Genomic DNA, 72,089 nt, shown 5'->3' on the forward strand with positions numbered 1-72,089 from the left:
TTTGTTGTTAGCCAATCCCCATTTCCCTCCTTTTGCCCATGTCCTCCTACTCCAGCTGTGTCTTGTTCTTGTGATTAGTTTTCTGTGTCTATCCACCTTATTTTCAAACACGGAAGTAAATAGTGATCAACTTCCGTTTTTTTGTGCGTGACTTCCGGTCAGCCGCTTTCCCTCATGTTTTCCCTTACCGGAGCTAACGGTGCAAGCTAATTTTTTTTCAATTTTCAGTTGTTTATGTTATTCAATCAGTTAGTTAGTTAGTTAGTTAGTTAGTCTGTGTATTTTGTATAACGTTAGATAACTGTGCCCACGTTTCCATTATAACGGAAATTTATTCCCTCTAAACGCGAATAAATCGCACGTCAATCATAAACTATGAACCAAAAAAGCACAACCTATCCTGAATGAGACAAACTGCTTGATCCCCGTCTCCAGTGTACCAGCAGAGAACCTGCAGAACCGAATCAGCGAAAAAACACACCGGGCTACACAGCTTCTCTACCTGAGCAGCTGAAGCTGCGGCTCGCACCCTCGACACACAGACACACAGACGGTGCTTCTGCATGCCAGCCAAACGTGTGCGCAACTGTGAGAAATAAATATGTGAGGTGTACGCTGCTTTTCTATCTTTTTTTCCCTTTTCTTTCTTTCTTTCTGTCAGCGACATACACTCCTAACACAGGACGGGTTGTTTTAATTGACTGAGTTGATCATTAAGCCATAGTGATGCGCAGATCGGCTCTGATAGCATCCGAATCAGCATGTACGCATTAACCATCCAGCTGTTACAACATGATTGAGCTAGCAAAGCAGTTTTGTGTTGCTATGTGTGGTATTTATTCAGTTTTGGGAAATCACGATGTCTAGAAAGCATCAGTGGCTGCAGCTGACAGGGACAGCTAACGTTAACACTAGCAGCAAAGCTAACATCAGGATCGTCATCCGTTAAAAGCCTCCCGTTGTCGGATACGACATGAAACTACTCCAATTAGCTCAATCATGTTGTAACTAAGACATCCGCTGGAGAAAATATTTTTTTCACAGGCCACTTTGTGAGTTTAGTGAGTTATTACAGACACGGCTAACAGCTAACGGTTAGCCCAGCTAATCTACGATAATCATGTTATTAATTACACACAGAGAAAATACTAATGTTTGTTCAGTCATTGTGTTTATAGACTTTACAAACATCAGATTAGTCTAAACGGTGATATAGTGAAGTGAAAAATGTGATATATACATATATATATACATATATATATATATATATATATATACATACATATATATAGCTAAACTCAGCAAGGTAAACAACAAGGGGATTCCCATTTACACAGTGGTAAGAGTGCTGGACTGGAAGTGTCGCACAAAAAACGGAAGCTGGCTGCGTTCTGTTTTGCCTCCATGTTTCTGTGAAAAATAAGGTGGATATACCTGCATGTTTCCCTTTGTTTCTTATCGTTTTGTCCTGATTTCATCACTGTCTTCATGGTGTTGTTTCTTCCTGGTCACTCGTGTTCCATTTTGGATTTCTTCCCCAAGTTCTTCCTTGTGTCCATTGTGCTTCCCTGGTTGGTTTTCAGTTTACTTTTGGTTCTTCTTTCATTTGGACTTTTAGTTACCTGTCTGTTCTGGATTTTTTTTTTTTATCAGCTGCATTGTAGCTAGCTTTTTGTAAAAACTTCAACCTGCCTGTTACGCTGCATTTGGGTCCTCCCCTGAAATGATTTGACACAGTCTCTTTCAAAATATACTTAGAATAAGGATAAAAAAACTTCAATTTTAGGTTTACTACCTTAAGTTTATGCAACAAGAGCATGTGGTTAGGTTTAGAAAAAAAACATCATGGTTTCGTTTTAAAAAAAAACAAACAGAAATACACCGTCATATGGCATACATAACATATGTCACTAGCATAGCATACTACACATATTAGCGCACATTATTAAAATAACTCGACTGACTTTTGGTGTTACATGGGATAAGAACAGCAGGGTCCACTTCCCCTCCCACCCTCCAGCCATTCTTGCTCTTCATGGCTGTTGCCCAGAGTCAAAAAAAATGCTTCTGCCCGGTGTGCCCTTGTCTGATGCTGAGGGTCACGGACCAAGCGTCAGTAGTTGATGAGTTGGGAGTGAAAACTTGTTTGTTATTCAGATAATAATACACGCTCATGTTGTTTATCCTACTATGCTGTAAAGATGGTCAGTATAACTGAATAAATGTTCCTATGCTGGCCTAATATTCAATCAGAGTACCACAACGTCACGTTTACTTGAAACTGTTGGGGATCCTTGCAGTTAGAGCAGCCCTTATGGTATGGATTAAAATGTAGCAGATTTGTGATCTTAACATTTATTCTATGATCTCTACTACTCTACAACAGAGTATAACAGAAATATGTTTCAAGATCAGTGATGCTGTTTATGCTAAATTCCTAGCCTACCTCTGTTATGTAACTTAAAATGGAGACAATTTTTGCCTAATTTTGTGTCGGAGTGAAAATTAGTCATCCTCAACATTTGTTGTGTTGTGGTGTCAGAATGACGAAGATGGTTGGAGAACAATTAGATACAGAAATAAGATGCAGGCTCTTCGGGATGATTTTTCACCCTTGTCAAATACCATGTTTTTCCCTATGAGGTACAGATTTAGGCGTTCTTTGATCTTAAATGGCTTGAAAAATAGAGCCTATAGCTGCCATAAATGGTAAAATCTCTCCCCGGGGGAGCATCCCCCCAGGCCCCACTAGGTTTGGACTGAGGCCCGAATGCAATGAAACTGGGAGGTAATGGAATTGACAGTGTGTAAAGTGTATTGTGTCTGCAAATAGCAGCTGCATTTATTGCACTTGCATCAACAGAATCAAAATGTGAGTCTCAGACAGTTTATTAGTGTCAATAACTTATAGTCCAGTCTTCATCTTAGTCTAATTAATCCATTATTAGAGAAATAAATATCTAGCAGTGTAAAGTGAGGAAAGTCTTCTGGTGTTTGTCCTGTTTTTACCTATTTCTGACAACAAAGTGAATAAAAGCTGAAGCTCAAATGTGGGAAAATCTATCATGATAACCACCGAGCACAAGAATGTTCTCAGAGCCGGCTCAATAAAACTCGGTGTACAATATGGCCCACCGTGAAATGATCGACGGTGTAATGAAGGAGCTAATGAGGGGGATCAAGATCGCTGCAGAGCCAATAAATCAACACAACTGTGCCTACAATGATACAGGAGCAATAAGTAACCGTGGTCAGGGAGCAGAGGGGGGAGGGCTGGTGTGGGGAAGGACCGAAGGGGGGAGGGGGGCGGACATAGGGGGTCGACGCCAAGTCAATGTCAGGAGCACACTGATGATGTTTTATAGCTTCAGAGAGAGCAGAGCTTCAGTTTTACATGCAGAATGTGACTTAAACATGATCATAAAATAATCCTATAAAAAACTTTAGAATTAACCCATATAAATATGGTAATTATTACAATTAATAAGAATTTCTGTTGACACCTCTGTAGAAGAAATCAATCCTCAGATCCTTGCAGAACTGTCTGACAATCAATAAGACTTTGCACTGATCAGCAGTTAGTGAAGAAGATTCCCTCGTGTAAGCATGTTGAAGCGAAAGGTCAGTCAGCGCTCCAGTTAAGAGACATCTTAGGAGGCACCTCGACAGCACATTTTGAAATCATTTAAAAATAAATTGTCCTCACGCTGAGATCAGAAGACAATTCCACCGCTGTTGTCATCAGTAAATCAATTTTGTATGAATTATGAAATAGACAGTTTAGTCTCCAAATACAACCATGAACAAAGGAACTGAAATGTCAGTGGAGAGGACAGCAGCTTTGTCTTCAGTAAAGGAACAGAAGCTAAAGTAGAAAACGTGTGAAGAGTTAAGGTAAAAAGACGAGGCTGGTGATATTTTTCTCATCATCAACGATTTCCGTGATAACACCAAGCAACAACATTTGGGGCTGAAAGATGAAGTCAACACACAAGTCCCAAAAACTGCAGTTCTTTAAACGACCACTTGAGGCTGGCTCCAGAAGCCAGTTAATCCCCATAGAACCCCATGTTAAAATGCCCCACTTTACAGCGGTAATAAACACATTTACAGACTGGTACACAAAAGGATTTTGGTCTCTATAGCTAATTTCAACATTAATGACAACTGTACACAGGTGAATTTTTATATAACTCAACCAATAACGTTTTATTAAGGCTTCAACTTACACATAATCAAGGGCAGGCTACTTTGAGTGACAGGATAGTGTCCTCGGCTTCTCAGTCAGATCCATCTGTCACTCTTTCACACCAACAGCCTCTCACCCAAATATGGTCACTTCTGGCTCTAAGAAAACAAGATGGCGACAGCGGAAATACCGAACCCAAGGCTTCAAAGCAGCAGTCTACACTCCAGTTCACTTCTCTAAGGGTACAACATGGAAGACACATACCAGCAGTAACAAAAGCACAGACATGACTGTACTTTCTGCGACCTTGAAAAAGATAAACATAACAAAGGAGTTATTGGTGTATTTTTACAGATGTGCAATAGAGAGTGTGCTCACCTGTGCCATCACTGTCTTATATGGCAGCTGTGCAGCTCATGACAAACAGTCTCTACAAAACATAATCACAACAGCAGAATTTTTTTTTTTTTTTCCGTCAACACACAGCTTCTCACCCTGGACATCATCTGTTTGCACCTCTCCCCTCTGGGAGGCCCCGCAGAACAATAAAACCCCCCACGACTAGACTAAGAAACACCTTTTGCCGATGTGCTGTTGTGCAGTTGAATCAATCGCTACACAATCATGTGTGATTGATTCAGAGCCACATCACCTTACCACACCGTCCTCCTTCATGTTGCATGATTCTATTATTGTAGAGCCCTGTTTTTAATCAGTGACTCATTTTTAAATTATTCATTTATGTATTGATGTATATTGTGCATCACAGGGAGTTCACAATTTCATTCTCTGCTTGCTCATATAATGGCAAACAAAGTTCTTCTTCAATGGGTGACATCACAGTAGCTACGTCCTTATTCTATGGAAAACACCAGAATCAACAATGCATTAGTCTGTCTTTGGCTCTCAGCCCCAAGGACATTTGCGCCTCCTAAAGATGGAAATCTTTAAAACAGGTCACAAACATAAAACAGAATTTCTAAAAAAGGTTTAGCAATATCCACAAACAGCTGGGTGCTGTAGTTTTTTAGCAAATGTTACACAAATGGGATTAAACAGTGTATTTGTTGGGGACTATTTTCAGCTGCGTATCAATACATATTTGTTGTACTAGTGAAGTGGTCGCCAGCCTTGGGATAAAGACCTCAACAAGAGATCACAAGATGAATTAAAATGGCAGAATACTGTGTAATTTTACCTCTTCGAGTACCTAAAAATGATTCAGATGAAACATTTTTAAAATGGGGAATCAATCCTCAGTTCAACAACTCACCTACTCACCAAAATAACATCCTTTAACCATTCTTTATAAATATTGTGAGAAGTTCCCACCAAACAGCTCATTAGGGGATAGAACAGACATGGATCAGATATGAGACATACAGCACATACAGGAAGAAGATAACACCTCTGAAATGGCCGCTGGGGTCAGGACATGTGCAGCTCTGGAAGTTATCAATCAGTTTTAGAGTCATTTACCCAGAGGCCACTGTGAGGATGGTGGTTTTAATGGAAAAAAAACAAAAAACAGACAGCATCTTTCTCAAAATGGTGCAGACAGCCTGCAGTATGCTCAGGGTGGCCAACTGAGGCAAAGAGAATGAACTGAATGACTGAATATTATCTTATATAATATTTTTTTTATATTATTTTCTTTGGGGCAAAAGTAAAAAACAGGATCTAGAGGTGGTTTTAGTATTATGGTATTTTGAATTACTGGGGATTTGTGTTAGAAACAATGAAAATAACAACTTCAGATTTACTGAGGTTCACTTGCAAACCTTCATTGAGACTTTTACCAATTAGTGTTGGAAAGTAATGAGGTACATGTACTCAAGCACTTGCATAAAACTGTTGAATGATCTATTGTAAAAGATGAGATGTAGCTGAAGGCACCAAACTAAAGGAGGTGTAAAGGAATGTTTCTGTACTGTAGCACTGCAACTTCTATACAAGTATTCAGATTCTTTACTTCTGTCAAGGATCTAAAAACATCTTACACCACCACAACAAACTGGCCAGACACAACTGGTCCAAGCTCTTCTCCTTGGTTTTCCCCAAAAGTACAGCATTGCATCATCAGCATACATAGATAGATTACAGAACAGTTCCCTCTGGAACAACACGTTGTCACTACCAACCTCAAATGTGTGCTGGTGTTATGTGCAACACATGAGTGGCAGATGTGCAATACTGTTATGTGTATTTTATGTTTTTATGTTTTATTTATGGCGTATGCTTTTCATTTTTTTCTTGACTATTATCGTAAGGCAGCAATACTTGTGCAGCTCCTGAGTCCAAGACAAATTTCCCTATGGCATCAATAAAGTACATTGTATCATATCATATTACATCATACCGTATCATATTGTATCGTAACCATGGCAGTTTGGTCAGTGGCTCAACGCCTCAAACTATGATGCTCTAGGTACCTCTCTGGCATCAGTTTTGGATGTGTCAGTCTAAGTGTGTTAAGGCATACAGTTTCTTTTCAAAATGAACTTCCGTTTTTCACAGGAAACGTCAATTTAGGCAACAAAACTACTTGGTAAGGTTTAGAAAAGATCACGGTTTGGGTTAAAATGATTGGATTCCCTTGAACAGCGATCACCTGGGTGAAAGTCCTGTGTTTGTTTGTCTTAAGGGTTCCAAGGGCCCTGGTGCTGTACCTGCAAAATGTCACTGAAAGAGACACAAAACCAAAGAGCGATGCAAACAAAAATGGCCAAAAAGATACAAAAGTCCACACAGAGATGCAAAATAACCACAAAACAACCACAAAGAAGCTCAAAACCACCACAGTGAGGTGTAAAATGAAGACAAAGAGATGGAAAACAAGATGAATGAAACAAAATGATTTAAAAATGAAGGAAGCAATACTATGTGTCTGTTTTAGACTGGGTGTCTTGCTTCATAAGAGTGGAGCAGACCACTATAAAATATTGATAGCAATATAAGCAGATTCACATGGGAAACAGAGCTGAGTAACAGAGAGGACCTGCACATACAGTATGCATGCACATACAGTCACAGACCCACTGCCATGAATAGACCTCATGCATGCTAATGTCAGCAGTCTGATGGAGGAGACGTCCTGGTTCCTCCAGACGCACCAGGGATTGGCAGAGTCAAGCTCACTCGATGCACGTGCACATGCCCACTAGGGATTTGCCTCCACCCGTGCGGTGCACTCAGTGATAGCTGAGCTGATACACCCCTATAATACTATTAAATCGATGCACATCCCTGTTGGCAGAGCCAGATGTCGTGCCCAGTCGCCTTCCAATCAAGACCAGGAGCAAACAGACTCAGTATGATAGTATGTGGAGGTTGCCAAATGAAAATAATGAGTGGTTATCAGTATTAGAAGAGGGGACATATTATATCTCCTCAAGAGTTCAATTAAACGCCCAGGCCATGTATGAAAGAAATACTTTATTCCTACATTTGAATAACAATGGAGGCCATCTTTGCTGGGTGCTGCAGGCAGCTTGCATTGTGTCCCATGTTTGGTTTGGGACACGACCAGTGTATTTACATAATCTGAATTAAATGTAAATCAAGCTGTTTCATCTCTGTCTCCCCGGATTCGGGGGGTTAAAATGTGTGCTCAGAAACAGCACCTCTCAGCAGGGGGAAAGAGTCTTCATTGTTGAGAAATCTGGAGTTTAAGGCCCGGAGCATCGTCTTTTCAGCAAACCTCTGCGTTTTTAAAATTTACCCCCGATGCCCCCTGAAGGAGAGAGGGTAGCCAGTTTGTATTTATGATACAATTCACGTAAATGAGGCTGTTTGGCCTTAATCCTTGCCTAATTAAGTGCCAGTCTGCTGAGGCAGACTGCTAAGGGCCAAAGCGTAATACCTGTCGAATTATGGTAACAGCTGGAGCAGCCTGCCTGTCAGCAGATCAGCTCCACATTATTATCCTGCTCATTTATCGAGAGGGTAAAACACAGAGACTCCCAGCTAGTATGTTAGCCATCTTTATTCCTGTTGCCATTCTTTCCCAATTAGGCTCCGCCGTATGTGATGGCTCCACATCCATGTGTGGCTCATAATCTTGTGAAATATGGAGACTGTTCCTTGCTGCTCCTCGATGATGCTTCTTATTCTTCACCATGTAGACTCGTGTTCACCTCACAGGACACCGCTGTCCGTCTGAGAGCATCTCTTCCTGCTGCAGTATTGGTGATACCTCTAAACGTGCATTCATTACTGAAACCCTCATCAAATTAACATTAAAATCATTACAAGATGAATAATGAATAAGGCAGGGCTGTTTGCCAGGGGGAATTTAATTAATCAAACAATCAAAATTAATAGTCTGCATGTGGAGGTGAGAAAGAATAGGAAAATATCACTGTGATGCTCTGCTCTTTCTCTCCCCTTTGATTTGACTTCAAAGATGCAGAGCCGTACTGTAGCCTCATTCACTTCCAGATCTGTAAATACGCAGCATCGAGCCAAAAGTGTTGTTATTCGTGAATGCTGTGACCTACATAGTAACATTTACAATTCCCCCCTCTGTGATCAGCAGCTAATCAAGGCTGCTCCACTTAAACACTGCTAGTGAGCGTCAGTGTTGGTAGGCAAAATTCAGCCTCTGTAAAACATTAATAACACAAAACTGAATTAAAGAAAAGACTTAATGTTCTTATTGTCATTGTGATATTTTATAGAAAACATACAATCTGAAATTAAATTTAAAAAAAAATCACAAAAAAAGCTGGATTCAGTTTGTCATTATTTGTCAAATAAAATTTCCAAGAGCTGGTTTATTTTCCTCAGTTAAAGAGTGCTACGTCTCTGTGGATTCTCCTGACAATAATCTGAATACTGTTTCCATAAAAAGCATATACATACATTAAGTCAGTCACCGCCATTTGAGGCATTGGTTTGGATGTATCGCCACCTGCTGGACACTCCGAGCTGGTGCTGGTGGATTCATCAGAGATGGGTTACATTTTGCAAATTATTATTTGCTCAGGTTTCATGTTTGTCCAATATGTGAGCAAATATGGCACACAATGATGCCATGTGTACAAAAATCTGTTCAAATCATGTTTGAGCTGCAGGTGTTTTATCATATAAAAAACCTGGAGCAGTTTACCCTTCTGACGGAAAGATTCATTTTTTATTCTTGTAGCTTTTTTTATCCAGGTAAACACAATCCCTTCACTTATATGACAAGGAAGTTAAACAGTTAGTAGCCTAATTTACTTACTTACAGTTCTCTGAAGAAACAACAAATACTTATTGTGGTCATATTTAAAGATACTGAACATTGTTTAAAATATTGTCAATCAGCAGCTTCAGTACAAAAGCATCTTTGTCTGTCGTCTATCTTGCAACAAAACTGGTGGAGCCCTGCTGCTAAGGCGCTGCAAAAACTTTAGATTTGTAAATGGTTTGTAAGATAGGGGATAACTTCAACTAGTTCCTCAATAGCTTTCACTTTAGTCTGATGTGGTGATGCCTGCATTATTACACAGGAGTGGAAATGTATGGAAAATGTACATGTAATGACAGTCAGTAGTAGAATAGAAAAACTGAAACATATTGTTGAAACTGCACTTATTTTTCTGAAGACATCTCAGGCTGTTCATTATCTGTTTTAAGTGGATGAACATTTTCATAATGTTCATGGAAAACTGAAAGACTAAGACAAAGGGAACAATATTATGTGTTATGTTGTTATTATTATTATTATTATGCAACTGGTCTGGTCCACTTGAAATCAAATTGGTCTGTGCGTTGCCCATGAACGAAAATGAGTTCGACACCTCTGCAACATACAATAAAACCACATTTAATCTATTGATAGATCTATGAAAAGTACTGTAACATTAAAATGGAGGAACTGAAGATCATACATCTTGACTTTGTTACGGCAATTTCCTCACTGTCAAAGGGAGATGTAAAAGCAGCTCCATATGGAAATCACTTTGACTGAATACACATGGGACTGTAACCTGAGAGTGACGCATGCAGGTGAAGTCAACAAGTCAGTGCACATTTCAGTGACTCTAACAGGTAACTATTGGCAACACATTAGCTGACAATGTTCATTTAGCTCTCATCCCATGTTGCACTCAGCTAATAGTCCACACTAGTTATAGTAGACAGGCGAGAGATTTTTGTCAGTGTAGCAGTACATGTGTTGTCTACCTTTTACAGCTGCAGTTACAAGGAACATGTTTATATTCTGGCTACGTCAGCATCTCAAGGGCTTCTCCCTCCCTCCCTCTGTGTTTCGTGTCCAGTGTACTGGAAGACAAAAGGCAGCCCAGTGTCGGCTCGGTAGGGCAAGTTTGTTTGTGTAGCGCCTTTCACCAACAAGATATTTCAAAGTGCTTTACATAGAAAGGCTTGAAGACACAAGACACAAGGCAATATTAAAAAGAGACACACACTGTATATATGAATTAAATAGAATACAATAAAGAAGAAGACAGAAAAATGTGCTAAAATTTAGTAAAACTGAAGAACCAAAAGAAGACAAAAATACATTGCCATTATAGAGCACTGCAAATAATGACTAGATAATCCTAGTTTTGTAAAAATAAAAATAAACATTAATGTCTTATGCCTTGATTTAAAAGAACTTGTTGTTGGCACAGACTTCAGTTGATCATATTTTGAATGTAAAATCTTAATCTGCTAATGTAGTGGGGAAGAGATGTAAAGTATTGTTAAATGAAAATACTCAAGTGAAGTAAAAGTTAATTGGCTAGTGCAAATACTTGCATCAGTGGCAATCAGCAATCTTCTTAATATCAGCAGAGGAAAGTAGCTAAGTACATTTGCTCAAGTACTGTACCTTTGTGACAAACTTGCACTTTATTTGTATTTTGTTTCTACTAGAACATGTTTACATGCTTTAATGTTCAAAAAACACTTTATCTTTTTCATACTGTCTGCCTGAATATACCTGTATTCTCCCTCTGTCTGAGATGCTCCTTCTTCATCTGTTTCTTTAAGCCGCTGTCACGAAAAAGCCCCAGTCTGCTGGTCTGCTTTGGATCCCCATTGGTTCCAGCATAAGCATTGACTTTTCTTCCTGGGGCCCACACACATACATTCATACACGCTTACAACAATACCACAGATAAACACAACAAACAAAACAGCTCATTATGTTGGTTTAACACTGAGTAAAGAAAAGAGACAAAATTATTGACAATTTAACAAAAATTAAGCCAAACACAGAATAGAAATTCAGCTACAGTTCCCAAAAATTCACAGCAGACTTGACTTTGATCTTCATCCAAATACATAGTAATTTATACTGAACATAGATCACTATCTGACTGACCTTAAATTATATATTATTCACCCTGTGCTTTCACACATTTCATTCCAAGAAAATATGGTATTAAAAAACACATCTCCTTATCTTTCAAAGGTGATTCTACTTTCACCCCAGGTATACATTTAATTCTTACACCACTTGCATAATTTACAAACACTATTCACTTATAGCTCCTGAAATGTTTAGAGATGCAGTTTTAACACATTTTAGTCAGTGTCTCTCGGTCTACCACATCAGCACTCTTGGCATCTCTGCACATTCACTGCAGCAGAGGGAATGACTGTAGCAGCACTTTCTATCATTATATAGTATAGCTGTGACATCACAACTTCACAGAAGTCTTGATGGCTCATTTAAAGGGACATTTTCTGAATAAGGGCTGTGTGCATCTCTGTGTGAGGTGAGCATTTTGATACCTGTACAGTATTCATATCACAACTACACTGGCTTTATAATTTAAAAACAGCATCGGAATCTGACTTTTGACAATATGGGACCTTTAAACTATCAGGCAGTATGTAAAGAATAAAAATAGCTTCACCATGAACAAATTTGTAATATGAATTTATGTAGATTGTGCTGATAATATTTCTGTAGTAATATTTTGAACGCAGGACTGCTATTTTTACACTGTGGTAGTTTTACTTGTGTAAAAGATCTAATCCTTCTCCCACTGCCAATACCAACATCCCCAAGCAAACTCCATGAAGGGGAAAGTTCACCATGGTTGTGGTATTTGTAAATCGGCTATTGTAACTAGAGAATTATTATGAAATACACAAACAGTCAGTACCCCGACTTGACTCATAGCACAGTTTGATATTTAATCAACAATATGGTGAACTCTCATCTTCCACAAGGTGGCAGAATACACCATGAGAAATGTTTCTGAGCACCAGAGGCACCTCAGCGACACCTCAGTTCAAATCAATGTGCAGAGGTTTTGTGTGAAAGCACTGGGGGAATGAGACACTGTGATATTGTAACAGCTGCTATAATATGTGGAGAGGACTTGGCTTGCTTACTACTGACATTGTCAACTTAACGATAGAAACATAATGTACAGGCGTTTATTTGTTATGAGATGATTCACATATTTCTTAGTTTATTTCCATCTGGAGAATTAAATGGAAGCAAAGCTAGATCTTTAAAGAGATATTAAAAGGTTTATTACAACAACTTATCAATTCAAATTTTTATACAGAACTTTCACAAGTTACAAGTACACTTTCAACACAGTATCACACTCCTTTTTTTAGCAGATAAGCCAAGGTAAAACAAAGAAACCAAAGCTTTCATAGACTTAGAGCCACGACTCAAGTTGAAACAACTTGTTTAATGATATTTATCTGACTGAGACATTATTGAATAAACAGTTAAAATTCTCGCAGAGAATTATTATCTCATGCAGATAGCACATAACAGTAAAATTTTTATAAAAGAATTTAAGAAAACAACGTGTTAGCTTCTCGTAAAACTACACAGTAGTAAGCCAGTACAGACTAAGAGAAAAGGCAAATTGACTTCATGGTGTGATTTGCTTCCTACTATTATTTCAATGATGAAATGCTCACAATTCTTACAGGCGGTAGTAGTGTTACTCTAATATACATGATGCGATTCCAGGTCACATCTGGATGCTTTAAATTTTACATGACAGGAGTCAGAGAGAGGCCTATCCTAATGATTGAAACATCGTTAAGATCCACTGCTAACATGTGATGAACAGGGCTCAGCTACTGAAACCAGACTACGCTATAAAAAAAAACTAAGTACATAACACCAAGAAAGATCACATACAATGCATCATTGATGTTATTTACAATGTTTTCTAAAAATGTCTTCCAGAAATGCAGCCATGAAAACAACTAAATGTCCTTAAGTGTTCTGCGTTAAAGCCATAAACAGTAAAGCAAAGACAGTATGCGGAGCAAGATATTTCCTATGTTCATGAGACCCTTAATCTGAGAGAACAGCTATTAACTCAAGCTATTAAAAATGTACCGAAGTCATTTATACAAAAACATTAATGGCACTGAATGAAGTCACCAAGATTGAGTAATGGAAAAGGTACTGCAATCCTACAATCACTGCTTCAGGAACAATCAGACTACAGGTGGAATGTTAATGAAATAACACACATTTCTAACCAGCTCACCTCCTTAAGACTATTTTTACACATTAGAGGCGAGCTTGAACATTCAAACTGCACGATGCGACTACAGCTGATCTCGCTCACAGAAAAGATGTCATACTTTAAATCTGATTCAGCCATTTACACGTGTGTTGTGTGACAGTATTCAAATCTACTTCTAAAAAGCTGCCGGTACTTAACATGTGGACTGTCGAAACTCTAAAAAACCCGTCATCTCTCAAAAATGTGCAAAATGGAAAATCATGACAACAAAAGTGACCGCTCTTTATGTAACTTTGTCATAAAGATAGTGCTTATAAAAGAAATTAAAAGAGACTAGTTACAAATGAAGCACAACACACTTTGGTAAGGTCTCTAACAACTCACTGATCAAACCTTCAGGCCGATCACTTTTTAAATAAAAAAATATATAAAGATTAATAAATAATTAACACAGATACAAAAACATTTCCCAACCACGTTTTACATTTTACACCTAAAGTGCCTGTTCTTTTGTCTTCATCAATTCCAGAGAAAACATTTGCATTCTCAAAAAAAAAAAAAAAAAAAAAAAAAGCATCACCAACGGAGGACAAAACAAACATAAACAAAGCAATCAAGAAATAAATAAACGACACGGTCCAAACTGAAGCTGAGAGAGAATCCCTTTGCTCTGTTTGTCAGAGATCGAAGAGGCAACAGCGCTCCAGTGTTGACGCTCGGGGCACAGTTTGGGACGATCAACTCCCTGAAGGCTGAGACTGGCTCTCCTCTGTGCTCTGGTTTGACGTGATGGTGGTGGCGGCGTTGGATGGGGCGGAGACGGCCGGGGTCATGGAGGAGGAGCTGACCCCGTTGGAGGTGCTGACGGAGCTGTGCTGGATGGCCTCGTTCTGGGGGCTGCCGGGGACGGACATTTCCTCGCAGCTCTCATCTTTGTCAGAGACTGTGTTGGGAAAAGATGAGAGAATAACCGCTGAAGAAGGTTGTACTCTTTTAGAAGGATCCTACAGCTGAAGGCGAGTTAGATTTAAGACTTTTAAGATTTTTTTTATGCCACTCAATGAAACTAGCAAACTTTTCAAAAATCTAAACTGGGAAAAATTAAAATAAAATGAAATAAACTAAACCAACTAAACTAAACTAAAATTCAATTTAAAAAAAAAAAAAAATCATGAAGTAACATCAATGTTGGGGGGTCAGAGACAGTTTAGCCCAAATGTTTATTGTAACGTAAAACATGATTTTTTTTTTTTGTTACAGTGAAAAGGTTAGATGACCTACTTAAAAGATTAACACTTTTTAGGCATGGTGGAGACGAGTGTAGATCAGAACTGGGAAATATCTGACATTTGTTAGCCATTTTTTTCTCGCCGATTTTGTGTTTTTCCCTCTGCATGTGGGATTTCTACTGCCTTGATTTCCATCTAGGGTTGCAACAGTATGAGATGTTCATGATGTGGTAACAGTCTCAGGAAATTATTATACGATTTTACAGTATAAAACATTACACAAATATTATTACAATGGCATTAAAGGAATGACAACATTTTTTTGAACAATTGAAACTTGAAACCAACGACAGGCAGTCGAGAAGGACTGTGTGCCCAGGTGAGATTCTCTGTCCTGTTGCATTTGCTTTCAGTCCACAATAAGCAAATGTCCACAATGCGATAACCGTCAATTTACATATCACGGTATACAGCTTCACGGTATATTGCTGCGACCCTATTTCCAATGAAAAGCTTTTTGCCTCGTGCACTGCTTTGTACCGGTTTCAGCCACGCCGCAAACTCTTGGTTGAACAGCCAGTTTTCATTGAATTTGCACTTCCTTATGTCGTCCAGGATACAGCGACAGCTAGCTAGCAGACAGTGGATCCTCTGCTCTCAGCATCCCAGCCAGGAGCAGCATATGAGTGATGTTGGTTCCACTGTCCTGATCTGTGTGATATTAATGCAAGAAGCACTCTGACAATTATTTTTAAAAATTAGATGTTACCACTTATTTTGAGATTTCATACTGCTACGAGGCTGCTATGAAATCCGACTGATTGAAGACAATTTCACACCAATTAAGGCCTTGTTTTTAGATCAATGCCTTTTAAGACTTTAAGAATCCGCAGAAGCCTTGTTTATATTGTTTAGATTTACTCACATTGCTGTTTACTGGCAGCATTTACCCGCTACAATCCACAAGAGCTTGGGAAAGCTTTGTCATGTAGACCTAATCAGATGTAAAACAGCTATTTGCATGTGGTGTATGCAAACCGTTTCATTAATCCCCATAATGCTACTTCTGCAGCCCTTCCTTTAATTAAAGCTCCAATGTCAATTTAAACCCACATCATAAGGGTACATTACATTCTGGGGCATGTGGCAGTGTTTCCCATCCCTAACTGCATCCTCATTTGTTTTTTGTTACCTTGCCAACTACTGCAGCGACAGATGATTACAGCACCTGATTTTAATGATGCTCACACTGGAGAGTAGGGAAGACTTGGAGTCGAAATGCCACCAGCTGTTAGGCAGTTGCATTGAATTAATTGGATCCTGATGGAAAAAAAGAGACTCTACTCTCATGCTCTGTTTCGTAAAGGAATAAGGAGCACAGTGATAATTAATATTGTTAATGATATGAAGTCACTTGTTATGGCACTTTGTAATTAATGGCTGGGTTTTGCATTTGAGAACGTAAAATACAGATTCCATAGCAAGAAGGAGCAATTAAAGTCCAATACAAATGTCTCCACATTAGAGGCTTCATCTGCCTTCCTGGACTGGACTTTGACCGCGTGATTTAGTGCAAGTGAATGTCAAAGCGCTATAAACTCCCTCGCTGTTTTACTATGCAGAAGGTCAACCTCAGAATAAATCAGCTTGGTGGTTTTGTTCCATGTTCAAGTGAGCATTATCACTCCTAACGACATTAAGGGGTGGCTGTCGGATATATCATAATACTCAGAAATTCGGGTTCCCTGGGCAGCCGGAGCTTCTTTCTGCTCTCTTGGTTTCTGAAGTGGGGTTTGCTGTAAGCAGATGGACAGCTCTGTGTGCCAAGCGAAAGCATGTCCTGGCTTGTTTGTGGGGCAGTCTGGGTAATTTCCTCCCACCTGCCATGGCTACGCCTGGGCAGGACGATGAAGGGTATAACCAGGTCTGGAGGGGCAGTGTAGCCTTACGGGATGTGTAACACAGAGAAAATGGAGGGCTTGATGAGGCCTTTACATGAGCAAGGGCCACGGATCAGTCAGAATCAAATAATGTGCTTCACTAATTAGCAAGATCGATTACTTCAGTGATTCCCAACCAGGGGTACTCGTGCCTCGGGGGGTACTTAGGCAATTGCCAGGGGGTACACGTGGAAAGATTGTGGAGCAGCTCATTTAATTTGAAAAAACAGAAATTACAATTTCATTTGAAAATATTTAATCAGCCGTAACACCTGTAAATTACATTTGGCTATTGACAGTGCATGAACACTAGTAATGGAAAAGTAATGGGTGAATGGCTGAGATAAATTGCTACATAGAGAGTACTGAACAGTTCAAATAGGTGAATGTAATTAATAAGTGGTTAAAATCACTAAAACTTTTGGATAGTTTTGGTGAATTATTACTAGCAGCAGTGGATACAACTTAAAGGGACAGCTCACAAAATCAAAAACACATATTTTTCCTCTTACCTGTGGTGCTGTGTGTCAGTGTAGATTGTTTTCTGTGAGCCTATAGGAACTATTTTCCTTCTCTCAGACCACACTTACCAACCGGATCACTGCACAGGAGGAAGTGTGCATCTACTGCTAGCTCACCTAGCACCACTGAGCTAGCTAATGTTACAGCTCAGTTGATCAGGACACCATTAATGTTTACGTCTCACACTGTCATGAGCACACACACCTCTCGTCCATGAGTAGATGCACACTTCCTTCTTTGCAGTGATACAGTTGGCGGGTGTAGTTTTGTAGAAAGAAATACTTCCTACATGAAACTGCTCACAACAAGGTCTGTGGATTATCTTGAGTAACCAAGTCATGATTTCTGGAAAGACATATTGCTGTTGAGTTTTTCAAATGTATTTTTCTGAACTGCACCCGTCAACCGAATCACTACACAGAAGGAAGCGTGCATCTACTCGCTGAAGTTACAGCTCTGCCAAAGAGGACGCCATCTGTGTTTACATCTCATGCTGTCACGAGCCTCTTGTCCATAAGTAGATGAATGCTTCCTACTACTGCTCACAACAAGGTCTGTGGATTATCTTGAGTAAACGGGTCATAATTTCTGGAAAGAGACATTGCTGCTGATCTGCTTCCATCATATTGGAGAGAAGGCAGACATCACTGCAAATCATCTCAGCACTACAAGTAAAAGGAAAAAAAATATGCATTTTTGTTTTTTGGTGAACTGTTCCTTTAAATATGTAGCTAAAAGCAATGGATAAAAACTAATGGTACATAGGTCTGTAAATCAGACAAAGAAGGTTGGGAACTACTGGATTATTTCATCCTGCCATCCTGCCACACATTTATTTTCACTCTCACATTAGTTGGCTTTCCTTGTTGGCTTGTCTTAAATCTATCTCACCTGTCATCATGTGCCAAACTGATGAACTGGGGTATTTGGATGAGGTTATATCTTCCCAAACAGGGTAAAAAGTGCTCCAAATGTCATCCTTCACAAAGGTCTAGAAACACAGGAGTGACGTCCTCAGCAAACACATGAGAAAGATGACCCAATTCATCTGCAGATCTTTCTAAAAGAACAATCCAGGTGATACCAAATGAGACCTGGCTCTGACAGCCCACTCTAGCCTGGAAACCATCAGTCTCATAATGCACATGACGTGTGTCAGTGGGATGGTTAGCAATAAGGGATGCATAATGAACAGCCTAGCTTGGTGGACACCCTGCAATGAGAATGCTCTGCAGTCTTGTCAAGCTTGCTGCTTTAATGGACTCATTTCAGAGGCAATCATTGTCAATACAAGTCAGCGGAGGCGTTTAGAGCACAGTGGAGAAGTGGCATGGAGCGCCACTTGTTCTCGTTGCATACTGGCTCATCTGTGAGGGAAGGTGAGTTATGGCCGAAAAATCAGAATGACAGAGCCGTGGTCTCGGGAAACGAAGAAATATTGGTGATATGATTCTAAATGAGACCATGTGATGAACAGGAACTGGCATGGCAGCGACACCGTGAAGGATGACACCAGGACATTTAAATGAAGAGGCTGCAAACACAGAATCTTCTTGTATATTCATAAAGATGATTGTTGAATGTAAAGGCACATTTTAATTAACATGCATGTGTTACAAAAACAGAGATTTACCTATCCATTTCTTGACAACTCAAGCATTTGGTTCCTGAACATCCCTCCTGCAGACATTAAGCTTCATCTGACAAATGTTTATTAGGTGTCAAATGAGGAGGAAACAATTGGCTCCTCGTGGATACCACCTGTGGCCTCTTGAAAAGACTCGGACAAAGCCGGCAGCAAAAATGTGTCTGAAACCACACTGCCCATAAATATCTTAACTTCAGGAAAGTTTTTTTTAAAAGAGGATCTAATATGTCAATAGCTCTTTGTGTTTGGCCATAAGTACGACATGTCCTTCCAGTGGTTAGCCGGAGCTCATTTTTAGAGGCGTTTCACTGGAAGCCTCGGGCTGAGAATAATGGAGCATTACTCACTGTGATAGCCAGATTTCTTCTGCATGGCGGTTACAGGGCAATCTTTATGAGCCAGAAGAAGCTGCTTCAGCTGAGCCACTTCGTTTCTCAGCAGGGTGACTTCACTCTTTGAGAGAGAGAGGAGACACACAACAGCACTCAATAAAACGGTCACTCTGGAGCATACAGTATGTCAGATTACATGAAGACAAACAGACCACGTGTGTGTAGTTCAAACGTGTAAAAATGACTTCCCAAAAAACAGATAAAGATCAGACTTCAGTTCATTAAAGTATGACTGAGATCCTTTCTTCATTTATTTACAAAGTTGTAACTGTATGTTCTTCATTTTTTAGGCTGTCACTAAATTTTGAACGTTACAGAAGTTTAATAACAATGTATCACCCATTAGTATTTCTTAGCTGTGACCAGCAGCTCTGTAGAGCCACCCTATGGCAGCCCTATAGGAGGATGAGATTTGGCATGGAGGTCAAGCCTGTGCATGTGCTTGTCTTTATGCCAATTGGCTAGAAGGAGGTGTGGCAGGGGTGCTATCTCGTAGGTAACTTGACTTGCTTGAGTTTCTTGAAGACGTTTTGCTTCTCATCCAAGAAGCTTCTCCAGTTCTAAATGACTGGTGTGGAGTCACAGGCTTTAAACTCGGTATGGTTGTGAACCCTTACAGAGTCGTTGGGTTGTGAGCTAAAAGGCAGCTGACTAACTTTTTACTCCACATGGCAAATAGGGGTCAGCGCATGGATACATGTGTACATGGAGGCAGCTATTTTGACTTTACATAAACACATAGCATATATAACAAACATATTTTATCAGGGTCACTTCAATTTTTAGTTAGTTAGTTTTTTTTGAGAATTGTGACCAAGATATATACTGAGCGATGCATTTTTAAATTAAAAATAAATGTGTTGGTCCTCTCTGGTGGAGAAACTACACAATGATGTCACTCTTTCAGCATTATCTAAAACATATCTTTAGTTTACCTCTAGTTTGAACCCAAAAACTGCAGCTAAACTCGGGTCTTAAAAGGGTCCCAAACCAAAACCTGCATATGTACAGTAAATGCTCAATAGGTGTGAATGTGAGTGTGAATGGTTGTTTGTCTCTATGTGTCAGCCCTGTGATAGTCTGGTGATGTGTCCAGGGAGTACCCTGCCTTTTTGCCCAATGTCACCTGGGATAGGCTCCAGTCCCCCCGCAACCCCTAACAGGATAAATGGTTACAGAAAATGAATGAATGAGTATATACACCAAAGTGCAACTCGACTTTGTGTCCTCTGTACATGAATACCCATACCTCTTATCCACCATGATAACCATAATTTTAATCCCAGTTATTAATGGGATCACAGGGTTAAATTCTCAAGACCTCCTCTGTACAGTAAGGCTACATGACCACTTCATCACTGCAGACAAACTCATACTTTCCTCGACTAGACACAGTGAACGCAGGGAAAGGTAACACCGTAATGAATGAATTCAGAATAAAGTATGATGCACTTCTTCATTTATGTTTTTCCTGCACAATAATTATGGGCCTTCACTGGCTACCAACCAGCACATTTGTCAGAGGTGAGCTGTTCGGATTGTCAGCGCAACTTTGTAGATGCTGCCGAGATTTACACTCTTGTGTCGTTACGGCTCCCAGGGGAGCTGAGGATTTCTGCATGTCGTAAAAGAGGGCCACATTACGCTGAAGGTGACTTTAACTGGATTTAGAGCGGCCAGGGGCCTGTGGAACACCCAATGGCAGATTTAAGCTCCTTCTCTTCTCCTTTAAAGGACTACGGGCGGCTTAATCTATTTAGTCTAAAAGCAGCCAATTTATTTGATTCCATCTGTTTAGTCTTGCTGGTGTTGGCAGAGCTGAGCTATTGTAAGACAGATTTAAACACAGCTGGAAGGAGCGTATGTATCACATGTAGCCAAAGCCATATTCACTGTGCTTCCACCATGGCTGCTGCCATTTACAGCCTATATAAACATGATCCTTTAAATCTCTCCCTCCACACGGCTACGGGGAAGCATATGAGATAGACTTGAAAGCAAAAGTCAGAAATGTTACCATCCATTATAAAATGCTGTTTGTTTAGCTGGGAATTAAAATAAATTAAATAATAAACAGTGTTTGGTTAATTTGCCTGTACAACATTTACCTAGAAGATGAGGGAGTAATGCTGCTATTCACGCTCCACCTACAATAACGTCAAACTGCATCATACCTCGAATTTGAAATCAAACTAAACTGGAATTTTGAGAGTTAAACTTGTTTCTAACTTTGTGATTTAATCGAAATTGAGCAAATGGGCCTTGGGTGATGCTGGGAGCCCTGTGAGCTGCCTGGTCTGACACCTCATTAAAAAGCCAGTTAAGGATGATGTTAAAATAATTGTGCATCATTAGAGGCAGTTTCACTGATCAGCTGGGCCATGTCAGCATGGGGGTTTTTACAAAAACTGCACTGCTGATTAATGCCTTCATATAAAGCGCCCTTTTATTCTCTGCCACATGTTGTTCCCGTCTTTGTACTTAACAGAAACGCTACGTTTATAACCCCATCCACTCACCTATCCTTCTCTTTTCATCTGCCTATATTCAAATACAAACTCAAAAAGCACACTCATGACAAGTGGTGATAACTTGTTTTTGAACCGCATATTAACAACATGAACCTATTTCTTTATATCGCCATCTATCCCCTCCTCCACCTTCACCACATCTTACTCTGCTTTCATAGAAAAATAAGACAGTGAGCAAATAAACACCACATCTCATTTAATTGTCTGGAACACCGATGTGCCGCACCCCCGGCTCACACTTATCAACAGAGACAGCAGATACATGAACTGTTTCGAACTTGTCAGCATCAGATCCTAATTGCTTCCAGCAAAATGAAGGTTCAAAAAGACACCTTTCCCTAGGAGATTTTTGAGGCCATTCAGTAAACTGCTGAGACAGAAGCGAAGACACGCTTGTGCGCGGCTGACATCTGGAGGATACATCTTTATTGACAGGGACATATCGATGTAAAGGGCTCACACACCGCTGCTGTCACACGGCAGCTCTTCTTAATCGGCTTTAATGACTTCATCACCACAGAAGGGAAAAGTCTGTGTACACACGCTTACACCAACAGCACACGGCGATGAACAGACATACGCATGCATGCAAACATACACAAACTGACACGGTGATGCGCAAGAGCACGAAAACAAAGACAGATGAAGGAGCTGCTGCTACATGCAGGAGCTGATTGGAGAAGGTAAAGAGCACCTGTAGTTGTCCGTTCACAGAGTTCAGGTCCTCAGCCTTCTTCTCCAGAGACTGGACCCACACTTTCCTCTTCTGCCTACAGCGAGAGGCTGCGGCCCTGTTACGCTCCAGGAACTTGCGCCGCTTCTCGTCGGGGTCTTCACTTGTGGTTCTGCGCCGCCGACCCCCTGTGCTTGGAGGGTTTGGTGCGGGGGCCGCTGGGGAAGCCTGAACAATAATAATAACACAAAACAATAAGTGGCAGAACAAAACCACCACCATGTCTGTAATGTGCCGCTGACGTCATTGTGCAGCAGTGAATATTACACATTGAGTCACTGAACTGGGACTGAACTGATAAAACACTGAAGTTACTGTGACTAATCCCATTATGTGCTCAGGTTAGATGCCTTTACACCATGATCAGGACAGTAATTTCACCTAAAAACACACCTGACATGTCAGTCTGCACACGTAAACATACAGCATAATCCAGTTTCAGGTCATCTTTACATCATGTTTAAACAACTGCCATGATATGCTGTTGTTTATTAAAGGCTTCATTTGTCGGCAGGAATGATTTTCAGAGTTTGCTGTAAGCTAACAGCAAAAAAAAACAAAAGCAAAAAAAACCTGGTATTCAAATATCAATTTATTGATACATAGTGACTCTGAATATTTGAAACTGTTTCAATATTCATTTTCTGCTGTATCAATACACCTGTAGCAGCTGTTATAGTTAAGGTTACTACAGTCTTCCTGTTGTTCTCTGCTCTGTAACAAAGGAAGCCAAAGGTCTCAAAATGCTGCCTAAACACAAGCTGCCTTACAAAAACTTTGCCTTAATAAATAGACTAAAACTGAAAAAAAATTATTTAATGTCTGATTAGACATTTGATGCCATTGGAACTTTATAGTTTTTGATTTTACAGGTACATTTTATTTGGAACCAAAAAAAAGATTGACCTTGATGACATGGGCTAATAAGTCTGGCCAAATTAAAAGGATTACTGTTCTGCATGGATGCAAACAAAGAGGTCTCTTCTATAGAGCTCTGTTGAAACACAAAGTTTGTCTGCTGTGGACACTTACAGGTGTCTCTGTGGTAGACGTAGCCGGCTGCTGAAGGGAATGGGGAGAAGGTTCCTCAGTTGTGGGCAGGTGAGGAGCCGGAGCGGGAGTTAGGACCGCGATCGGGGCCGGAGCTGGGGCTGGGGCTGGGGTGGGAGCAGGAGAAGTGGGAGCAGCAGTGTGGGTTACGGCGCTGCTCTGGACTTCACCACCATCTCCGTTGGTTACCTGAGGAAGCTGCTGGCTTAACGTGGCTTTCAGTTTCTGGGAAGAGAATTCAGCGTAAAGAAAACGATGATGAAATGTCCATGCAAAGAAATGGTTGGTACGTAAACACGGTAACAAGGACATCATGATGTCACAGGGCTGGGCAATATATTGGTATTATAATCGATACTATGATTAAATATCGTCATCGATTTTGGATATCGTATGTAAGTAAAGACTGCTTTCTACCACTTGCCTTTATCCGCTTAGTCATTATATCCACATCACTGATGATAATTAATCAAAAATCTCACTGTGTGAAAATTTTGTAAAAGCACCAAGAGTCAACTTGACAATGACGTTGCAATATTTATGTCAAGGTATTTGGTTTTAAAGTATTGTGATATTGATTTTCTCCATATCGCTCAGCCCTATGCTAACAGTAGATCATTTTTGCTACATTAATCTGTATTATTAAATAAACGTTAAAGAATGGAAGACCATATAAAGGTAATAAGCTGCAAATGAGTAAGAAGTATGAGGGATCATTCTGAACACAAACCATGAAGTAACACAAGTCTTTTGTGTGGAAAAAAAATGAGTGAAGTTTAGAAAAGCGGTACTTAAAGATGGCTAACAACGCCAGACCTATTATAGCACTAACAGTTAGTGAACAGACTGTAACATCTTGCTTCAATGACGCTACTGAGTTTACAGCAGTCAGCAGAGAACAAGAGAAGTATCACTGCTGACATTGAAGATGGTTACTAGATTGTGTGAAATATCCTCCTTCTATGACTACTTTTATATTCCCCCCGAAATTAAGGTTATAAAGTAGGAAACTGAAACTAAAAACAAATCCTGGAATAATAAAGAAACAAAATAATTTTAAGAGGCAGGTATTAAATAACCTTGCAAGACTGATCTGTCTGGCGAGGCATCCTCATTTTATTTTCCATATGTTTAGGTCGTCTTAACTGGACATCTACAGCACATGACGCGACCCAAACTATCAAAAAAATGTGCTTTTTGAACATTTACTGGGACCGCACATAACATTCACAAACACGGCCCACTAACAGAAACTATTTCTCCACCGATTGGTGTCCATGACTCACAGGCCAATTCCTCTCGTATCAAACACTGAGCAAACAAGGTGAAAGTGAATGAGCCTTTCGAAGCAATAACAAAGTGAGAGGGAATACATTTACATGAGAAAACAGAGGACCACATTATTCTAACAACTACCTTTGCCAGACCAATCTATCTACCAAATTAGTTTATCGTGTAATACCCTTCCAGAAGCTCTTCTGGCAGAAACAAGATATTATTCTCTTGGAATGGCCCATAGAAAGAGGGAAAAGCCAGTCAGATTCATATTTCATCTCTGCCATGGAAACCTCATCAGTGTAATAACCCTCCATCTCATGGGTGTTATTCAACCATCTGCTACTATATTACTTATCTTTATTTTGCAACTAATTAACAGCATAATCTTCTAAATTCAGCAAGTTAATTATCATTATTGTGGTCTTTGCAGCATCATCAGTCCTTGTAAAGTGCCGTCTCTGCGCCCCCTGAGAGCCGGGTGGGGGCGGGGAGCAGGCAGGTTGAGCGGGGGTCTGTTTTCTTGACGCGGGCTCATTAGGTGTTTGCTGATGAGCCGAGTGCGGTGGGAGGCGCCGGGAGTGAGCGGGAGGGGGGGTGCAGGTCAGGCAGGATTCTGCTGAACAAAAGGTTCCATGCAGGGTGAGGCTGACTTAATGTGCCTCGCTGAGCGTGTGCCAGGATGCCCCCAGCTGGCTTTCGCTGGTAGCCCCCCTCCGGTTGGCCCCGGTGATGGCGTGCTGAGCGCAACGCTGTCTCCGCGTTTGTCATCTCCATACCCCATGATCCTCAACAACCCCCCCCTCCCCCTCCCTTCACTCTTCCTCGCCAGTCAGGATCAATCCTTCCCTCCCAACATACACACACACACCTCCTCTCCGCAGTTTATCTGTTAATTTCCACAGGCGGAGCATGCTGCGAACACTTACAGGTTCTGTGATCCGTGCTTCATCACATTGCCACTGATCTCGCTCACAACACTTCATATCCCTGCCCTTCAACTATCACTTTCCATACGAGAGGACCTGGCTGCAAGACTGCTATGACCATCTCCTCCCTGCAGATATATCTGTTATATTTCTGTTTTAATTTCTGATTTAATTTTTTTTTCATTATGAAATATTCCGCTGATTATTTTATTACTTAGGTCATAAAATGGAAAATAGTAAAAACTGACCATGATAATTTTTGAGAGTGTGAGGTGACTTCTTTTGATGTCTATTTTGTCTGAAACTCCAACAGTGTAAAACCAAAAACATATTCAGTTATCATGTATGACAAAAAAATGGCAGCAAATCCTTACGTTTGTTTTTATTGGTATTGTCATCAACTGTTTTATTTATTGTAAAGGTTTATTTTAATTTTAATTTTTTGGAACAACACTGATTTTAATCCAACATCTTTGCTTTTATCATTTTTTATTACAAAATCTAGAATGAGCAAAAAAAAATAAATATATATAGCATTTTGCATAAAAGACAACTAAAACAATTATTTAAATTTTTTGTTGTTGTTGATCAATTAATTAACTAATCATTGCAGCTGAATAAATCACTAAAAAGTAATTAATTTTTAAAGACATACTTAATGGTAAAATCTACATGATATTCCATTCATGAAAAAACTACACTAATAAAAATCTAACAATACAGTTTTTGGAATACCTCGAACCCAATCTGTCACTAGCGCCCTCATCTGGTCAAAGAAAGGTCACTTATTGTCCACCTCCCTCATTACTTTGGTTGTTATTACCTCTCTCAGACGGGAAATAACAGACTCAACGTGGAAACAAAATCTGATGTAAAAGAAGAGATAATTAATACCAGCTTTGCTTCTGATTGGGCGGGCTGTGGCTGTGGCGAGGGAGGTCCTGGGATCCCGGGGACGTTAGGCACTACGGTGACAGGTCTGACAAGCTGACGGCAGAGACACAGAGACAGATCAGCACAGGGAAAATTAGTCTTCGGCAGTAAAAAGGCAGGCGGCGCTCCCACACAACACAAAAAAAACCACACACACACACAGCCGCGGCAGACTCTCAGAGTTTCCTCATATCTCAGCCTCATTAGGTTGGATGGCCTGTTATTTTGTGGAGGCAGCGCCACATGGAGATGCAGTGTGCACGCTAATGAACCTCTGCCTGCCTGCGTGAGAGCATATGGGCAGGGAAGCTGAGGAGAGGATGGAGAGACACGAGTCGGAAGGCCAGTGCCAGGCCTCCTCTCGCAGCCACTGACAATGAGATGGAGATGGAGGGAGATGGGGAGAGATGGAGAGGGAGGGAAGAAGGGGGTGATCGAGTGAAAGGGAGGCCCACTGGTGGCTCATGTTTTCCATCTACTTTTGCCCTCCTTTACTTGTCAATGGCTTTCCCAATCCCCACAGACTGGGAAGATAGAGGTTTTTTCCCTGCTGTGCTGCTATCAGGAGATAATCATCTGCTGCTCAGTGTTCCACACAGACAATCAGGGCTACAGTGAGCAACAAGACAAGCTTCCACATGGGGGAGTTAAAAAAAAAAAAAAAAGCACCAACAAGACCTTCATTTACAACATATTTCATATATGAGACACTGTCATGGGTTGCAGTTATAATTGGTTTGCAAAACACATTAGTAGAATCATCTATCCGCTCTGCCAGAAATCAAGAGCGTTGATTCTAATTGTACAAGGACAAATAGCAGCGAAGTATCCTGGACCGGAGCCTGCTGCGCCTCAGCCAAATCCCGTGTCTTTGCCACAGTGACACACGGTTGTACTCTAAAGTCCATTATTTCACTCAACTGCTACAGCTCTCAGTTCACTGCCAGATCTGCGATGCCAAAGTTGTAAACAGTCCCTCTGTCCAAGTAGAGCAAAGAAACTATGCAGTATTAATGTATCGCCACAGCATAGTCGTCTGGATGTCACTTTTGGAAGGACTTTGATTTCACTGATGTGAACAATCGTCTCAACATTGCTTCAACTTCAGAATGTGAGTAATAAATGATGAACTTGTGGCCGACAGCATCAAGTAATCTGACACAGTCCAGTAAGTTTGTTATTCTACACACTGGGCTTAAATATAATCATCTAAAATTATCCTGTTTGAGAAAACAAATGCTTTGGTTCATTAGTTAGTTTATTCTTGTCCATGGAAACAGCAGTCGACGACACCTCAAGGTTTACTTAGTGGTTGTTATGGAGCTGTGAGATGGGATAGAAAGTTCCACAACAGCTACTAAATGGACCATGAGGGGAGATGGTTTTATGGGTTGGCTGTTTTCAGGGTCAAGAATGAACTCTGAAGCTTTACTTTTTAGCCAATATAAATGAGAAGTCCTGTAAGTGCTCAAGGGAAAATCTTTTCAAACATTTACAGTACCATGAGAACTGGGCAAACTGCATCTGGATGAAGATCATGTGTCATGAATGAAAGCTCTGGAACAGCCACAAAAGCCTTGTTTGGCGTTGTGACGCGCCTTGTGTTTCTGCACTCTAGGCATCTGGTGTTTTTACCAGAGCGCTCTGAAGTCCTCAAGTTGAAAAACTTCGACTTGTAGCAGAAAAGCGCCCCCACATCATCTCTTTTTTCGTCACAGTCACAACAAGTTAACAGTTGGTAAACGATGGAGGAGAAACTGCTGGATACCCAGAGCTACACAGCCCAACAATGGACAGTACAGTAGGTTGTCAAACTGCCCCTGAGTCCTCCTAAAATATGCCTGGAAACAGCCATCATCAAGGCAAAGCTCCTGGACCAACTGGTGGTACTCCCTGTGATCCACCCTCTTTTTTAGGGTCTCATGTACCCACACAGATCTCCATTTCCCTATGCAAAAAAACTTCACTCATAGCCTCTCACCCTCAACCAGAGCTACTGCAAGTACCCTCTGCCTGAACATTTTAGGAACTAGATACTAATCACTGGGGAAAAAAACGGTAACAAGGGAAGTTTAGTGTAAGGACGTGTTGGTGTGGTTGCCTGGCCACAATACAAAGGTGCAGCAAGCGTTTATGTGCATTTAAAAAAAGGCAGTGCGGTGCACCTCGCATTTTGCAATCTACAATGCTTACTGTGTGATCAGGGCCTTAGAACGGCTATATTATTTTAATTTCCACTTTTAATTTCCACTGTCAAAAGTTGTAGATCCGTTCCATACCATCCTGCCTGTTTTTTCATTACCTCTCTGCTGAGGTACGTAGCACACTGATCTGACACTAAAAGGAGGATCTAGAAACACTGCAGCTTGTTGACTGGTCACAAGAGAACTGTCACTGTTGCATCACAAGGATTCAGTGCTCAAATCACAAAACTGCTATTTTTAAATATCCCATCAATTGCGAGAGACTGTAAACACTCCAGCCTTTTCTTTTTTTGTTATGAAAACGCTGCGTAACCCTGTACCATGGTCAATGAGGTGCACATGTTCCTCTGAATTGTTGGTGAAGAGGAAATATAGCAAAATATAGCGAGAGCTGGATGGAGCATTAAAACAGTTATTAACATCCAATAACAACCTGGCCTACATTTAAGAGTACTGTCTGCGGTGGGAATGCAAAACAGATCTAGAGTTTAGGTACACATCCATACAGGTTATGTACGGGTTCTAAGCAGTGCTTAATTTGTAAAATTAGAAGTAGGGGAACACTTTGGGCCTCTGAGAGAGCAGTGTTCCCCCACTCCCACTCACTGCGCGACTCCGAATGGAATGGTTGTAACATCTAGTGTTGTCACGGTACCAAAATTGGGACCGACAGTACGATACCAGTGAAAGTATCACGGTTCTGAGCAGTATCAGGATACCACGGCAAAAATGAGGCAGATGTGCCTTTTGTCATTTATAAAAAGATAAATCACTTTTTTATAATACATCAATGATATTTCAATGGAATAAATTACTTATTGACTTATTAATACTTCAAAAACAGCATCAATAAGTGATTAACATAGGGGGATCAAAATAAAATGACTAAATAAAATAAAAATCAACCAGCCACCCTCCTCCCCTGACAAGTAAAGAACAGTCCCTTCATAAGTAAAGAACAGTCCCTAAAGTGCGGTGAGGTTTGTGGACCGTTACCTGCCACAGAGAGAAATGTGAACGGCTCGTTTCTCCTCTGATACGCCACGGCTCAGTTGTCCAGGTACTACTGGACAGTCATGACACCAAGAAGAGGAAATTACTGGACCTGGAGTCTGACTCGCCGGTAAGCCGTTATGTTGCGGCGCGGAGCACTATGAGCCTCTGCCATATTTGACCGCCGTATCCTGTCTGTGACCCCCGTTCAACCCACAACCGGCAGGATTTGATTTTCCTTTCTGCTGCTGGTTGAAATCTGTACTCACACAGCGAGCTGAATGATTTAATTTGTGCGCACAAAACTATTTTTAGTCGCAAATGCGAGTAAATTGCTCACACGTAGAGCTCTGTGGAAAACAAATCACTGCCGACAAGTAAAAATAAATAAATAATAACTTTCACTGCTCAAAGATACTCACAAGTCTGGAAAACAAACCACTACAGCAGCATATTGAGTGCCAGGTGGCCGGCGCGCGCCGTTATTGACCAGCGCATGCCGGGACGGCGCGTGGACACTCACCGTCTTGCGAGTGGACTTTGAACTATCATATGTAGGCTACTGTGGAGTTTTAGTACCGCGGTCTACCATTACCAGTATACCCTGCAACACTAGTGACATCAGCCAATACTGTATGGAGTTTTTAGATACGAAAAGTTCTAGACCCATGCAAATTAGTTATGGAACGCACCAGGGCCTTTTCTGAAAAGATCCTGGTACGCGTTCCAGTACGTTCCGGCTCAAATTAAGCACTGGTTCTAAGGTACTATATGCAAAGTGTTTGGTGGAAACACACCTTAAATGACCCTTGAGATGAGACTATTTTGTCAACAAACACTTACTTGTGACATCCTTATTTGTTCAGTGAGTTAAAGTAACTCTTTGAATTCCTTATTCTCTAATAGTTTTAATCAAGTAGTCACCAAATTATCAAAAATTCTCATTAAAAAACCTTATGTAACTCAAACACACAGAAAGACCACATTAACAAAATACAACCAGCACACTCACAGGGATTGTAGTTGGGATATGTACACTTGAGCTTGTAATAGACGCGGGTATAGCAACTGGCATGGTCTGACCGTTAGGCAGCTGTAAGAGCACCGGGAAGGTGCCAGACACTGGGCTGCAGAGAGGGAGAAAGAAGAAATCCCAGTGAGGACAATAATTAACAACTTTGTGATTGACACACAAAACAGAATCTGTCACACATTAAAGACAAGGATGGCTACTAATACACCAACATTATGTCACAAATCAAGCAACAACTTATGGAAATAAAGTCGAACCAAAACAAAATACAACTCAAAAATACACCTGTTGCATAACAGGCTTAAGCAATGTTATTAGACACATATTTTTTTATCACACCAGACCCTACAAGTGACATCAGCATTGCTCGGATATGGACTTCTGGTTTGGTAACACACAGGGTTTCCACCAAATCATTGGTCTGGCTTTTTGAGGGAAGAGGATTGAAGGTCTCATAAAACTGGGCTGTCTATGCCGTAAAAAGATGCAAATACTTTTGAAATTGATGCAACATGATCGTGATGAAGCAGGGAAAAAGGCTGTGGAATTTGCTTTTGCTCAAGAGGCAGAAAACCTACAACTACCAAAGTGCTTCTCACGAGATCTGGCTGCTGGTAAAATGAGGGGAAGTTTACCCAAGTATCCCTTTCATTGCTGAGGTGTGGGCCCAAGAAGACTCCACTAATCACAGATTTAGAATGAAAACATCATCATCTGTGTCAGTGTATCACTGTAGTTACATTGTTCAGACAGACTTTTAATATCCAATATATCCCAACTTTATTTCACGTGTACACACATTCATCTGGTTAACTCTGGTTAGCTTGAGCTTTACTGAACACTATTTGTGTTCTACAACAATAATCCTATGTTACTGTATCCTTGTCAAAATAAAAAAGCTTCAATACAGTAGGCAATCCTGTATAAGGGCCTATCAAAGTGACTTTGTGAGATTATTAAGGGTCCGCACACATTTTTTACCAATAAATTTCCATGACTTTTCAATGACTTTGAGGCAAATTTTCATGACCATTCTCTGAAATGTCTGAGTGTAACATTACATGAAAAATAAGAATAAAAATCCATGTTACAGAGTACATACAATGTGAATGAGCACTTGTCTCCACCGCATGCAAATCTGGGAGCTATCTGGTTGTTGGGGAAACCATGACCTAGAAAAGCTGGTTTGTGTTTTCACATGACTTGTGGGAATACGGTGTGTGAGAATTAGCTACCTTTATCTCCCACAGTACCTCTGCCGTTAAAAATTTCTGGACAAAGCACCTGAAATGGTCCCTGATTTGATGGTGAACGAGAGAGAATCACTGCAGCTGGCTGCAGGTATAAAGCTGGCTTACTGTATTTATGCAGCAGCAGCAGCCTGGTGCTTAATGTTAGCTCCTTTAGCATGGCTAGCTAGCACTGCCTCTCTCATTTTCAAATGTCGAATGTTTAAATACACAGTCCAAATTTTGCCTGGGTCCTGGTCATTCCTCAAGCCATGCCTTATACTTGTCCAAGTGAAGCCAGGCGTTAATAAATCTGCATTTTCCTGACATTATGCAAATTTACATCTTTTTTTGGAGGGGAATTTACATCTGATCTAAGCAGCAACTGCAACTCAGAAGTCTGACAACACCAACTGGAGAATAACAGAACATTAAGTGACAAGACTGATCAGCCCGAACATAAACACCATATATACTATACTCTATCATACAGGTATTTGTGAAGCTTTTTTTTAAATTTCCAGGCCTAGAAACTGCTATTTTCAAATTCCATGACTTCTCCAGGTTTTTCATGACCATACAAACCCTGATTATTAAGTGGAAACCCCTTTCATTGTTTCAACACTCAGAAATTGAACTGAAGCTATGAGTCCATATTTGAGCAATACTGATGTTATTCTTGAAGATGAAACTTATGAAATCTACATCCCCAAAAAAAAAAAACCTGCAGAGTGCAAACATATCAAAAACAAACAAGCACATGCCTCATGAAATATGAGCTCACCAAGACAAAACTGCACAAATATAAATACACTTGAAAAAAAAAAAGATGACGACTTAATAAAACTATGATTTTAAAAAATGGACGTTTGGAGTTACTTACACTATAGGCCTATTAGTGGATGGGACTTGCGTAATAACAGAGCTAGATGTTGGTGATGGGAGCGCTTGCTGTATTACAACATTAGCCTCTGAGGTTGCTAGAAGTACATTGGGAACTTGGAGGGATGCAGGATGGACTATAGTGGATGTTGGCAGTGAGGCTGGCTGCAAAGATAAATCCTGAAAAGATCATACAAGACCTTAGCTGCAGGAAGTGTTTAATGAGCACCAGCTACGCACATAAAAAAAAAAAGATTAAAAAAAGTTTTAGTTTAAGTCATCTAATATCTCTAATGAATTTCTCTAGATATAATATTTTTGTGCAGTACTGTTAGCATTTTTAATGGAAGTATTATCTTTGGCAGTTGAGACACAGTCAAATTGAAACAAGCAAATACATTGATCCGTAATTAAATTAATATTTATCTTTTACTAAATTAATATTCATACCAGTGGATCTGTCATTCCAGGGTAAAATACCAAGAACACATAAGCAGGAGAACACCTGTTACTCACTCTTCATGACAGCCATGTAAACTCTATACTTGGCCTATGAATAGTGAATTCAAAGGCTTTACCTTGTCATCATTTGTAGTGGATTCAGGGTGAGGCAGAGGGCTATCTCGATGTGCCTCCAGAGATGTGGGCTCCTCAGTTTTGTTGCGTATGATAGGCGTTGCAAGCGGTGACAAATCCAATGGTAACTACAGGAAAGTAAGAATAAATAATCTCAATAAAACAGATCAGTGACATAAATGCTAAACATGGGACAAACAGACAGATGATCTTCTGACAAGGACAACACAAACAACCTTTTTAATGTCATCTTCAGTCGCTTTTTTGAAGTCATGGTCGAATGGACTTGCAAGCTCATTGAAGAGTCCAACCTCCTCACAGTTCTTCAAAAAGCGTGTGGGTGTAGGTGTTTGGTCTGGAATGGAGGAAAACCTTCAGTACCAAGACTGTAATGTAAAGGATACATTACATCAAAATATCTTAACTTCAAGAGCACCTACCAGCAATGATGACACTGTCATTCCTTGCTGGGCCAAACTTCAGGGTCATCTCATGTTTGTGTTTGTGGACAGCCAAGTGATCCTCATTTGTAAATCTCTGTGCAAGGAAAAAGAAAATTGACAGGCCAGTGTAACAGGATCTGCATAAGGTCTGAAACACCTATTTACTGTTTACGCCCAGCAATCAACAAACATCATGTCTCCTATTAGTTGCATGTGGCCAATTTAAACATCTTTGCTGTCATGACTCAGATTAAAAGGTGCAGTGTGTAGGATTCTATATTGGCAGAAATGGTATTAAATATTTATAACTTTTCATTTATAAGTTTTCATTAGCATATAGTCACCTGAAAAAAGAATTGTTGTGTTTCTGTTACCTTCGAATGAGCTGTCTATCTACATACAGAGCAGGTCCTCAACCACAGAGTATGCCATGTTGTTTCTACAGTAGCCCAGAACGGACAAACCAAACAGTGGCTCTAGATAGGGCTTTTTTTGCGTCAGCCACTGTATTACTCCCACACGCTAAGCACATGAGAGAAGTTTCAGTTGTGCAACCTCAGCGCTGGATGCCACTAAATCCCACATACTCGACCTTTAAGACAAATCATAAGTGTGTGTTCCAGGTTGTTTCTAGTATTTTGTCCATATTTACATATCAATGAGGGTACACCTGATGCAATAAACACCACTATAAACCATTTCAACAAAAACAAGCATTGTAATCTTCATGAATGTAGTTGCAGGTCTGTTGTTAACATTGATGATCCTGAGTGTAGTGACTACGATCAATGAAAAAAGCTGCTTAGAGGCTTTGTGACTCGTTAAAAGGAATCCATGCTGAAGTCCAGCGATGTGTTTTATTACGATTCATTAAACCAACAACTGGATAAGTAAAGCAAAATGAGATGAAACAAGAAAATTGATTATGTAAGTGTGTGCATATAAGCAATAGACTGTCTAAAAAACCTACCACGCCAGCAAATGAACAGGTAAAATAATGTGAAAGCACACACACCCCCCTGAGCCAATTACAACTACTGGAGGTGATTGTGACCAAAAGAACATGTGCAGCCAAAACAAATAAACACAGATTAAATACACCTTTTGGTTGTGTACTTTCTTCTTGGATTTTGGGGGTCTGAAGTTCACCTTATACTTTAGAATTCAAATTTATATATAGGGATTGAATATGGTGAGTTTTTCAAAGAATCAGACCAGCACTTTTACTGCTCACTATCCCTGAATGTGTTGCCTTTCAGGCCAAGAAAATCACACAAGTTACATCCAGAATGGAATTTCTGACAGTGTGGAGAAAACTCCTTTCTTTATACCATCAGGGATATGCAACTGTCTTAAAATGTATAAAACACAAACCTATAGGAGCAGTTGAATTAGTTTAACATAGTAAAATTTGCTAAATAACAGAAATTATTTTCCAGAATTTATTCATGCCTCTTCAAAATTATCTTTGGGGGTTAAGGGATTGGCTGACTGGACTTAAGTCCCCAGTATACTGAAAATCCTAGCTATGGACATGACTTAGTTGGATGACCAACCAAGCATAGTGTGCAACTTCCCTGGGGCTCTACATCACCCCAAGAAGTCGTCAATTTCAGTGCATATCAGTTGCATTTTGGTCATTTGATTACTTGCAAATTCTTTTGGGAATCTGCACCATGAAAGTACAAAATTAGCCGGGTCTGGCATTATTACATAATCTTCTGGTCCTATTTTTTTTGGAGGGGCCTGGTGTTAAAATCCAGCCCTAGCAGATTTATTTAAGTATTATATTTTCCCAAAGAGGCTGATCCAGCCAAAGTCTTGTGTAAATACAGGTTAATTTACAACAGTGGCAAAAAGTGACATTTGTGAAAACAGAGATGCCTTACCTGTCCACACCCTGGAGCAGTACATTGGAAAGGTTTATCATCACTCATATTAAGGGATTCCTGTTAAGCCTCCCTGAAATGACACAGGAAAAAGCACAAGCAGGGGTTAAATATCAGACCTGAAGATTTGCATTAATATAACAGTTATCTGATTGTAAATAAGACTATTGGTACTTCAGTGAAGGCATAAAAATTGTGGCTATAGCAAAAAACATTTTCAGCAATTATATAGATTTGATATAGGATATATTTGACGGTTAGAGTGGCAGTGTACAGGTGAAAGTAGTGAGAGAGGAAAGCTAGAAATTTGGACAAAGCATATCGATGATGGGCGGCTGCTTTGCTTGTTTACACCTCAGAGTCATCATAAAACACGGTCCGTTTATTTTGCCCCAAATATGCGGCTGAGACTAACATCCCGAGCTGTCCTCCACTGACACTTTACCGTATGATGCTGGAAATATAACTGCTTATTATGAAAAGGCGCAACACAAAAACAATAACGATATTACAGAGTGCGATTAGCTGCTCCAGTCGCTTCCATGGAATAGCCCGAGCCCTGCGTTAACATCAACCGTCGCCATATTTGGACCTAAATATCTCTGTAAACAGAGGATGTGTCAGCGTTTGTTTCGAGGTCGTTTCATTGTACCGGAGCACATGTCCCTAACGGTGCCAGAAATTATGCTTTTTATTACAGCTTTGTACCCATACGCTACCAGTTTAAAGTGAGCACTTACCCCTCAGCCACAACCCTTGGTTTACAAAATCCCACGGCTGTACCAAAATATCGCGAGAGCATGTTGGGGACTTCCGTAAACGTCACACACACAAACAGAACAGAGCCAGGCCTGCTTTTCCACACAGTATCAGGGTAATAATCAAGCAATTACAGCTTAATTAGACAAAGACATCGTCACAATTCTTTACATAGTTTTAAATAAACATGATACTGAGTCTGACTGCTCAGTTTTTTTGTTTAGGAATTGTCCTCATACAGAGATATTCTCGTCAGATATTCTAATGTTCATCCAAACATATTTCACTGCAGATTTTTCTGTTTGTTTTAAGGATATTTCCTTTGGCATGTTTGATTTTAAGATTTAAAATGTAGGAAAATGTTTTATAATATATCTTTTATTGTTACTTGTTACATACCACATCCACAAATGCAAATTCTGTGGTTCTCAACCATTCTGTCCTATCTTAACAATGAACCCGATGAATATATGGATGCCATTAAAAATTCAAAGGACTCTAGAGCTGTGAGGACTGTGCCGTTACATGCAACCTGTGTGACTTTGCAGGACTGATGTTGGAGCATCTTTGACTGAAGTTGGTGCTATGATTAAGGCTACTTTACCTTGGTTGTTTTTCTCCTCCTCTGCCTGTACCCCTCAGCTTTGCATTGCTATAGTTGTATTTTGTGTGTTCTGTGTAAATAGTATTTGATTTTACCTGTGCTGTTATGCACTTGTTGGATCCTCATCAAGTAGTTTTTAAACATATATAAAGGAATTAAGATTAAAAAAAGCCGCCAGACATGTTTTATATATGAACAAATACTGTTTTGAATATTAATTTTCTGATCCATTTTTTTCTTCAAAAAATTAAATGTCATTATAAAGCATATCCACTCCTATTCCCTTACTGAAATATCCAGAACAAATCTTTTTTTTTTTTCTTTTAAAAGTTTAATAACTGAACACAGTGTCTCATATTTCATCTTACATAAGTATTTTCTACGCTCACATGTTCTGGGGGCTTCAAGTTGCCACACCACATAACATTTATGCAAGTTGCATAATTCGACATATCTGGTTTCAGCACACCTGGAGGCTTCTGCATACCTGTGGATCTATTTCATTTCAAATAATTGCATTGCAGTCACCCATGTTATCTTTAATGTTAACATACCTGGTCCAGGGTTATCGGTTTATCAAGTGTTAGTTGTAGTCTTACAGGTTTTATCATATGTATTTTCCAAAGGCTACAATTTGGGGCTATTAAAAATGTACCAGTACATACATGGTTGCTTAAGTTGACATTCTAAACTGTCAGCTACACAGGTTTCTTCTATTTGGTATATACCAATTATTTAATTTGCCCATCACCAATTCCAAAAGGCCAAGATGATAAGTTCAAATGGATTTTTTTCCAACAGTAGACTGAAACCTGAAGATCTTTAATTAGTGACAGTAAATCAGCACATCCTCACTTTGGAGAAGCTGGAACCAGCAAAATGTGGCCATTTTTGCTTCATAAGCTAATCAAGAACAATTTACTAAATGTGTTGTTTTTAAATCAACTGACTTCACTGTTTCAGTTGTAACCAAATTCAGTCCAATCCAAGCAGCTTATATTACAGAAAGGTCCAGTGACTACAACCAGTCTGTTTTTTTTTTTTTAAGACAACTCAGCGACTTTCATTCATGAGTCAAAAAAGTCAAAGCCATTATATAGCTCAATTAAATCATCTAGATTTATTTAATGCCATTTACAAAAGCAAGCATTCACTTGCTGCCTAATTACAGTACTATTTAACTGCATCTGAACCAAAAATTCATTAAGGTGGACCCCAAAAAGCTTGCATGTGATGTGCTGAGAAAACAAGGCTGACTCATGGCAAGTCTAAGCAGCTGCTTCACAGAAAAGATGACATTCAAGAAAGCCGTTTGGCTTTCGGTTGTGCTAGCATGATATTCCAGACATAAAAGTTACCGCCATTGTTAAATAGTCAAATACATGTATTTTAATCACGTAATTTCTTACATTTGTACAATACATGTTTTGCGTATTTCGACAGTGTCTGAAAGACTTGAAAATGTACATTTCCATGACACCAACACGGAACAATTTTGGTAGCCACAATAAAATATGTAGTCACATCTGAAAGTGTTGTATGACAGCAGAGTTTTACATAGCAAACAGGATAAGGAAAGCAACCATCAAACAGAACAGTCCCATGGCTTCAGACAGGGCAAATCCCAGGATGGCATATGAGAACAGTTGCTGCTTCAGAGATGGGTTCCTGCAAACAACAACAAACTGTCAATGCATCTATGAAAAGAACAGCATGCAGTAGAAATCAATTAATCCATGTCATTTAAACTAGATTTTCAAAGATATGTCAGTGAGAACAAACCTAGCATAGCCAATAATGAGACTGCCGAACACAGTCCCGATTCCAGCTCCAGATCCAGCTACTCCGACTGTGGCAGCTCCAGCTCCAATGAACTTGGCAGCGGTGTCAACGTCCCTGCTGATAGCACTGGTCTGGAAGCCCCTCAGTGTGACCTGGGTGAGGGGGCTCTGTGGCATCACAGCAACAGTGCTCTGGAGCAAGAAAACACAAAAACCATAAACTTTCACCTTAAAAACCAGCGCCATCAGATATGACAGTGCAGTCAGTTAGCACTCAAAACACCTGTGATAAGTGTAGCTGATTCGAACACTGAAATGATAAAAGCTAAATTAGCTTTTATCATTTAATAATTCTGCCAAGCACCAAAACCCAATCATTTTCCATATTAACCTTGACAATGCAAAGAAAAAGAGTTTCATACTTTTCTTCATGTCACATTAAAAACTAATTCAATACACTGAGCTTGAAACTAAAGAACGAGCTGGGTCTTCAATTTTTTGGGCTATTTGTCAGACCAATTTTAAACTGTTACACAGGTCTAAACCTTTGTGGTTGACATTTGACATTAATCTGACATGTTATAGAGTAAATGACTTGACGTAATCAGTCCACACTGGTTTTAAGTGCCTAGGTAGAATGAAGGCTGCAGCCCAAGTGGGAAGCCTGTGTTTCTTCTTACCTCTGTTTTGAGCTCAGGCCTGGACAGCACAGAGGCAGAGAGGGGTCTGTAAAGAGCCCGGGAACCAGCACGGACCTGCAGCAGCAGCAGCACAGATACAAACACAGTAAAAATTTAGCAACAACACACACAAGCTCAGTAACACAAGAAACATATTGATGGTAGCTATCCCCAGTCTAAGCAGGTGGAAGGCACCTTGAACGTCCCTTTGTCAATCCCACTATCATTCACAGCAGTGCACACACTTTATGACCTGTGGCCTTTAATGATTTGTGAGTACAGTGTGTGCTGTCAGTCACTTGTGGTGGGTAGTTTGAAATTTTTTTTGCTCATGTGTGCCACTGGCAAGCTACAATAAACATTGTTAGCAACCTTATTAACCAATTGTCCTATTATGATTTAAACTGATTAGCCAGGTTAAGTAACTAGAAACTGAAACATGACCTTGGATATTGAGCAATAAAACAGTACATTTATTTGGAAGCAAACAATGCCCAAATGCACAAGGAGATAGTTATTATATCTACTGCACAGCTCTGTGCACCAGTTTGCAGGTGAACTCTGCACTAATTTAGGCTAACAGAGGCTTGTAATGACCTTAGCTAACAGCTATCACTGGAAACGTCCGCTTCAAGGAAAAGCAAAGGCAAGGGCAGTTTCTGACTTACATGCACCATACACATAAAATAAGGACTACATTACCACCGTTTACAAACTATTTCAGTGCTTTAGCATTAGCTAGCTAGCCTGTTGGCCTACACTGCATATACCCTTGCTAGCTAGCTACAGTCAAGTTCAACCAGAGGCCCACCGGATTTATTCGTGATACTAAGAAAGCAGGACTCACATCCACAGCATGAAAACACACCGAATAAAGCAAACTCACCAGAGCCGGCGTGGAGACGAACTTTGCACAGGCGTACATTTTCTATTTTAGGTAGTTTTAACCGGTTCGGTCGAATCTGGTTGAAGCCCGGGTCTCTCTGAGGAGGGAAAGACCGGAGAGAAGTAAGGTCAAACGGGTGTAAAAATGCTCCACAGAGAAAATAAAGCCACTCATATGTACAATCACATCCATTCTGCATGCTATCCTCACTTGTGCGCTGCAATATGAAGTTACGAGAGAGGATGAAAAGGGATTTATAACGCTAAGCTTCCCATTCAAACTGCCATTGCACACTTACCGACTGCAGAGGTCGAACCACAGTGGAAGAGTGCGCATGCGCGGTGTGATGTATGTAGAGGCCCGGATGATGACAGAGGAAGGTCATTTCACAGAAACTTTATTGAACACGGTGACAGGAGCAGTGCTCATTCACAAAACTAATCGTTGTTTACACACGGTCAGTGTTAATTGACGGATGCACCTTCATAGTGTGAACACAGTTAAGAAGGATAATTAATGTTTTACACTTAATTATATTATTTATTTATCGTTATATTGACGGAAATTGACAAATCCTGATGGTCTGGCTCTACTACAATGTTGAAAGTGAGCCAAACATATTATACTTTAAAGAGAAAATGGATGAATGAGTTAAGGATAAAACAGATTAACATACCAAGGGGCCTGAGGGGAAAATAAGACACAAGAGATAAGGTAAGTGAGACTATCATCCATCTGTAAACATTTCAATACAGGCAACAGAGGAATGATAACGTGTTTCCCTGCTCCTCATGCAAAACAATAGAATGACCATAAGCTGTTTTTACCTCATTTAAATGTGTAATGAAATTTGGTGGAGGAGAATAAGGGAGGGGGTCATTGTGACAGACTTAAGCAATAATGTTTAACAAAAATGTACATGGAGTCTTAATTCATAATGATGAACAGGACAAGAAAAATGTGCATGTGAGATTATATCAATGTATGGCATAAACTGTGCAATTAATATACTTACATTAACTTAAATCAGTGATAACATGTGCTGTCCCAATTGCCCACATACTACAAAAAAGGGTTGGTTTATATAAAAGGGAATGTCACACCTCCTTAGAATATGATATAACCTTTACTGTAACTGTAACAGAAAAATTATATAATTTGTTGGGCTTCTTTGAATTTATAGCAAGAGAGCTTACAGAAGGAGGAAATCCAAAAACTATCCCAGTCAGCCTTAATTCACTGTGCTGTAAAAATAAATACAGGTAGCCTACTGTAAATGAATCTAAACAAATGTAAAGTGATTGTGCAGAAAACAAGATTCGATTATGTTAAATAATAATCTATTATGATGCAACATACAGTACAGGCCAAAAGTTTGGACACACCTTCTCATTCAATGCGTTTTCTTTATTTTCATGACTATTTACATTGTAGATTCTCACTGAAGGCATCAAAACTATGAATGAACACATGTGGAGTTATGTACTTAACAAAAAAGGGTGAAATAACTGAAAACATATTTTATATTCTAGTTTCTTCAAAATAGCCACCCTTTGCTCTGATTACTGCTTTGCACACTCTTGGCATTCTCTCGATGAGCTTCAAGAGGTAGTCACCTGAAATGGTTTTCCAACAGTCTTGAAGGAGTTCCCAGAGGTGTTTAGCACTTGTTGGCCCCTTTGCCTTCACTCTGCGGTCCAGCTCACCCCAAACCATCTCGATTGGGTTCAGGTCCGGTGACTGTGGAGGCCAGGTCATCTGCCGCAGCACTCCATCACTCTCCTTCTTGGTCAAATAGCCCTTACACAGCCTGGAGGTGTGTTTGGGGTCATTGTCCTGTTGAAAAATAAATGATCGTCCAACTAAACGCAAACCGGATGGGATGGCATGTCGCTGCAGGATGCTGTGGTAGCCATGCTGGTTCAGTGTGCCTTCAATTTTGAATAAATCCCCAACAGTGTCACCAGCAAAACACCCCCACACCATCACACCTCCTCCTCCATGCTTCACAGTGGGAACCAGGCATGTGGAATCCATCCGTTCACCTTTTCTGCGTCTCACAAAGACACGGCGGTTGGAACCAAAGATCTCAAATTTGGACTCATCAGACCAAAGCACAGATTTCCACTGGTCTAATGTCCATTCCTTGTGTTTCTTGGCCCAAACAAATCTCTTCTGCTTGTTGCCTCTCCTTAGCAGTGGTTTCCTAGCAGCTATTTGACCATGAAGGCCTGATTCACGCAGTCTCCTCTTAACAGTTGTTCTAGAGATGGGTCTGCTGCTAGAACTCTGTGTGGCATTCATCTGGTCTCTGATCTGAGCTGCTGTTAACTTGCGATTTCTGAGGCTGGTGACTCGGATGAACTTATCCTCAGAAGCAGAGGTGACTCTTGGTCTTCCTTTCCTGGGTCGGTCCTCATGTGTGCCAGTTTCGTTGTGGCGCTTGATGGTTTTTGCGACTCCACTTGGGGACACATTTAAAGTTTTTGCAATTTTCCGGACGGACTGACCTTCATTTCTTAAAGTAATGATGGCCACTCGTTTTTCTTTAGTTAGCTGATTGGTTCTTGCCATAATATGAATTTTAACAGTTGTCCAATAGGGCTGTCGGCTGTGTATTAACCTGACTTCTGCACAACACAACTGATGGTCCCAACCCCATTGATAAAGCAAGAAATTCCACTAATTAACCCTGATAAGGCACACCTGTGAAGTGGAAACCATTTCAGGTGACTACTTCTTGATGCTCATCAAGAGAATGCCAAGAGTGTGCAAAGCAGTAATCAGAGCAAAGGGTGGCTATTTTGAAGAAACTAGAATATAAAACATGTTTTCAGTTATTTCACCCTTTTTTGTTAAGTACATAACTCCACATGTGTTCATTCATAGTTTTGATGCCTTCAGTGAGAATCTACAATGTAAATAGTCATGAAAATAAAGAAAACGCATTGAATGAGAAGGTGTGTCCAAACTTTTGGCCTGTACTGTATAAAGTTTAACACAGGTGGACAAGACAGTTAATATTACAGATACTGCTTCGAGGGATAAGTCTGCTGATATTTCTTATCGCCAACAAGTCCCATGTAAAGACCAAAGCTAATAATGAATTGATCCAAGTAGCGAGTATTGCCTTGTGGCCAAAATGTGATATAGATTATTCCTCTGTGCTGTAGACCTTTGTTGTCCAAAAAACAATTTAGTACTTATCAATGACCATCAGCACTGCAGGTTGTACTAAGTCAATTCCATATACACTGTCCTGCTGCTGTCCTGCTGAATACACAGGAGTGTGCCACATAAGCATATTGTTTGAGTGACATTATCTAAAAGTTACTGTGTCTGACAGTTTCAGTCAATAACTCAGGCATTTTAAAAAATGACAGCATACATTTGTGACACATTTTAAAGATTGACAGTGTTAGTGGGAACTAATGGCAGTGCTGCTGAGTGTCACAGACAGGGAGGGAAAGTTGCAAAGTACTGACAGACAGAAGACACATTATTGGTTTTGGACTTTTTGTGGGATATGTTGACAATAACGAAAATATAAAGGAATATCACTAGCCTTATACTTTATGACAATGAGCGTTTCATTTCATAATGTGTTTTACAGGTGCATATTTTCAGGAAAATCTGCGATTAAACAAACCACCACAAATCATCTGGCACATAATACATCTCCTGCCTCAGGGGCTTGTGGGTGTTTGAGTTCCTGGGGCAGGTTGGCAGTCTAGCCTTAGGTATGTTTATCTTTAAGCCTTTGTGCACTAGCAACAAAAATAGCTCCACAGAGATGTCTTGTCTTGATGTATATTTTCTCAAATGAATAAATAAATAAATAAAATAAAATGATTAATTAAACAAACAAATAAATAGCTAAATAAATAAATACATAAAATTGAATAAATAAATGAAAATAAAATAACATTTTAAAAATAATTAAATTAATTACATAAATAGAAATAAAATAATTAATTAAACAAACAAATAAATAGATGAATAAATAAATAAATACATAAAATAAAATAGAAAATAAATTAAATCAAACAATTAAATAAATAAATAAAAATAAAATAAAATCCAAAATTAAATTAAATCAATTAAATAAATAAATAAACAAATAAAAATAAGACAAAAATAAAAACAAATAATTTTAAGTTCTAGTGGAGATCCCAGTGTCCACAGATACCATATATGACAGGCTCAATTTGGGGAAAAGTGTATAAAATAATGCACAAGACCAGAGGAAATGGTCCAGGTGGTTTGAATATCTCAGGCAGTGTAAACACAACATAGCTTCAATGTACAGCCTGGAACAAGCTTCTACAGAATATATTAATGTGAAAACATAAACTAAAATTATTTTTCCACCTTAAAAGCTACATAAAGAGGAAATTAAAAAGTGAAAATTTGGATTTTAATGGGTTATTTTATTATTATTTTTTTTTAAATTTGTGTAACATTACTTACCTTACTGAACTCAGCTTAAGGAAAGTTCAAGAGACTTCCAGGGCAGCTTGTAACAGATGTTTCATTATTAATGAGACTGTAAGAATTTCTGAGAGATATGGGTTAAATCTATCTGTCAGTGTTCACATTCAGACGCCCATTTTTAGTAGACCTTAGCTCGACTGTAGGAACAAGGGTTTGCTCCAGGGATGGGAATTCTTGGCTGTAGCATTTCTGCAGGTCAAACCAGGAAATTCTGTCAATTTAAATGAGGTTAGTGTGATCCTAGTTCATGAAAACCACGTGCTTCCCTTTCCTGTATATTTGTGCACAGAGACAGCAAAGCACACACCTTTTTCAGTGAATTAAGAAAGAGAAATTCCTGTTTTACAGGTGTTCTAAATAATACTGTTATCAGCATGACACCAGCGCAACATCTAAAAGACCCTATATTTGTCACATGGTCTACATACTGTGGTTGCAGTGGAGGCAGAATTTCAACCAGTATTTCAAAATGAGTTTTTCCCCTCATAACAAAAGCTGCCCGCCGCTGTCCGCCACTATCACCTGTTGTGGTGTGAATTTAACACCGTGCCCAGAGGGACTGATGGCTCAGGGCCCTGTCTGTGCATCTCGCAGGCTGATGGTGGAGCTGTAGGCTACCAACACCAGGGCAGATTTGTAATCGTGATGAATGACTCCACAGCAGCTGGTCTGTGATGGAAAGGTAATGAGCACAGGGAGTCTGCCTTTGCTGCATGCTGGCTTTAAGAGAGGAATGTCTCAGTGGCTCCTCAGGTATGATCTTTGCAGTTTCACAGCCAACATGAAGCCACACATTCAAACAGTCAGTAGATCATAGTCTACATACCAGACACGCTGAAGAAGACAAGGAACGAGCTCATGCATTAAAAATCAGCTCTGTTCTGCCCCATAGTACTGTTCGGCTCTGTCCTATTTATTCTGTTGTATTTGATTTCATCATGTTCTGTTGTGTTTTAATCTATTCTATTGTGTTTTCTTCTATTATATTCTGTTCTGATGTGTTCCATTTTACTCTAATGTATTCTGTTTTATCATTTTCTCTTCTATTCTGTTTTTATGTGGTCTATTTAATTCTGATGCATTCTTCTCCATGATATTCTATTCTGTTCTATTCTACCCTGTACTATTTTGTTCTAATCCGTTGTGTTGTATTCCATTCATCTCTGATGTACTCTATTCTACCCTATTCTGTTCTATTCTATTTTATATATTCTATTCTATTCTGGTGTATTCCATTCCATACTCTGACGTGTTCTATTCATATTCATCATATTCTGTTCTTTTTTATTTTTATCTATTCTATTCTGATGTATTCCACTTCACCATATTCTGTTCTAATCTATTCCACCCTATTCTTCGATTCTATTCTGATGTATTCTATTCTATCAAAGTCTGTTCTATCCTATTCTGTTCTATTCAACTCTATAGTATTTTATTCTATTCTACAATTTTGTATTTTGTTATTTCCTACCATATTCTGTTATTATTATGTTCTTTTATGTTCTGTTCTCATCTGCCCTATTTTTTTCTGTTCTTTACAGTTGCATTCTACTCTATCATATTCTATTCTGATGTATCATATTCCATTATATCTGCTCTATTGTTTACTATTTTATTCTGATGTATTCTATAATATTCTGTTCTATTCTATTCTGGTGTATTCTATTCTATCATAATCTGTTCTATTCTATTTTCATATAGTCTGTTCTATTCTGATGTATTCTACTCCATCAAAGTCTGCTCTGCTCTATCATATTCTGTTCTGTTCTATTCTACTCTGATGCACTCTACTCTATCATATTCTACTTTTATATAGTCTGTTCTACTCTGATGTATTCTATTTCATCATATTGTTCTGTTTTATCAATGTTCAGTTCTATCGTATTTTATTGTTCTTATCTATATTTCCATATTTTCTTATGTTCTAATATGTGCTGTTCTATTCTGTTTTTATATATAGACCGATGTATTCTTCCCTATTTTATTTTTTTCTGTTCTATTCAGTTGCATTCTATTCTATCCTCTTCTACTCTATAACATTCTGTTCTATTTTACTCTGTTCTATTTAGATGTATTGTACTCCATCACATCTGTCTTGTTGTTTTCTACTGTATTCTGATGTATTCCATTCTACTCTGTTTTATTCTATTCGGATGTATTCTGTTATATTCTGGTCTATTGTACTCTGTTCTGTTCTATTCAACGCTACTCTATTTTGCTCTTTCCTGTTCTATTCTATTGTGTTTCACTCTGATCTGATCTGTTCTATTGCTCTACCGGCAGAGCTTCTTTCATGTGTTTATTTTGAGCTTGTTCTCTTTGCTGTGGTCGTTATGTGCCAAATGATTCCTTTTCAACACTCTGTTTCACGTAATTACATTTATCGTCATGTGTTAACAATAACCTATGTAATTCTCAAACCTGTATCATAACACCAGAAAAAGTGACACAACCTGGTAAAACTGTGTCTCATGTCCAGTAATTATTATATCATAAAGTCACAAACCTTTCTTGCATCACTGTGCCCAGTTTGTGACACTGACAGGAGCTTGAGCGTTATTTGTAGCAACCAAGAACAAGGTCATTTCCACAAAGGCCCAGCAGAGGGTGCAATAGGGTCTAATGTGATCATAGCCTTTGTTGCCGGGGTCATCGTAACTACACAAAAGAGATGAGAAACATAGACTTTGCACAACAGCATTGTCCTAAGATTCACTGGCAGCTTGATCTAAACAGAATCCTTTATATTCTTGACATAGTCTTGATAAATATCCCATAGATCAAATACTTTTATCCCACTTGTGTGATACTGTATCTGGTTTGGTTTAAACCTCTTAATCTTTATTCCTTTTCATGGAGCAGAAAGAGTGAGCTGTGAAAACTAAACAGTCACATGACAGGTCTTTAATTTCACAGTGGTGATGTTGTATTTCTGTTGATGCAAATGTAAAATGTAAGAATGTATTGTAGGTCCAAGTGTAATGCAGACACTTATAGGTCAGAGCTAGCCGTATGATAAAACATGAAGATTTACAATATATTAATTGCAAGACGGCACATATCAAAGTGGCCGTTAACTACCTGGGGTCAATGTCATACTGTCTAATTAACCGGGCAGCGGCTGTGTGGTCCTACATGGCTGTGGAAGGTGGAGAGAGCAGCCGATCTCACGCACCCCCCACCACCTTTTACTTCCTCCCATTCAGAGGCACGCACGCACTCGCTGTCTGAGTTCTTGCATAGAACACTCTGAGACATTCCATTTGCATGCCCGCCCCATCAAGCTGGATGCACTCAGACTGGTAATAAAAGGCATTGACCCCCTTAACCTTTATGAATTACAATTTGTGCCTGCAGCACGTCCTGTCAGAGGCCTCAGAAAAGCAGGCACCTCAGCCGGGGTGTGTGCGTGTTGTTTTGCAGTTGTTAAGGAGAGGGGAAAAGGTTTTTACAGCTCCTCGTCGGAGCTCCTGACAAGCAGGGAGGAGGCGGTCTGACAGGAGAAGCAGGGTAGGGAGGGACTGCAGCGCTGCTGATGGCTCCATGCTAATCTCCATTCCTGGATGCTGCAAGAAACTACTGAGGCTCCTTTCTTTGTCAAGACCAAGGATACACAGCCTGTAGGGTTGCGCTTCGCCCGCGCTCCACCTCTGATTTCTTACTCTCACGTACATCACTTGCAGTTCCCTCTGTTAAAAGTATTAACTAAAGCTAATAGATAAATCAGATTTTCTCTTACGGAAACATCTGGTTGGGCTTTCATTCCAAGTAGTTCTTAAATCTGGTTGTGGGGTCAAAAAGAAATATGGTAAAGAAATCAAACTACAAGCTACAACTTCAAGTCTTAACTATGACACTTGTCAACTGTTTGGTAATATAAATGACAAGGACTGAACTAAAAGAAATGATGACACCCACATTCACTTCTCACCAACACTGCTGCAGCCTAGACTTAAGATAATTTAGTATACAAGTATCAAAATCAAGATATCAAAGATCAAAATCTCTTTTGCAAAAGAGACCTGAGCACAAATGACATATATGTAAGCATGAACTTTGGGTTGAGCGGGATTTATACTTCTGCATTGGCACTGTACCCTACGCCATAGCTTGATGTGCACCTCCCCAGAAATGTAACTACACGTCACAGTGCGGCAGGCCTTCTGTCTATTTTTGTAAGCTGAAACCATTTCCCTCAGTGGAGACAAACAAAGCTTTTATTTACTTTAATTTCACCAATAAGAAAAAAAATAATTGTAAAGACAATAAAGCCTCCACAACAATCATTTTAAGTCTTGTGTGTGATTTATCCTGGCTTCATATGAGTAAAGGAAATCTCTGCTTGTCGCTAGGCTAATTTATACAATGTAAAACGCCATAGGCTTGTGCTAATAACGTTAGCATGTTATATTTGTTTGGAAAACGTGTTTAATATAAGTTGTTTTGTCGGTGAACCTTGTGGTATGTAATGGAGCCAAGAAACTAATTTAGGCTAATTTATACAATGTAAAATGCCATAGGCTTGTGCTAAAAACATTAGCATGCTGTTTTTGCAGGGAAAGGCTCAGCATAGAGCTGACACACAACTATAGGCTTCATTATAGTTTTCATTGGCTAGGACAGTTTTAGCTGGAGCCAATTATCTGCAGAGGTCTCCTCTCTTCCAAAACAAATGAACCAAGTAATTAAAACCGGTAAAAAAACAGTAATTAGACAGTTTCACGTTATAAATCAGTTTTTTTTTTGTTTGATGCAGTGCAGCTCATCACAAAGATGCTGCTAACTACGGTGGCTGATGCAAAAACACGAATGGCCCTATCAAGAGCCAAGGTTTGGTTTGTCTGTTTTGGGCGACTGTTGAAGCATGGCGTGCAACATGGCAGCCACCATGGACAAGGACCTGCTCCCTATGTAGATATAAACGTGTCATCCTAAGCTGACGAAAACATACGGATTCTGATTTTCAGTTGATTATACACTAGAGAAAATACTGTATTATATTCGAATTCTGTCGAATTATCCCTCTAAATACACACTGGACCTTTAACTCTAGTATGATGTTTAGTACAGAAAACCAGGTTTTAGCCTGTTCAGAGAAATATAGCGATTGGCTTCAAGTTGCTATAAACTATGTTATCAGTATTTCCAGTGGCTCCATCTACATTTTGCTTTGCTTCATGATTGTTAACACACAACATTCCCTTACTTGAAATACATACATGTAGTAGTAGTTCAGACACATGGTGTACTTATTATAAAGTCTACAAATATGTACAGTAGGGTTAAGGCTAAGAAGCTTGTGGGTGTAATTTGCATTCCTGTTTAATATGGCTAGGCTACATCCTTCAAAGGGTCTCCATGGTGGTGGGTTATCTTTTTTTCTAATGATTTCAATGTTATTTATTCTTCTTTATGGACTGTATTGTTAGATCAGTTCAATATTTTCTGAGCCTCAGAGGCAACATAGCAGGGATAGTATACTTTGTTGAGATCAAGCTATTTCTAAATAGCCAGTGAAGCAAAAAAATGATGGTGCCATTTCTCCTGGGTGGCACAGTTAATAATTACAGCAGTGATTACCATACACCTTGATAACACTCGCAGTTCTATTCCCCGAGCAAACTGGAGAACAGGTGTAAAATCAGGTGGAAACTGAATCCAGGTCACTTGTTTTTAAAGATGTGCACACAGCTCTGCAAAGCCTCTGCTTGTGAATTCTTTAACCTGCGTGGGTCATGCAGAGAACCTGAGAACCCGTTTCATTGAGAGTGTAGACAGCCTTCAAGCAGCTGGTCCAATAATCCACAGTAGGAGTAGACGGGCAGATCTCTGATACCGCTGGAAATCATCCCACAGAAATGCACCGAGCATTCTTTATCTCTGAAAGATATAAAGGACATTAGCATTCACAGGATTGATTTTCCAACAAATCCATAATAACACTGATCTTTGTGCAGCTGGTGAGCAGCGCAGTTGGAAGTGGTCTAAGAAATGCTGAGGCTCGCAGTATCATTAGTCTTTATCCTGACTTTTTAGCTAAGTCTGTAACACCTCTATATCCACTGGATGCCCTGTGCTTAGGGATGTTCAACTGAAAAGAGCGATTTTATTAAATAATTCCCTTACAGCGGTGCTGTAACGCCAATATTGGCTGGATTTTAAATAAAGTTTAAAACTGACACTGTGTTCTCACAAACACTGGCGTGAACTGAGCTTTATTCCTCTTTCCTTCCTCTGTTTAACATCAGGAAATTCAGGCAGTGACTGTGTGAACAGGAGCGTGGCTGACAGGGGCAGCCGTGCGATGATTGGTTTACGGATCTGTGCTTTTTCTAGTGACTTCAAGGTCACTGAGATTTACAATGAAATGGCTTATGACACTTTAGTAAAAGCCACCCCAAAGCTGATGACAGGAAAAGAAAACGAGGCGGCCCCTTCGGAGGAATCTGCTTGACCTCATACTGTGATCCATTACTAGGATGTGCTGTTGTCTGTTTTTATTGTAACACCCTAACTAAGACGTGCACGTTAGTTTTAGCAGACAGAAGGTTGTTAAGGACGGCATATGGAGAGTGGGTTTGATAGACAGACAGTATATGGTGTGCACAGTATAGTAGATTAGAAGAACGGTGCGTTTCGAGCTCCAGTCAAGCTGCAGTTACAGACTACTACACAAAAGAGCAATTAAATATGATTTAAAGGCCAATCTGTAATGGCAGTGTGCTGCCCCCTGTTGAAATATTATCGCCCTACTACTTACTGCTTTAGATGGTGATTTAGTGTGTTCTGTCTAGTCTGGTTTATACAGGCGTAGCTCCGAAATATAAACTGTGAGCTTTTGATTTAAATACAGCTAAATACTTGTTGGAGGCTGCCAAAGTGTTGCTCCTTTGTTAAGCAGAACAATTTTAAAATAATGATGGTTTCATAATATCCAACCCCTGAGCTTATTTTCCATCAACATGTCAAACATAGCCAAAAAAATCCACCATACAAGCAAAAAATAAATGCAGCCTTTGTTTCAGTCATTAACTAAATTACATTAGCAACACTTGAATATGAGACTTGTTACACATGAAGTGATTTTCAAGGCATGTTTACTTTACGCTCATATGGAACGCTGTTGATTTTTATGGGATGCATATGGCTGCTTTTTATTGTGCTCAATTAAATCGCTTTAAACCAGGATTAACTTTTTGGAGCGGCAATCCGGCTCTATAACGTCTCTTTACTCAGAGCTGTTCACCGGCGTGCAGCTGCTGCAAATGTCTCCTAAGCACTGCTCACAGATTGGGGTGTCAAATATGAGGCTGTCACAGCAATATTTAGTGGAAAAGCCCTTCCTGCTTTTAATGGCCTGACCTACATCCCAGTTCAGAGAGCTAATAAAGGCAGTCTGGTGGAGGTCCTGGGGCTGCACAATGTCACTCACAGATCCCCAACTCAGCAAGATCCGGAATGCTCAATTAGTTGCTTTTACAGGCCCCATTAATATGCATTAACTCTCTTTCCAACGGACGCGCGCAGACAAACAGTCGCTGCTGGCCACAGATCAGCCAGGTAACAGTTTTTTTTTTTTTATTATTATTATTTTTTTTTTTAACCCTTTCTAAAACAGTGAATTTTGGCATCATAAAAACTGATTGTTACAATAAAAGCAAAGCTGTTAATGCTTCTTTATACTTCTACTCCACTGCATGTCAGAGGTAAACATTGCAGAGCTGAGACAATTAATCAATTGTACTTTCGCAAGACAATTAATTGGCAACTATTTTGATGATAAATCAATTCTGTGAGTCATTTTCCCACCAAAAATGCCAAACTTTTACTGGATTCAGCTTCCAAAAAATGACTATTTGATGCTTTTGTATGCCAAATATAGTAATAGACTAAATATTTTGGCGTTTAGCCCTTTTGGTGAGATAAAAAACACAACTTATACTGTACTTTAGACTCCTGCACAGTAATTTGGCAGCTATAGTAACTACTTATTTTGCAGACTAAGGTTTAGATGATGAGTTTATAAAATATGATACAAACCATATATGATAGATTGTTACAGATTAAACTACTATCTACTTTTATACAGTTGTTCAAATTTAAACTACATCAGTTAAATGTGACTTATGCATCAGTGCATCAGTAATAATCATCCAATAATGTAATATCTAAGACTATAACACTCACAGGGGCTGATTTTCTGCACTGAGTACTTTTATTTTTGTTACTTTATGCACAGTTTGCCTACTAATACTTAATTACTTTTACTGAAGTAACATTTTCTATAACATTAAAATGCTCTTTCATGTATTCCTTGGTGATAAACACAGAATAATATTATATAGTTTAATAATATAACAGTGAAAGGAGCTACTCTTTATACTGAGTACTTCAACTTTAGATACTCAAAGTGCATTTTGCTGATAACACTTCCTCCACCACTGGTAAAGGCTGATTACCAGGTTTGGTGCATTCTTAATCAATCGATCAATCATTTGGTCCATACAATGTCAGAAAATAGTTCAAAAATATCCATCACAATATCCCAACACCCAAATTTGATACACTATTACAGATTAAACTACCTAACCCACTTTTATAAAATTGTTCAAATTAAAACTATAATGATAAAATGCTTCTTAAACATGAATGCATCTGTAATAATCACCCAATAACATGATGTTGACTATTTTACCACTCACAGGGACCAGCTGCCTGCATTGAGTACTTCTATTTTTGTTGCTAAGTACAGTAACATTTGCTGATAATACTTAACTAATATTTTCAATGCAGTACTTTTACTTGTAATGGAGTGTTGTAACTGTAACTTTAAGTTAAGTAAAATACAAAATAAGCATGCAGCCTTGTAGATCCAGGGAGAAAAACAATACAAGAACATTCCAACAGTTCTATGAAACCATAACATTTACATATAATCCCTCAGCCCGCCTCAGCTCCACTCTTGAGCAAGACAACAGATAGCTCAGCACAGAAACTTACACAATCTGGTACCTCTCCTCCCACACAATAAACCGATCTGGCACACAGCAAGCTGAATCAATCATGGCACTTTATTATCCTGTCACTAGTCTGCTTCCTGCAAGTGTGTTTACCCTGTCCATGGCCCTGCGATTGTGGCTGTTCAGTGTACATTAAGACAGACATAATTGAGATTGTGGGCGGCCGAAAGTGCAGGGCTCAACCTGTTGTCGTTAATCTGTCATATTGTCGAGAGTCACAGCAGCAGTGACCTACAGGAGGCTCCACCTTGGAGGCACGGCTGATGGCGCTTTGTTGTTCATGGCAGAGGGCCTCACCTATTTTAAGTTTATTGGTTTGCCACCAACGGAGAACCCAAAGAAAGTGTGATCTATAGCCCAACCTCTGACTTCAATTTCTTTGCTCTGCTTCTAATCCATGTTAGGTGCTTTATGATTAGTGGTGACGCTCTTAAAACTCATCACCTCGACATTACATGCTGCTATTCATGATGTGAGTGATTAAGGATCAGAGTAGCTTTCTTATTTTAAAGTGTTATGATGAAAAATAAGTTGAAAAACTCAAAGGAGCGAACAGCCATGCCCGGCATAATGAAAGCTTAATACTGTGCTTTGTAATATACTAAATTATACAGGCAATCAATTTGAATTAATTGGTAACCCTTCAGATAGCAGCAGATTCTTTTTAAATTAGATTACTGATGGTTGTGCTGAAAATTTGCCTTCACTTTGTATAAATTAAAGCTCTGGAAAAGCATTTATAAAATAACAAGATATAAATGAATGCAATCGTACTGTTGGAAAAGGTGCTTTTTACAATCACACAACATATTAGAAATAATAGCTAAATCTTGCCTCAGCGGCCTGTTATTAATTACCTGGCAAATAGGACCTGTCTGTTTCCAAACTGAGTTATAGTAGTGGTGAGAGATCACCAAAGAAAATTAAACAGCAATCAAAGTATATTTCTATCATCATAATTCTGATTGTCAGGATCACCTTTTCCCCAAACGCCTCACGGCAGCACAACAAATCCTAGTTTTTATTAAGTGGCTCAATTTGCTGCCGTTCATATTTTATATTTACGTTGCATCACAACAGTGTCACACATGCATGCTGCATTCTTGTTATTCCTGGTGTATGCAGCGTGATTTATTCGACATGGAAACATGCTGCCATGAAGCTGGATTTAATTGATAGTTAGAAAAGACGTAGCTTCTAAAGAGTCATCTGTGGCATCCGATCTGTTTACGCCACACTAACACAGAACCCCCCGGAAGATTTTTATCACATCATGCATGCCTTTTAACCAGCCTTTGATTCTACACAGCGAAAAAATTCACAATCGCTTAAATCTCAAAGAGGATGTAAGTATCTGGCTCTGTGTCTTCAGAATGTGGCTTCTTTTATAGCGGGGGGTTATATCAGCCTGGAGACCCATAAGTTATGAAATGTCAGGATCCTATGCATTCTAATTGAGTGTGGAACAGTTAATGGCTGTGGAAATTCAGCCACTTGACGTCTTATTCCCCTGTGTGCCGTTTCACAGCCAAGCCCATGAGCCTCAATTAAATGACAAAATGGGCCCATTCTTGAAAATAACAACAATAAAAACACAAGCCTATATGGCAATAATATCAGGTCTCACCTTGAATCAACAATGGTCACAGCTTGCAAATGACTAAACAGAGACACTGTGATAAGAGCGGAGGCTGGGGGTGGGAGGGGGGCGGCTGTGTGAGATATTTTTTAGCAGCTTAGTACAAGAATAGACTGTACTACAGCTGCAACTAACACTTATTTTCATTCTGAATCATACTCTGATTAGTTTCTCTATAAAGACCAGGGGTGGAATGTAACTATATACAATAGTATTTCCATTTTATGCTTGTTTATACTTCTGCTGTACATCTTAGAGGGACATATTGGACATTTTACTTTGCTACTTTGACACTTATAGTTACTTTTAATATTCAAAATGGATACCCTTATAGATACTAATCTACCCAGTAGTCTACAAAGTATCTAAAATTGGCTACATGTTGATTAACTATAACATTAAAATGCTCGTACATGTATAAGTACAACTAACGGGTGTGTAAACATATATTAATATAATGTACTTTAATAATATTAGTCTGTGAACAATAATTCTTCATAGTAAGTACTTTTACTTTTTGGTATTTTAAGTACATTTTGCTGATAATTCTTATGTACTTTTACCTCAGTAACATTTTTAAATCAGGGCTTTTACTTGTAATGGAGTATTTTTAGGCTATGGTATTTTACCTTACCTTAACTAAAGGACCTTCCTCCACCTTGGTTTTTAATGTGTTATAACAGATCTGGGGAAAACTGCATTCTCCTACTGCGCACCTTGGACACTGAACAATCCTCAAAAAGATCTAAAATTAGAAACACTTAAATCCACTGATGAATTTAAGGGCATCATTAAGAATGTGGTGACAGAGACATGTGCTTGTTTTTCTTGAGAGGCCACTATGTTTGAATAGTTGTTGTTTTATTGTGGATTTTTGTATTATATGTTGTATTTGTTGCATCTTTAATGTGTTCTGATCGGCTGCTACCTCGGCCAGGTCTCTCTTATAGAAGAGATCTTCAGTCTCCATGTGACTTCCTGGTTAAATACAGGTTCAAAAAAGGCTAATTGCCAAGTTTGCTACATTCTCAATCAATCGATTAATCATTTGGTGCATAAAATGTCAAAAATGGCCATCACAATGTCCCAAAGCACAAGCTGATGTCTTCAAATGTCCTGTTATTCCTGACCAACAGTTTAAAACTCCCAAATATATCACACAAGATAAAGAAAACCTGCAAATATTCATATCTGACAACCTACTAATTATGCAATTCTGCTTAAAATGACTTAAAAATGGCTGTTCTATAGTGTACATAAACAATATGTTAATATATGTGCTAGTATTAATGAGAAAAGCATTTAATTACTCAAACTTCAAGCTGTCACACAGCAGGTAAAACCCAGCCTGTCCACTGCACCCACAGGACGAGCACAAGTTTATCTCAGGCCTACTTTCTCCACCAAACTAGATCATGTCCCAAAATCTCTCGCCCCAAAACTTAAAGTTACCTGAGTGTTACCGGGTAAAACTTTTAAAATCCACAATCAATAATGCCTAAACCTTTTCCCATTTTCAGCAGATGTCTGCAATCCATAAATACACATGGAGCATGTCCTATTAAATCCTGTGATATGGTGAGGGGCTAAATATTGACCCAATCCTGATTGGAGTAGATTTTTTTCACACTGTTGCTTATTGTTTTTATGACTCTTTGACTTTAACCCCTTTACTGCTTCACTGATTTCATGCAACAAACAATAGCTTTTCAATAATTCAATTTATAGCTCGCCATAAATGGAATTCAAAGGACAATGCTGTTGCAAATGAACACGGACACTGCTTTTGGCTCCGGCAACATCCCGCTTGCCAGAGGAAAGGGAGAATATTTATTTTACGGTTGCCTCACATTCCCATTAAAACGAGGAAGCTGCATTTCCAAGCGCGTGCGGTATAAATGTAATATACAGAGTTAAAAGAGACAGATGGTGGAGTGAAAGTCTCATGTGGCAACGCTGTGCAATGGTACCACTGCAGCCAGTGCCAATGAAGAAATCCTCCCAAAACTACCCAAGGCCAGATTAGATCTATTAATACATGTTCATGTGCATCTATCATGTGCCTGTTCACATACATGTTCGTTTAGGCAGCGTGATCCAGATGCACACGTGCCGCCATCTCGTTCATCATTTATTGTTAACGCCGAGGAAGTGATATGTGGGAACGGATCTAAGACACAAGCACAGAAATGAATTACCATTCTATTTATTTATCCCAGCCTTTCTGTCAATCACAGCAATAATCAGAACTAACTCATTCAAATTTTGAGAAAATGAAGGATGCATTCCCTCCAATTTTCAATTTGGAAGTGGCAACTATGGCCATGATGAATGTCTGAATAGTCCATCCTCTTCCTCTCATTTCTCCTAACCTTTCCTGACAGCTTAGATATTGCCTACCTGGTAATTTGCTCTACAATAATTGTTACTGTGAGATTTTCCCCCAGCTTTTAACAAGGATTCTTAACACCCTCTGTAGGTGACAAAATGCAATTACAAACACAAGTGCCCCGTCGTGACTGGTCATCAGCAGCTGCCACCTCCATTCCCCAGCCCCAACTGGTGCCATTAATGAAAAAAACAAAACACATGCAGACAGATTCAGCAAACATTTGCTGCGAATAAAACTTTAATTAAAAGATATGAAGCTGTTTTATTGATTAACAACATCAGTGATTAAAGTGTACGGCTGACATTTTTTTCCAGGCTTGCTGTTTTGTTCCCTCTCCGAGATCATTTATTTGTTGCGCGGCCCTGTTTATTGATAAGTGTGTTTGATGAATGCAGATGCGGCTGTTTGGAGAGTGGGCTTGCTGATGGAGCGATCATATTGTGCGAAACACCAGGCTCGGGCAAGAACAGCTGTTGCGGCTCCATCCGCTGGGACGCCATGTTTCACCACCACCCCGAGCGCACATGCAGGCGCGCTGCTGTAAAGCTGCAACCAACATATTCACAGCATCCTAACAACTCTATGAATTTTATGACACATCACCAGAGCGCTCTCATCTCTGTCCAGCACTAAAACCTTAATTATTGGACTAATTGCTATGGCTATATTCATCCCACTGGTAATCCGTTGGTGATTACATTTTGTGTTCAATACCAGGCTTATCCTTTAATTAAAAGGATTATTAACCTTTAAAGTAGAGCCATGTGGGATTAAACCCTCCAGTGTTAGTGTCAAAAGCTTTTTTTTACAAAACAAGCTGAGAATGAGGTACATCATTTCAATCATAATCAGGAGACTGTGGGCTGGTCTCGACATGTTAGCCCTTTTAAGGAGCTGACTTGCAACAGCAATAAGCCATCATCTCCATCTCCTGCAGAATGCTGACACATTACTCCTGCTGGGCTAACAATCAGTGCAGATAGATGGATAATGATACAGGTCTGACTGAGAGAGAGTGTAAACACGATGAGAACAAGGTGAAAGGGTGATTGAGTCAATGGTAAAAAAGACTAAATGTAATACACAGACAGCACGATCTTCAAGGTCTGTGACCTCCAAGGCATGTGAGTTCAGAGTTCAAAGTCAGCCTAAGTGGAGCGTGATTAGAAATCATTGGAGCTCTTGGAAAACAGGAGTGCATCTTCAGATAATGAAGGGAATGGATTGGTGTGGTCGAGGTTTGATGACAAATCATCAATCTACATAAGGCCTCTGTACACGTGTCTGAGAAACAGTAAGGAGGCAGACAGGCTCTGATTAGTATACAAATATATGAATATAAAAGATGTTTAGTTGATACCATTACAGACTATGTTTACATGCACATTAATATCACTATTATTCAGATAATGACAATATTCTGAATTTGATACAAGTCATGTAAACAGCTTATTTTATTTGGATATCAGGGCTTTTTTGAATGTTGCATTTCCAAAAAGACACATGGGACATGCTGGTATTAGTCAAATTTTTTGGAGCATTCTTTGGACATCTATACAGTCCATTCGAAATATGCGTCTCAGTTGGGCCGCGCAACACACAGCCTCTTGCCTGTGTAGGCTACAGTCAGCTCTTTGTGTTGTCATGGTTGCATAGTGCACAAACTAACTTGCCAACACTTTGCAAGGCTGGGGTAGAGATGCATGTCCAAAGGAAAAGCCCACGTTTGTGGTTGGACAAATGTAACACACCTAGGCTACTTTTAAAAACATTATGAAAGACTTGGATATTAATTTCTTTGTAACATTACCTTTGTTAACTGTTGCTGTTAATGTGAGAAGAGGAAAAGAACGCCGGCTGCTAGGGTAATTTATACAATGTAAAATGCCCAAGGCTTGTGCTAATAACGTTAGCATGCTATATTAGTTTAGAAAACAGGTTTAATATCAGACAGTTGTTTTGTCAGTGATCCTTGTAAGTTGTAATAGAGACGAATTTTGTAACAATACCTTTGTTAAATGTTGCTGTTGTCCCTGGTTTTATATGAGAGGAGGAAAAGATAGCTAACTGCTAGGCTAATTTATACAATGTAAAATGCCATAGACTTGTGCTAAAACATTGGCATGTTGTATCTGTGGGGAAAATGTGAATCAACTAAACTTTACAGCACTTCACAGAAACCTCCGCCGACAACTAGTGTTTTGGAGGTGTAACTGCAGAGTGACAGACTCAACACTGCACAGGTATAATGCTCACAACGGCGAAGGCGACGTGCGTAGGCTACGGCATAGGGTCTGCTGCACAAATATGAATCCCGCATATTCACACATAGTCGCTGATCTACATAATCATAATCTACATAAGGCCTCATCATGTATACCTGTGAGAAACTGTAGGAGGCACACAGATTAGAATACAAATACTTGAATACAAAAGATGTCATGGTTGCTGCTGTGGTCATCCACTGCAGCTTCATTTTGTCTGATCAATACCCGCACTCATCAATAATACAACAGAACCATTTGGCACCAATGAGGCCAACATGAACTATGAGCAAGAGACCATGATGCTGAACCCCCCCCACCGTCCTGAAGCTGAGTCAAGCAGTTAGAATCAAGAGCTGTTTGCCCATGCCAAAGCCACGCTGCATTATCCAGAGCAAGTCTTCATTTGAATGTCCTAATTAGTTAATTAGTTGGTGGTTAAGGATGATATGAGCATCTCATCAATCTCTCTATCTCTAAAAATAAACACCCTGGGACGGCAGTGGTGAGTCATTAGAATACTGATGACTGTGGGAAGTGTCTGTGAGGATTAGAGGTCTGCCTGTGACACTCCATATTTCCACAAACCACCCGACTCCATAAAGAAGACTAAAGAGCCATTGCCTAAGAGCATTGTATGGATGACAAACCAAGCATGACATAATGAGTTTACAGAAAGTCTGAGGAGCTCAATTAATGTTTTTTCATGCGTAGCTTTTGGGATCCATTTACTTGTTTATCACTGATGGAGGGAAAATGATAATTAGACAAGAGAATGAAAGTTGTTGTCATACACACAAATTATTAAATCAAGTCTATTTTAAAGGAGCTCTATACGATACTGAGTGTGTTTACATGGACATGAATGACCTGTTTATGATTGCATTTTTAAAGTATCCTGTTTATGTGCTTGAGCATGTAAACAACATATTCTGTTTTAGAAACCTGGATAAGACCCTATCCTGTTTCTGAATGTGCTACGTGGAGCACTCCAAGAGAAACTGAGATACTGTTGCATGTATACACCTTAACCTGGTTATTTAACGCCGCCAACTTTCTGCGCAAGCATGACTTCAGCCAAGTTGCATCACAAAAGCCCAGCGTCTCACTTCTGGAGCAATGATAGTCTGCGTATCTTCATGCACTGCTCCCCTGTCCTATGTAGTGGCAGTGACAGAAACAGGCTGGCTCCGGTGTGGAGGACAGTGTTTTTAGAGAAGTGTATCTGTTTTCAGGAATAATGTTAGCTTAGTACGTAGTGTGTTAGAAAGGGTGACAGTGGATGGACTCAGAGCAGGCTGTTGTTGGCGATCAGAGCAATGAAGACATTAATGGCCTCTACACATGATCAGCTGTAAAACCGCTTTGTGCTGGCTGTCCCATTGTTTGTCTATGGAGAGGGCGGCAACGCCTGACAAAGCGGCACCGCTACCCTTGGCGTCGTGCACCGCTCGGATTTTTCGCCCGAGCATTGCGGTCAGAGTTGAAATTATTTGAACTTTGAACTTTGCGCCGCACCTGGCGGTGAGCGAAGCACATTGTTCTTATTATGTGAAGGCCACTTAACATTAATAGTAAATGTACAGGATGGTTTTGTCTTTGTAAATATCATAGCGCCTGCGCATATCGACTACAGTAGGGTTAGTAGGATTTTTCATGTATATGATTAACCAGATTTCTCTGTGCTCATGTAAGCTTTATATTCTGAATATGATCATAACCAGGATAAGCCTCATAACGTGTTATTCATGTTGATACAGATGCACTTGTTCAGAGCTGCCTATGATTCAGAGATTGTCTGCACACAGCTTTCAACATGATGGTGGCTGAACCAGCAGCTAGCAGCTAACAGTGCTAGCAGCGCGAACAATGGCAACAGTACTAACAGAGCTAATGGTGCTGACGGAGGGAACCAGAGGGTAGGCAATTCACTTCTGTGACAACAGCACCCCAATCAGTGTTACTAGTAAAGTGTTACAGTAATAATGTTATTTTTTCCAGTAACAAGTAGTGTAACTAATAACTCATAAAATTTCAGTAATAAGATTACAGTTACCCCAAAACCAAAGAACTTGTTATAACTTTTGTTATCACGTCACTTCTGACATGAAATACAACACCACATGAGCGGACTCATTTTTGTAATCCTCGCACTGCACAGGCACGCCACGAAGCAGCAAGCTAGTTTGGAGGATGGAAATGCTTATCTTAGGCTGGAAATATACACGTTACTTGATTTTGTCTGGTGGAAAGATGACAAAAACACCATTGGTGCAGATAGTCATATTAAAACTCTTTCCGCTGCAAAAAACAACAACACTGGTTTGAAACACAGACTACAACTGGCACAACAATGCGAAGCTCCAGGAAATACACCCTACCAAAGGTAAGCCCTTCTCAGCCGTGGGGGTCGGCTGTAGCCCTACACTAGCTACATAACCCAAGCTGGATTTAACTCATGGACAGCAGGCTACAAAGAAGTAATGAAACTTGTGGGTGGATATGTTGTGGATTAGATGTTGCTCCACAAGAGATTCTTTCAGGCAAATCCTTGGGAAAATACCGGTCACAAGCAACTGCAGACCCCTAGGTAAAAAAAAGCATTTGCACACTATCTAGCCTTAGCTACACTTAGCAGTGATTACCCAGACATCCACAAGGCACATTCACAGTTCACACATCTGAATTTTGGGGAGATATGCAATTACCACTTTTATGGGGTGTAACGGAAAAGTAATATAGTGAGTAGTGTAACGAATTACTGTTGGCAGGGAGTAAAAAGTAAAGTAATATTATTTTTGAAATTAATAATGTATTACATTATTAATGTAATGAGCCCAACACTGGTCCCAATATCAGTGGTAACTGCCGTATGAGCACAGTGCAGAGGGCAGCAATTAGCTAGCCAGTGGGATACACATACAGGGACCAACATGCACTAGAATGTTCACGAGGCCAGACCGTCTACCACAACAAGGGAACAGTGAAGCTTAGATTACAACACACACACACAGAGGGAGCGTGACTTCTGAAAAAAGAATGAACTAAGTCTACATCTTTACATAGCAAATAGTTGTTTGCTACTATATTAATGTCCTTAGTATCATATAGAGGTCCTCTAAAGTGCACTTTTAAAATTTCAAAATAGCTGTAATTTCTTTTAACCAACCTCCGTAGATGTCATGTGGACTTTCAGCAATTACTTTGGGAAAAAGTAACAGCAGTGCGGACTGAGAGTTTGTTCTCCACTTATGCAGTGGAATATATAAAGGAAAGAGGAGAAGAGGAGGAAAGAATAGGTTAAAAATAGTTAGCATATGGCAGCATATGATTGAGTTTCCAGGGCTCTGAAAATTCACTCTAATTATTCAACGCTATCCCTCTGTCATCCTTCCCTATATGCATTCCTTCGCGAGGAAGTGCAAGTGACTCCAACTAATATACATAATTCTGCCACTTAATTGGCACGGATCGGGTGAAAGTGGGCTAGGAAACCTCCTTAGAGACTAATAGGGGCACATATCATTGGCTCCATCAGAACAGTAGTCCCATAGGTGATAGGAGTCAGCAAATATTTCATGAGCTGCACTATCAAAGTACCTCACCTCTGGAGTACTGTGCACTATCCTGCGAAGAACACTTCCGAAACAGTTCTGCTGTCAGGTGTATTTATAGCAGGCGGGCTCATGACTGATGCTAATGCTGTGGAAATTATGCAGTGCACTATTGCTGTCATAACAATATGTTAGACTTAAACAGGAAGGTTAACTAAACTAGTCATTTAAGTTATAAGTGGGCCACTGGCGTACATCTGCGCACACGGATATGGATTAAGTTTAGTGTCGCAGTAACTCCAATTGGTTTTTATAGACACGACCCTAGATTCAGCCTAGTGTTGATTTAAATAATGTGGTGTTACGGGGTAAGATTTGCTCAAGGGCTAAATGGGGGATTAAGTAAATTGCCACTGAGAAAGAGTCAAAGGTTAATGGTGTGCCAGAAGGTAGAGAAAATAATTGAAATTGTTTATAACAGTAAGTGATATAAATCATCAAGTAGAAAAAATTCACATCAGTGGTGTCTGACAGAGATGTACAGCAATTTCATATAAATTTAACGTGGTACTAGACTTGCTGCTATTAACCCTACTTGTGACTTTGCCTTGTAACTTTGCGATTGATTGCTTTTGCATAGTTAATATTTTTTACTTCTGCTCTTATACTAGTTGTATATGCCTCCTATTTTATTTGTTCTTATTTTTACTTTTTACTTCTCTGGTTATCTGTACTTATTCCTTTCTTTCTGCTGCTGCAACACCCAAATTTCCCTCTGGGGATCAATATAGGCCCATCTTATCGTATCTTATCTTATCCGAAATTTAAAAGTACTTATTGAAGTCTACAAAGCTGCAACCTTTAAAAGAATTACAACAAAAGGAAAGGTTTAAAGATGGCGCTATTGCAACAGCATGTGTGGTGTGATTATCACAAAGCTTTGATACCCGAGTGTATGCAGCACAGAATCTAATGTACAAGTGGCTAACCATATTCATATTAAAATAAAACAAACAGACCTATAGTTCAGAAAAATAGATTTGCTGCGCACCCCATTCCAAAAAACATTATCTTGACAAGTCAGTTAGTCTGTGTACACCTGTATATAACCTGTTTTCCTTGTGGAGCCCTGTATCATTTTGTTTTGAATTCACGAAACAAATTGATTTGTATTGGAAAAAAGCAAAAAATCTCATCTCACTAGCAGATTGTTTAAAAGAAAATGAATGTTGTTACGACACTAATAGAAACTAGAAATACCCCCTCACTGTTGTTTGTTGGAGAAATTAAATAAAAGGTATTACGTTTGGCAAAATGGAGGTTATCACTGTACTGACATGTATGAACATGCTGTCTTCACTTAGAGAGTATTTCTACAGAGGACTGAGCTTCGTCACGTTAGCTCAGCAGCTAGCTCAGTGTGAGCAAAACACAATCTTCCCTTCTGTTCCTGAGTTCCAGAAAAGTGTTCCTGCACAACACTGTGAAGTCACAGTGAAGTCGACCTTTGACATTTTGGATATAAAATGTCATCACTTCATCAATTTATCCTATTAGACATTTGTATGAAATTTTGTCATTATTAGCGTATGAATTCTTGGCTCAAACCCTGTTTTCTAAGGTAGTCATGACCTTTGACCACCAAGTGGATGTTTGTGCCAAATTTGAGGAAATTCTCTCCTAAAATTTTGTGTTCATGATGGCTGGAAGATAACCTGAAAACATAATGCCTCCAGCCTCGGCTGTCACCGGCACAGAGGCGTAACTATGACTTATTAATATGGAGACTGTCTGCTAGACTTGCCACATAGAGTATAATTATCAATTATACTTAGACGAGCTTATAATTTTGGTAACGCTTTTGAGGTAATGCTAGAGCTGCAACACTTATTAAGTTAATCACCAACTTATTTGATTGCTGATTACTTGGTTAAAGAAAAAAGTCAAAATTCTCCGATTCCAGGTTCATAAATGTGAGTATTTTCTTGTTTCTTTTATGACAGTAAAATGACAATTCAGTAAACTGAATATCTTTGGGTTGTAGACAAAACAAGACATTTAAGGACTTCATCTTAGACTTTGGGAAGCAGTGATCAACATTTATCACCATTTTCAGACTTTAATGGACCAAACAACTATCAAGAAAATAATCAACAGATTAATCGACAATGAAAAAAATCGTTAGTTGCAGCCTTATTTCATGCAAGATCTGACAATGTGAGTATTTTCTTGCTTCTTCCATGACACTAAACTGAATGTGTTTGGGTTGTAGATAAAACAAGACATTTAAGGACATTAATTTGGACTTTGGGAAACACTGATCAACATTTTTTTTGATCATTTTCTGATGTTTATAGACCAAACAACTTATCGATTAGTCAAGAAAATGATCAACAGATTAATCTACAATGAAAATATTCGTTAGTTGCGACTATGCCCACCTCAGTGAATGCTAAGTGCTATCACGGGGCACAGGAATGCACGGATGGTTTCATCAACCAACTGGTCTCCCAACAGCTTGGTGTATTCCTATAGGACAAGGCCCTTTAACCTCTCTGAATTGTAGACTGCCACAACAATCAAAATGATTGGTCCCTTCCTCCTTTGATCGCACATGGTAATCGGTGCAGTCAGTAGCCTTTTGGGTGAAACCAAACCTTCAGAAACATCACACCACAATAAATGGTCACACTATATCAAAACAAATTGTGGCCACTAAAAGAATCAATTTTTGACATTTCACCTCTATCTATGGAGAGTTCACTGACCCTGGCTCTTAAATTTATTGCTCTGTACAGCCTCAATCAAAGTGTTTGTCAGCAACGCATTTTGTCCAAAGTTTTAGTGTAACACACTGCAGATCATGACATGTATGGATTTAACAGGCCCTTGAGCCACCCTTATATATCTCGTGCCGTTCACACAGGATAATATCTTAGCTCTCGGTGTAATAACACGGGAGGAGATTTGTGGATGAGACCCCCATTTCTAATCTTAGATCTATTAAGGCGCTTCTGAATGAATCATCAAAGCTATTGATGTCACTGTGGGCTTGTTAGCTGGATCCTGGAGTCAATAACAATTTCTGATGGGGTTTGTAGGAATGGTCACAAACAGTAACTTTTCATGAGCAATTGTCATATTGTGTATTGAAAAATATATATACAGTGAGTGTATTTGTATTTACATTTTGCTTCTCAAAGATTAGGGAACATTTGCAGGATAGTAAACAGTGTTGTAGAGTCGAGCACGTCATAGCAAAAGGTTTAGATGGCACGTCAGCAGTCAGCAAAGAGAAACATATAATCCCAAATCTTATTTTTTTCCAGAGACAAACACAACCCACCATACAGGTTTCTTTTGAGAATCAGAGAGAGGAGAACTACTCAAGCTGAGGATTCCCTCTAAGCAGCAGAGATGACTTTCACCATCACGGTGAGAGGCTGTTCGGTTAGCCCGGGGAGAGGGATCATGAGTACAATATTGACTTTAAATTACAGCAATAGCTGCTGCTCATGCTGTCTCAGGACCATGCTGCGGATCAAACACAAAGATCAGGCCCGGATTAGGAGAAAGCCACTGACAAGCGCCAAGCCGCCTCTCTGCTGCGGCAGCACGCGTACTCACACAGCACCTCCCAAATCTCACACTAAGCTCTCCCCCGCCTCTCAACATGTAACACACAGACCTTACACTCATCTCATTTAGATTTCAAAGCCAAAATTGATTACAAACAAAATTATCTGAACACGAGGGGTGAAGGCGGCTGGTTGTGTGTTTCTCTGTGTGATTGTGTGTGTGTGTGTGTGGACTTTGTCAGGACAGATTTATTCTGAGGTCTGGAAGACGGCAGCATTTCCTCCCTGATGGTGAAGACTCTCACGTTTTGCTCACAGGATACAGCCGTGTTCTTGCAACGCCTTGTAACTGGGCTTTTATTTTCCTTTTCCTGGCAGTTAAACACAAATAACAGCATGGATGATGTGCTGGGATTCATTGTCTGCGCTCAGGGAGGAGTGCAGGATATGACTGGTGTGATAAATGATCATGCCTTGTGGCTGGCGTGACAAAGGAACTGCGGCACAATCTGCATGTGCTCCATCCTTTCGCCATCATTAGGTGTAATTGGGACTCATGGCGAGGCGTGTTCTTTTTTTCCACAGTGGAAGTATCGGGGAATGAAGCCCGCAACTCCTAATAGGACGAACTACAGAAGGGAGACACGTCCAGGGGCCGCTGCTACGACACTAAAAGTATGTCCCAGTATCACACGACTGGCCTAAATGGAAGCTCAACAGATATGTGCTTGTTTCAAACGCCCTTAACTCTAATGTCAGACCGACTCTATTGTCATGTCAAACTACCCTTTCTGATGTTGACCTTCAGGATTGTTGTTGACATCTGTCTGAGGAAAGTGGAGCATGTTCCTTCACTCTAAACAAAGCACTTATGCAAAAAAAACATAACACCCAGTCAGCCACTGATTACAGTGCTGCTCATTAGCTATAATGGGGATGCATGTGGAATTTACAGCAATGTGTAACGAGGTTAAAAAGAGACTCATGAATCCTAGTATTCACGCACCCTTTTTTCCTGCAGCACTGTTATTCATCATTAAGACGAGAATATCCAAACACAGCCGAGTCTATACGCATACGTACAGCAAGTTGGGACTAAACTGGCAGAGTAATAATAGATGTGGAGGGGTAAATGAGCGTGCAAGTTTCCCCTGTTTGTCAACCAAGTACTCCAAGACCCCCGCGTGCACTCTTTAAACACACGAAGTTCGAGCAGCGGCAGAAACACAAAGTCTTTGTTTCATGACCTCAGCCTGTATATCCTTTCCCCTCCTTTGAATCAAAGCCCCCACACCATCTTTAGCATTTAGAATTAATTGCACAGTTATCCTCAAATTAATTCCTAACTGTTTTACAACACACAGAGAGAAAAGGGCAAACCAATTATTATTCTGTTTTCACCTTACAGAGGGGGATATTATGCAAATGATCCTCTCTACATGAGAAGGAAAAGGGGCTTTATTTTCCTCAGCAGATGCTGCCTAGACAGTCTAGCGTTCTGTGGGGGACAGGAAGTGGGGATGCTGTGAAGATCTGATCGCTCCACCTGGCTTCCTACTGACTCCATATCCAAGCAATAATAGAAAACACACTGATTAATTATTTATTTCAAAGAATCATTTTTTTTTTATATATATTTCATGCTGGACAACTAAGGTTAAAAGGAATGTTCCAAGTGCTGTCTGGAAGTATTTTACAACTTCTGCACTTACGAGCTAGAGGTGTTTCTTGATGGAAGACAAAGTCCCTCGGCTACGCAGACCTGCAAAATGTTTTATTTGCTACTTTCCCAGGAAGAGAATACATACTAAGAGCGAGCAGCGAGCCTGCAAGCCAGACATCAAGAGGTGGCTGACAGGATGGCAATGCTGGGTTTCAGAGAGGACAGGGGGCATCTCACCTCCCTCGGCTGCTCCGCACTTCTGACCACAGCGAGTGTTTATTAATCTGAGACCTTGAGACCTCGGAGAAGTTGCTGAATGAAAACTAAAACACAGACACGCAGCATTTCCAACTTCTTAACAGTCAAGAGCCATAATGCTTCGCTATGAGCTGATTTAAAACCGGCTTCTTCTTCCAAGGTGGAACAAACAAAAGCTTTAATGAGCTGTAATGATGAGTTAAGGTCAAAGCACTTATCATCTTTACAAATCAGGAGAAGATGTGCTCATGGAAATAAGCTCCCATGAGTATCCATCATCACCTCAAAAAACTGCATGCAGTGGCACAGCTCCAGGTGCTCGAGCAAATTGGGCTTTCGATGTGGGATGGATCAAACGCCGGCTCAATATTCATTATTCTCTCTGACTGTGATCTGCTGCAGTTCTGTGAGTGGGTGAGGGTAATTGTGTACCTCATTGTGCGCGTGTTTGGACCCAAACTTAATCATGATGTCAGGCTGTTAATAAAAGGTTATTAAAGGAACAAAGATCCAGGTTTTACATATGTTAGGCAGGGGAGGTCTCGGGAACTCCTGTCTCTGAGGTAAACACGGGCCTTCATGACAAATGATGCACATGCTGAGATCAGATAGTTAACAAGAGATCCCCTTATTAACCAGGTCTGCATAGATAATTGGCACTTGAGCCTCACATTTTGAATCTGGCCTGAGCAGTGTCATTTATCAAGAACCCGAGCATGCTGTCAGGGCCCCATAATAAGCCGCAGTAACTGATGAATCAAGATTAAGCAGATAGATTGAGAATGAAGGAGGAGAAAATGGGCCACAGCCACATTGCAGGGGGCTTAGCTTGATATTCATAACATTAAAGTGGTATTATTCCTTACAGGGAGGGATCTATCCTGCATTAGAGGCTGTAGTTGTAAAATAGCACCGGCCCGACAGCGTCATGATGAAGAGTCTCAATGTAGATTGCAACACTTTGCTCTAATCTGCATATGCTGCGTGCAAGCTGTTTGACCTGGAGAGGGAGGATTTGTGAATTGTTGGCTTGGTAGAACATTTCGTAAGCCATCTTCAGAGCTTTTTAAATATATGATAATATATGCAAACATCAGCATAGTCAATTAATCAATGGTCAATCACAGGAAAGTTTATCAGCTACAAATTTGAATCGATGAACACTGAATGTTCTCTGATTGTAGCTTTTCAACTGTGAGGAAATGCTGCATTTCTTTGACATAAATAAGAGTAAACTGAGGGGGTTTTGGACTATTATTCAGGTAGAACAAGAAACTTCAACGTATCACTTTGGGCTCTGGGAAAATAGCATTTTTCTAAATTCTCTGATATTTCTTACACAAAACCATTCTGGTGTGTTTAAACAGAATGCAAAACAAGCATTTTGCGTGGTGCGATTTCATACAAAGTCAATGCAAAGATGCAAACAGACTAGAATTGCCACTGGGTAAGACGAATGATGCAATGGGAATGACGCAAACACGCCTATTATACACTATTCGTGTACCAGAAATTCGCATGATGTGGTGTCACGAAAACTATGAGCACTGAGATCTGGTTGAGAATTCTCTTGATGCTACCGAGAATCAAAAATCAAGGACTTATGTCGTCGTCTGTTGGCACCTAGAGCTTGACGACTCAACGTCAATACACAGAGCAGAAAGGAAAGTGAGCAAAGCTATAGGACCACATGGTCCATTCTCTAAATATGTGTTTGTGACTTGCGTAAGCAATTTTTTTGAGTTGTCTTTTCACAAAATGTTCTGAGTAATATAAGTTTTTTTGTTGTGGAATTGAAACAATGAAAGGAGTGAATGCGCTGCTGTGGAAAATATGAAAAATAATAAATTATTTTGCCGTGTTGGATCATGGTGGCTCAGAGCATGGAGCCTCCATGTTTTACCGTATTCACTTAACTTTATAACAGCTATTGGTTGTACTCTATTACAAATTAGGGGTGTAAATCACAAGTTCCATAACTACGATTTCAGTTCAGTTCAATTCAATTCAATTCAATTCAATTCAATTCAATTCAATTCAATTCAATTCAATTCAATTCAGAGGCCTGCGGCTGATATGAGACGATACCAGTAAATATCCTTATTGTCTTTTTCCTTGTTTCTTACCATTATCTGCCTGGAGTTGAGCCGCTAGCACTGTTGAAATGTATAATAAAGAGTTGTGATTGGATGGAAATGGTTACACAGAGCTGCCGTGACAACAACATTTAACTTTGTGTCGATAATACTGGATTACACCCCAAATTCGAACCAAGCTAGCCGTTAGCTCCCCTCAATCCGCTTCACGCTCAGTGTGACCACACCATTAGACAAAAAATTGAGAGAATAATCAGCACATTAATTTGGTTTATGAAATTATCATTGGTTGCAGCCATAAATCACCATTGCTTTCATTTGCCCAGCATAAATATGACTGATACAAAACAGT

At 39.7% G+C, this 72,089-nt stretch overlaps 2 protein-coding genes across 6 annotated transcripts; both read right to left on the reverse strand.

The window, feature by feature from the left end:
- Nucleotides 1-12,647: 12,647 nt before the first annotated feature.
- atf2 (activating transcription factor 2) lies at nucleotides 12,648-36,847 on the reverse strand. Of its 4 annotated transcripts, none has more exons than XM_033617905.2 (12): nucleotides 36,810-36,847; nucleotides 36,070-36,142; nucleotides 34,178-34,274; nucleotides 33,974-34,092; nucleotides 33,740-33,865; nucleotides 33,163-33,341; nucleotides 31,030-31,144; nucleotides 26,782-26,874; nucleotides 23,666-23,908; nucleotides 22,595-22,801; nucleotides 19,325-19,430; nucleotides 12,648-14,581 (listed from the first exon to the last, which is right to left on the reverse strand). In XM_033617905.2, the coding sequence occupies exons 2-12, from the start codon at nucleotides 36,115-36,117 to the stop codon at nucleotides 14,376-14,378; spliced, it is 1,539 nt and encodes a 512-aa protein (XP_033473796.1). In that variant the 5' UTR covers nucleotides 36,118-36,142; nucleotides 36,810-36,847; the 3' UTR covers nucleotides 12,648-14,375. The 4 variants fall into 4 exon arrangements, with proteins under 4 accessions (XP_033473796.1, XP_033473797.1, XP_033473798.1 ...); XM_033617906.2 differs by lacking the exon at nucleotides 36,810-36,847 and adding an exon at nucleotides 36,582-36,696; XM_033617907.2 differs by lacking the exon at nucleotides 26,782-26,874.
- A 1,682-nt stretch (nucleotides 36,848-38,529) lies between these two features.
- Nucleotides 38,530-41,166, reverse strand: atp5mc3a (ATP synthase membrane subunit c locus 3a). Of its 2 annotated transcripts, none has more exons than XM_033613013.2 (5): nucleotides 41,078-41,166; nucleotides 40,780-40,876; nucleotides 39,894-39,968; nucleotides 39,215-39,405; nucleotides 38,530-39,100 (listed from the first exon to the last, which is right to left on the reverse strand). In XM_033613013.2, exons 2-5 carry the CDS (start codon nucleotides 40,816-40,818, stop codon nucleotides 38,986-38,988), a joined length of 420 nt encoding a protein of 139 aa, XP_033468904.1. In that variant the 5' UTR covers nucleotides 40,819-40,876; nucleotides 41,078-41,166; the 3' UTR covers nucleotides 38,530-38,985. The 2 variants fall into 2 exon arrangements, with proteins under 2 accessions (XP_033468904.1, XP_033468912.1); XM_033613021.2 differs by having other exon boundaries at nucleotides 40,990-41,098.
- Nucleotides 41,167-72,089: the final 30,923 nt, after the last annotated feature.

Source organism: Epinephelus lanceolatus, chromosome 14, assembly GCF_041903045.1.
Source record: "Epinephelus lanceolatus isolate andai-2023 chromosome 14, ASM4190304v1, whole genome shotgun sequence".
Classification (NCBI taxonomy): Eukaryota; Metazoa; Chordata; class Actinopteri; order Perciformes; family Serranidae; genus Epinephelus; species Epinephelus lanceolatus.

Bases quoted from the DNA above. Each gene is read 5' to 3' on its own strand.
- atf2 (XM_033617905.2), bottom strand. From the start codon at position 36,117: ATGAGTGATGATAAACCTTTCCAATGTACTGCTCCAGGGTGTGGACAG. The intron at 23,909-26,781 runs GTATTAATTATC...TTCTCTTCCCAG, and splicing joins CCCAATCAGAAGCAAAGCTG to AAACTGAAAGCCACGTTAAG. The intron at 14,582-19,324 runs GTGAGTAATGCT...TTCCCAACACAG, and splicing joins GAAGAAATCTGGCTATCACA to TCTCTGACAAAGATGAGAGC.
- atp5mc3a (XM_033613013.2), bottom strand. From the start codon at position 40,818: ATGTACGCCTGTGCAAAGTTCGTCTCCACGCCGGCTCTG. The intron at 39,969-40,779 runs GTGAGTTTGCTT...CTGCTGCTGCAG, and splicing joins TCGTCTCCACGCCGGCTCTG to GTCCGTGCTGGTTCCCGGGC. The intron at 39,406-39,893 runs GTAAGAAGAAAC...TTCTTGCTCCAG, and splicing joins GGCCTGAGCTCAAAACAGAG to AGCACTGTTGCTGTGATGCC.